The sequence below is a fragment of the Jatropha curcas genome, chromosome 5 (genome assembly GCF_041381405.1).
Source record: "Jatropha curcas cultivar XTBG-Jc1 chromosome 5, XTBG_Jcur_1.0, whole genome shotgun sequence".
In the NCBI taxonomy this organism is placed as follows: domain Eukaryota; kingdom Viridiplantae; phylum Streptophyta; class Magnoliopsida; order Malpighiales; family Euphorbiaceae; genus Jatropha; species Jatropha curcas.
The window spans coordinates 6,002,455-6,074,543 of record NC_143155.1 but is presented as its reverse complement, the minus strand read 5'-3'; the positions used below and the strand labels follow the sequence as shown (position 1 = coordinate 6,074,543).

The following is a 72,089-nucleotide window of genomic DNA, read 5'->3' as shown; positions in this document are numbered from 1 at the left end:
AGAAAAATAATTTAAAAATGAGCTAATTAATTACACGTACTTCTTATTTCCAAATAAATGAATAAACATCCATCCAATCATTGTCTGGTTTTCTTGGTAATAATTTTATTCCTGGAATTGGCAAAGTGATCATTTAAAATACAGGTGACAATAATTTCTGTGCTCCTAATTAATAAATCCATTTTGTTTGGAAAGTTCAATCCAAATTTGTCTCAAAGTATCAAATTGAAAGTTTCACAATATATATATATATATATATATATAAGGTCGCTCTCTCATCTTTGTAATTATATATTATTTTAAGGTATGATTTTCTTTGTCTTAATTTTTTTTATCTTCTTTGTATTTAGAAGAATAAATAAAATTAATGAAACTACATTGTCTATGAATTATGTCTTTCTCATCTTTACAACAATATATTATTTACCATTATTTGTTTGCTTGTTACAATAATAAAACGCTATATTTAAGTATATTTATTTTATTTTAATATATATATATATAGGCAAAAATTAATAAAAAATTAAACAATAATAAAATTATGAGTATGTGCAAAGTGTATTAGAGTATAAAAAAACGTACAACACATGTTAAAAAAAACGAGTAAAATATATAAATTCAAAATAGCTTAAAAATTTGAGGATTGAATGCAAGTAATGAGAATAATCTGAAATGATTTGTTTCTAAATTAGAACATCTTAGTAACTAAAAGTTAAAAAGTAAAAAAAAAAAAAAAAAAAAAAAAAAAACTATTATTATTTCCCTGAAAAAACAAATTCAAATAATTGGAAAATTACCAAGCAACTTGAATGATTAAAAGAAATTTCTAAAATATCACCTGATAATTCACCCGAACCCCAAAAAACCAATGGAGCAACTCAAGTAAGGGAAACCTTAAAAAAATAAAAAGAAAAGAAAAGAAATATAATATCACCCAAAATAATAAGTCCATAAATGATTCTAACCCAAATCGATCCATTAAAACCCCTAATTGTTTGAAAGGAAGAACCCTTGTTTATAAGGAAAGAATGAATTTAGACTTTTCCCACTTTATGTGGAAGCTAAAAGAAGAAATTTTAGTGCGATAAAATATCACTGATGTGTCACCGATAAGGTATTGATGAGTGTGGTCAGCAATTTCTATCCTTCGTAAAAATTATTGATTTAAGTGGTAAGGAACTTGTATCAGTAATTACATCTACAAGAAGCCTCATTTACTAGGAGGGCGCTCTCTACCGTCCAAGAAGGGATTACAATCCCTGGTTATACCAAAAATATATATATAACTTACTCCTGCGAGGATCACACAGGCTGCAACTTACTCCTGCCGGTCTTTTTTCCGGTTGGATCATGATTCGAGTGGTGTGGGTATAACTTTGCCTGTTCTGCTCTAATTTGTTTCTTTCCTGATCTTTAGCACTCCCTTTCTACCAATAAACAAAATGTTATTTAAAGGCTTTTGCCTATAATTCTTAAGCTACAAAATCTACTGTGTCATGACCAATATGTTTCTTAGATGTGTATGCCTGTAAACAAGAAACTCAATATTAAAGTGGTTATCTTAGACTAGATTTAAGCCTTTAAAACTATATAAAAAGAAAATAGTAAAAGTACATACCCGGAATCTTGCCATGTTTGAGCAAGAAAGAAAGAAAATAGAAATACAAGAACTGTTCTGACAAAGATTTAGGGTTGTGAGAGAGGAGGAGCAAGCAATTATGGGTACAGAACCTCCAATTTTAACATTGCTTGCTCAAATGAGCATCTCAAAGAACAGGAGCACCAGCAACCACAAGACTAGCAGATAGTACTATAAGGAAACAACTGTGGTTGGAATACTCATTTGAGCAAGAAACGTTACAAAGAGGTCTCCATTTCCATCTCTCTCTCTTTCTCTTTCTGCATTTCTTACTTTCATCATTCTTTATAACTCATGCCACCGAAAATCTAGGGCATCCAGTCATAAATAGAAAGCCCAAGACCTGTACACATGTGGGCGTTAAAGTTAAATTACCTTAAATTGCCTTGGTCCCTTTTTTTTTTTTTTTTTTTTTTTGAAGAAAAGTTAAATTATCTTTTTCCCATACTCTAATTCAAGTAATTTGTTGAAAAGGGCAAGTTGGGTCTCATGACATTGATTTGATAAGAACGTATTGTCAGTTTGTTCAGACTTGACAGTTGGTTTGAAGGTAGAGAGCAAAAGAGAATTGTAGTTGTTGACAGAATGGCAGTTCAAATGGGTTTTAAGCCCAACAACCATTTACACCAACCAATTGATTATACAGAGCAGTAAAGCCTAATTGTCAATTTTAGCCTAATGTTTTCTTGTTTTTCAATCAATCATATGCTTTGTTTGGACAATTCCAGAACCCTAATTTCAATTTTAATAATATTTAAAAGAAATTTTTCATTTCTTTTAATTGAAGTTCGCTGCCTGAATATTTTCTCTCCATTATGTTATTTATAGTTAGATCTTTATCGATCTCAAAAGGCGGTAGATTTACCTCTTCCCTATTTAGCAACTCTATTCTTAAAATATTATATTTGAAAACTGGGGCACTCGAAGATCTATTTAGCACATGAATGCAACATCTACAGATGTTTGCCTCGTTAAAAACCTTACTTTATAAAGTAGAAAAGAGTATATTACTTTTACCTAAAATGCGTAATGAAATATTGTCTCATTAATTTTTTTACGAGAAAAAACAACAATGAAAAGAACCTTGATTAAAGAGAAAAATAGTTCATCGTGTGGTATTACTTGAAACCTTAAGCCTACGCGTTCCAATTTTGTGGACCGATTATTTCAAAAACTATAATAGAAAGTGTGTTGGTGAGTAAATTAATAAGATTGTTGTTTGAGCGAATTTGTTAAATATCAATATCATTATTATTTTGAAGATCATAAATAAATGAGAACTTTCATGAAATATGTTCTTTTTTTCTTTTTACATTTTATCTTTAACTTATGTATCTATGTAGCATTATCTTCATATAATATTACGAAAATTTTTTATAGGCAGATAAGCTGCACATACGATCAAATGAATATGTTAAATTATTCATCTCAGTAGACACATCCTCGACTAATTGCTTCACAATTGCTAAAACTTCTACATATCTAAAAAAATAGTAGCTATAATTTTTTTTTAAGAATTCCAAAAAATAGTTGTACCTCATAATTAAATAAATAATTTATCTAGGATCTACATAAATAGCAGTATGTCCTTTGGAAACTTTAAAACTAATAGGCAATTATAGACCCGGACATCAAAATTACGGAGGCTAAATAGAAATTTTCAAAACTTAGGAGCCATATTGAAAAAAAAAAAAAATTCATTGTTTTGTAATTGGTAATTTTAAGAAATTTTGGACTTAAGGGGCAACGGCTCCCATCCGTCCTCTCTATCCACCGTTGCTAATAGGAGCATTTATAACTTTTGTATGAAATTTGAGTCTTGTTTGGTTTAAAAGAGCCTACTTTTTAAGGAAGTGTAGTCCTTGGAAAGTGTACTTCTAATAAAATTATTTCAAAGTATAATTTGAATATATTTTGTATGCAAATCAATTTCTTAGGAACTAAATTACTCTCTAATTATAAAAGAAAATAATGTTTATAATGTAAATTTAAGTATATTTAGAGAATATGAAAAGTTCATAAATTATACTTAATTAAGGAAGTGCAACTTCTTTATTTATCCCTAAGGAACTTACTTCCCTTATATAAGGAAAGTTGACTTATCTACCTCACTGGAAGTAGAATTGATAATGCAAACCAAATACAAGCACTTTATGCACTTTTTGGGAAGTTACATTTCCCTAATATGCTTACTTCAATAACCATCTCCTTAGTTACCTTCTTTGGATTAATAAATTTATGTGGTAATTAATTTATAATATTTTATAAATGAATTATCTTTTAAATTTCTAGTTATCGTTGCATAGTTCAAAAATTGTGATGGAATAATGAATTTTTTTTTCCAAGTTATTTGCCTTTTCTATTTAGTATCTACTATAATGTCGATAAAACTGATTCATTAAGATAACAATCAATAAACGTAACCATAAATAAATCTCTAGTTAAGTTTCTGAATATTTGATTGTAAATAGAATTCATATACAATATATATTTTTAATCTCCTTTGACTGATGAAGTAATTAATACATATGTCCTATATTCAAAATTTTGAATATGAACTATTTAATTCCTAATCCAAAAACCAATTGTTAAAGAGAAAATTTATGATAATTTATTGGCTTATGATGCGAAGCAACTAGCACTTAAATATATGGAAGACTTGGATCGCTGCAAATTCAAGAAGAAGGGGCACGGCCGTGGCATTTCCAGCACGTCTGTGCCAGCCTCTGAGAGTCCAGGACGCGAGGCACGCCCAAGCATGAGGAACACAAGCACACCCGTGCTACAGCCAGACCCACCTGTGTTAGCCTCTGGAAGTTGGTATCAGAGCCGAAAGGCAAAGTATCTCCATGGTCGACAATCATGAAGCACGACTCACAGCCATAGAGGTGAAATTCGATGAGTTAACTGAACAGATTAGACAGTGATTAAGGAAACCAACAACCTGCAGCTGCAACAGTAGGGCCGAATCAACAGCAACCTGATTATGCAAGGGGCCAAAATCGTTATGATGGAGGCCGAGATTATAGAAACAATGGTGAAAACTTTCATGATGGATACAAAATAAAGGTAGACCTTCAACCTTTCTCAGGATCGCTAGATATTGAAAGCACTCTTGATTGGCTAGCGGAGGTCGAGCGATTCTTTGAGGTCATGAATGTTGAGGATGAACGTAAAGTTTCCATAGTGGCCTATAAACTAAACGGAGGTGCATTAGCATGTTGGCATTCTGTTCAAAACGAACGCCATCGTCGAACGATTGAACCTGTGCGGGATTGGATTTTAATAAAATAGATGATTGAACAACATTTCCTTCCCAATGACCACTCTCAAATTTTGTATAACAGGTACCATGACTACTTTCAGGGAAATCGAAAGGTTGATGAGTATACAGAAGAATTTTTGAGATTAAAGGCTCGTTGTGACAACTGTGAAACCGAATCCCAGTAGGTAGCTCATTATCAGAGGGGACTAAACCATGATATAATGTGTATGGTGGGTGTGGTTGCAATTTTCACATTGGCAGATGCAATTGAGATGGCCAAACGTGCAGAAGATAGGATTAACTGGCAGCCTCGACAACCGCCTAATCGAAATTAGAATTTCGGGCAATCCTATCCATCCGAAAATCAACAGTTCAATAGAAATTCCGGTGGACAGAACGGCCACGAAGGCCAAACAATCTACAAATCGGCCACAGAGGCCCAAAATTCACGATTCGGCCTAAAGCCCGAAAATTCCCAATTTTGACCCCTATGGCCCAAAAATGTATAATGAGTAATAATAATACAATAAAAGCGAACGCGGGCTTACCTGGGCAAAGACGCCAGTCACGGAGGCATGAGTATTAGCATCCACCGTAAGATTGACTTCTTCAAGGGAAATTCCTAGAGAACCTAGAAAATCCTCACCACTGAGATCCGAGGAAGCAATAGAAAGAGGAAGTTCGAAGCCTTGAATATTGAGAGAATTTGAAGAGAGCTCTTTAAATTGAAGAGTTTAGAATGAATGGAAATGAAAATTTCAAGCTATTTATAAGCAAATGGCTAAAGCACGGGTCTTTTAGACGCGTCCGATTTTCGCCTTCAAAATTTGTGTTTCAGACAACCACCGACTCCCATAAATCATTTTTATGATCGCCGGTGGGGGCAACTGTGAATACTCAAATTTTGAGGCTTGAAAAGCCTGTTTTTCTAGACTACAAACACCCCGACCGGACCGAAGGCCATTTTGGAAGCTCACCGAAAGTATGCCAATATGGTACTTAAAACGTTTGGAATGTCGCGAGGATCGCGGAATAGGTCCCGGAATATTTTTCGGAGATCCGAAACTCCTGAAAACCCCTCTGAAGCAAAAGACCCAAGGGGCCGCCGCCGAGCATGGCGGCTTCGGCCGCCGGACACGGCGGCGCCTGCCCGCCTGACACGGTGGCGCCTGCCGCCAGCCTCCGGAGGCACCTGCCGCCGGATGCCCAATTCTGCCTATAAAAATGGTCTCCGGGTCTTCATTTTGGCCACTCCTGTCTGTGTTGACGGACGATCTTTCTCCCTCACGCTTTTGCGATTCTTTTACCGCTTTTTGCATTTTTAATTCAGTCTTTATTTTTTTTATGTTGTGATACTTTGGCCACTAAAATTAAAAAAATTCTAATTAATTAATTAATATTCCCCGAACGAGGAGCTTAACCTGGAGCTAAGAAGCGGTCGTCGATTAAATCAGGTACATAAATGAAACTCTGCTAATTTAATTTTAGCACTTCATGCATATTTCTCTTCTACTCTTAATAATTCTACAACTGCATAAGTACATTCATGTCATTATTTAGGTAAATAAACTACCTTAATTAAGCACGATTAAATTTAAATGCCTGGTTAATTAATAATCGTGGCGTTAGATCTTAAATCCGACAATTTTGGCTAAAGAATCTGGTTAATTAATAACTACGGTTCAATCGCCTTATTTCGAACAAATCTGGCTTAAGTCCAATTAATTGATAGTTGTGGCTAAAAGCTTCAGTCAATCGTGTTTTGGCAACAAATTGCTTACAGTTTAATCAATTACACTTTGGCAACAAATTGCCTACGGTTTAATCAATTTTTGGCAAACAAATCGCCTATAAATAAGATTAACCATTTTTAGCGACAAATCGCTTAAATCAATTTTTTGACATAATACCTTGAATTAATCAACCAATTTTGGCCAAAGGCCTTAAATCAATCAATTTCGGCGACAATCGCCCAATCAACACTTTTGGCAAACAAATTGCCTAAACCAACTCAGGCTTATGATGCGAAGCAACTAGCACTTAAATATATGGAAGACTTGGATCGCTGCAAATTCAAGAAGAAGGGGCACGGCCGTGGCATTTCCAGCACGTCTGTGCCAGCCTCTGAGAGTCCAGGACGCGAGGCACGCCCAAGCATGAGGAACACAAGCACACCCGTGCTACAGCCAGACCCACCTGTGTTAGCCTCTGGAAGTTGGTATCAGAGCCGAAAGGCAAAGTATCTCCATGGTCGACAATCATGAAGCACGACTCACAGCCATAGAGGTGAAATTCGATGAGTTAACTGAACAGATTAGACAGTGATTAAGGAAACCAACAACCTGCAGCTGCAACAGTAGGGCCGAATCAACAGCAACCTGATTATGCAAGGGGCCAAAATCGTTATGATGGAGGCCGAGATTATAGAAACAATGGTGAAAACTTTCATGATGGATACAAAATAAAGGTAGACCTTCAACCTTTCTCAGGATCGCTAGATATTGAAAGCACTCTTGATTGGCTAGCGGAGGTCGAGCGATTCTTTGAGGTCATGAATGTTGAGGATGAACGTAAAGTTTCCATAGTGGCCTATAAACTAAACGGAGGTGCATTAGCATGTTGGCATTCTGTTCAAAACGAACGCCATCGTCGAACGATTGAACCTGTGCGGGATTGGATTTTAATAAAATAGATGATTGAACAACATTTCCTTCCCAATGACCACTCTCAAATTTTGTATAACAGGTACCATGACTACTTTCAGGGAAATCGAAAGGTTGATGAGTATACAGAAGAATTTTTGAGATTAAAGGCTCGTTGTGACAACTGTGAAACCGAATCCCAGTAGGTAGCTCATTATCAGAGGGGACTAAACCATGATATAATGTGTATGGTGGGTGTGGTTGCAATTTTCACATTGGCAGATGCAATTGAGATGGCCAAACGTGCAGAAGATAGGATTAACTGGCAGCCTCGACAACCGCCTAATCGAAATTAGAATTTCGGGCAATCCTATCCATCCGAAAATCAACAGTTCAATAGAAATTCCGATGGACAGAATTCAAGAACAACAACTCTTGGTAACAACCAAGGTTCATAGCAACTCACCATAGAAGAAAAGAAAGACTCCCAGGGAAAGGCACCCATGGCAGACAGAAACAATAAGTCGAATCCATATCAGAAACCAACCGGAGACTATTTTTATCGATGTAGAAAATAGGGACATACATGTAATATATGTCCAGAATGTAGGGGGGCTAATGATGAGCCTCGACAAGTTAATGTTGTGGATGAGGTGACTGAGGTTAAAGAGGCAAAAGACAAAGATGAAGGATCCATCGCTAGTTTAGAAAAAGGTGAGGTCGTGTTTGTTATTCAGAAATTTTTGTGCTCACAAAGACAAGAAAGCGAAACTCAACGAAGAAAAATTTTCCAAGCTAAATGTCGGGTTGGTGAAGCTAGCTGTGAAAATTTAATAGCCAAGCAGTTGTTTGAAAAACAAAATCTACCCACAGAACCACATCCTTCACCGTACAAGGTAGGGTGGATTAAAGAGGGCCCAACAATTGAAGTAAACCGAGTTTGCAAGGTTCCTATCGTAATGGGAAAATCATACTCAGACTGTGTTAGTTATGATGTTGTGGATATGGATGCCTGCGGAGTACTATTGGGACGTCCATGGCAGTTTGATGTAGATGCATTGCACAACGGTAGAGAAAATTCATACATGTTCACTTGGAAAAACAAGAAAATCATTGTCCTACCTTCTGGATCTTCTGCCAAAGCTTCTAAAGTGGAGGGGAAATTCATAGTAGCTGTTTCTTCCAATGTGTAGGAATTATCTGGTGCAATTAAGAAGTCCAAAAGTGTGTTGACATAGCTGATTAAACCAAAGACAGGCTCTAATGAAGGGGCACTAGTACCACCACCAGTCAAAGAGTTACTAGAGGAATTTCATGCTGTAGTGGATGATCCATCTACACGTCCACCTTTGCGGGACATTCAATATCAGATTGATTTCATCCCTAGATCAAAAATCCCAAACCTGTCCCATTATAAGATGAATCAAAAGGAGAGCCAGATCCTTCAAGAACAGGTAGAAGAATTATTGAAAAAGGGTCACATCCAGGAGAGCATTCGTCCTTGTGGGGTTCCTGCCTTATTAGTACCAAAAAAAGATGGGACTTGGAGGATGTGTGTTGATAGTCGAGCAGTCAACAAGATCACAGTGCAGTATCGATTCCCTATTCCTCGCCTGGAGGACATGTTGGACCAACTGTCAAGATCTATAGTGTTCTCTAAAATAGATCTTCGTAGCGGGTATCATCAAATTCGAATCAAGGAGGGAGATGAATGGAAGACTGCATTTAAGACTAAAGAAGGATTATATGAGTGGTTGGTTATGCCATTTGGGTTGACTAATGCACCGAGCACATTCATGCGACTTATGACTCAAGTTTTGCATCCTTTCTTGTGCAAATTTGTGGTTGTTTACTTTGATGACATCTTATTTTCAGTCACAGTGAGGAAGAACACCTTCAGCACCTTCGATGGATGTTGGATGCTTTGTAGAAAAATGAGTTGTACATCAACCTTAAGAAGTGCAGCTTTATGACGGAGCAGATTCTATTTCTTGGCTATATTGTTAGCTCGGAAGGGATTCATATTGATGACAGGAAGATTGAGGCCATTCAAAATTGGCCTATTCCCAAGAACATCATTGAAGTTCGTAGTTTCCATGGTCTTGCTACTTTCTATAGACGATTCATCAAAAATTTTAGCAGCATCATCGCGCCTATTACAGACTGTTTAAAGGAGGAGAAAGTTCATCAATTTGTGCGGACCGAAGCTGCAAACAAGAGCTTTAAAGATATCAAAGATAAGCTTACTTCCGCCCCTATTCTTGTTATGCCTGATTTTGATAAATTGTTTGAGGTTGATTGTGATGCTTGCGGAATTGGAATTGGTGGTGTTTTGTCTCAATCTAGAAAGCCTATTGCATTTTTAGTGAGAAGTTGAATGAAAATAGGTAGAAACGGTCTACTTATGAATAAGAGTCGTATGCAGTTTTTCGAGCTTTCAAGACTTGGGAACACTATTTGTTGGGGCGTGAGTTCATCATTTACACTGATCATCATGCTTTAACTCATTTTCAAACTCAAAAGAAAGTGAGCAAGATGCATGCACATTGGGCAACTTATTTTGGTGCTTTCCATTATGTCATCAAGCACAAATCAGGTACTTGTAACACGGTAGTGGATGCTTTAAGCAGGAGAGTAGCTTTGTTGATCACAATTAAGCAAGAGATTGTGGGGTTTGAATTTCTTAAAGATCTCTATGTCTCAGATGAAGACTTTGCTAACATATGGGTTAAGATTGGAGCTAAATAGCCTACCGACGATTTTTTGGTTCATGACGGGTACCTCTTTAAAGAAAACAGACTATGCATCCCTCGGTCTTCCCTTGGGGAAAAATTAATTAGAGAAATCCATGGTGGAGGATTGAGTGGACACCTGGGTCGTGATAAAACTATTGCTGGTTTGGAGGCTCGTTTCTATTAGCCACAATTGAAGAAGGAAACAGGAAAGCTAGTACAAAAATTTTCTATTTGCCAGATACAAAAGGGCCATTCTCAAAACACCGGCCTTTACACTCCAATGGCTGTACCAGAACAACCTTGGGAGGACTTACCCATGGATTTTATGTTGGGTTTACCTCGAACTCAATGCGGAGTTGACTCTATTTTTGTTGTTGTAGACAGGTTCTTCATTATGGCACACTTTATCCCTTGCAAGCAAACTAATGATGCGTCACACGTAGCAAAGTTATTTTTCCAGGAGATTGTTCGTTTGCATGGCATTCCCAAAACCATCACATCTCACTGAGACACAAAGTTTCTAGCTCACTTTTGGACAACTTTGTGGAAGACATTCAACACTCAACTTCACTACAGCAGCATTGCTCACCCCAAAACTGATGGACAAACTGGAGTGGTGAACCGGACTCTTGGTAATCTCCTTAGGTGCCTTTACAGTGAGAAAAAAAATGTGGGATCTTGCTCTTGCCCAAGCAGAATTTGCTTACAACAGTGCTATCCATAGCTCCACCAAGATGTCACCGTTTGCAATTGTCTCCCGGAAGGTACCTGCCCATACTCTTGATCTTCTTTCCCTTCCAGCAGGTGTAGAAAAGAGCATCGCAGCCAATAATTTGGCTACCGAACATGTGGAGGTATTCAAACAAGTGCAGCACTTCATCACTGCTGCCAACGAAAAATATAAAGCTGCAGCTAGTAAACACTAGAGTCATAAGTCTTTTACTGTGGGTGATTGGGTCATAGTTTATCTTCATAAGGAGTATGGCGGAGGACAGAAGAAGCTTGATTTGCAAAAGATTGGCCCATTTCAGATATTCAAGAAGATTAATGATAATGCCTATGTACTTGACCTGCACGAAGACATGAAGATTTTCAGGACTTTTAATGTTGCTGATTTGTTTCCTTTCTATTCTGATGATGATCACTTGAGGTCGAGTCCTTTTGAAGGAGGGATTGATGCGAAGCAACTAGCACTTAAATATATGGAAGACTTTGATCGTTGCAAATCCAAGAAGAAGGGGCATGGCAGTGCCATTTCCAGCACGCCCGTGCCAGCCTCTGAGAGTCTAGGACGCGAGGCACGCTCAAGCATGAGGAACACAGGCACACCCGTGCTACAGCCAGACCCACCCGTGCTAGCCTCTAGAAGTCTAAGCACGCCCGTGCTAATGAGTCCTTGAGGATTCGAGTGTCAGCACGCCCCGTACTACCCTCTGAGAGTCCTCGGCACACCCGTGCCATGTCCCGCATGCCCGTGCCGCATCCCTCATTAGGGTTTTGCCTATTTACGAATTTTTGTTATTTTTAGGGTTTTATACTTTTAACCTAAACTATAAATAGGTTATATTTTGTATTATTGATTCATTCTTTATGTTTTGAACATTATTCACATCAATAAACTTCTTTGAAAGTTTAAGTTCCCTATTTTATTCTTCAGATCAAATGTTATTGATCAAAGCTCCTGATGGAGTATAATCATTCTTCCCATTCACATAACCGTTCTGCGTTAGCTTAACCTAAATAAATGTTACATTACCTAAGATAGCATATCCCCAAATAGAAATATCAATTACAATTGTTTAAATAAATGATTCTTTCATATCACTTTATGTAACATAAGCAATAAAAAATTCTTCCATTTGACATGAAATAGTCATTCTAACACACACACACACACACACACACACACACACACATATATATATATATATATATTCATCAATATTATTGAGACGAATAGTAAATAGCACAACCTAGAAATTATGCTGTTGATCAAAATTATTTAAGCAAATATTCTCGTAAAAGTTAGGTTTCAAATTGATAATAGATATGTATATGATATCTTATCGATATATCTGCATTGAAACCATAAAATATTGGAATGTTTATATGATGGATGAATTGGTCCACGAATATTTCCTTGTATTAGGTTCTAGAAACGTAAGTGATTCAATCTGAACTTTATATAGTGATAACCTAATAATCAATTTGCCATGCAAACATCTTAAACATGAAAATTCATTATATTAAAGAATCTTCTAGTTCTTCAATGGAGGCCGTGTGAGGTCTTAAGAATTTTTTTTATCTCATAATTGCTTTAGGATGACTCAACCGACTAATTCGAACTAGTAAAGGTACTTGTATCTATAAACTTTTGATTTTCAACCATATTGATTTAATTATATAAATATGCTTGTAGTACAAACTAGAGGGTAAAGCATATAATTCATCTAATATCCATTTCTAATTCAATACAACGTTTACCATAATTTGCAACGTTTACCATAATTTGTTTTATCTCAATATTAATATCTATTTTGGTGAATATCTTTAAAGCTCAATAAATATTTATGATATTACAGAGAAAATAATGAATCATTAATAATGAAATTTGTTCCTCTAGGTAATAATATATTTTTTCTTATAGAGCCTAAAGAATATTTTGTTAACATAAACCTGGCTCATTACTGAAGGAGAATTATTTTTTTATAAATAATATAAATATTACCATCTTCAAAATCATCATCATTGTAGGCAAAAATTACATATATTTTTTTCTTTTTTAATAAAGTTAAAAACCTTGTTTTCTAGTGTACAACAAATACAGGACCCATGTCTAATAATGCTATTTTGATAACAAATATTTTCAAAAGTTGATTTGATGGTTATTCTTATTTGTTTCTTTTCTTTTCCTTCATAATTCTTCCACTTCTTGTGGCAAGATACATATTTCTTGAACTCGTTTACACCTACTGTATTTTTTTTAAGGAAACAAAAATTTATTACCTCAAAGGAAAAGGTCCAACAAACAAGAAGGAACATCATCCCGAATTTGGGAACGAGCATGTAGAATAGACGCTCTAGCTAAGAAATGAATGCATCTATTGCTTATTTCCGAATCCACCTAACACTTATATCATGCCTAAGCTCTAAAATCCTCATATAATCCAAAACTATTAAACCAAATTCAGAGTTGTCCACCACCGGTGAACTAAGGGCATTAACAAGGCTTTGACAATTAGAAAAAAATATAACCATTTAAAGATAAATAATCTTGATATAAGGCAAGAATGGAGTGCAATGGCCTCTACTATTTTCGGATTGATAGTGCCCTCTTGACACGGCCTGTTGAAACCTTCCCCAACTATTTTCAATAATAAACCCTGACACGGCCGCTAAAACCTGCCTTTTTGGTACCTTGACGAAGCGATAGACGCTGCTGCATATGCATGGTGAGACAACATTGACATGGACGTAGACGTGGGCCTACTAGACTGGTCACAATTCCTCCACTTCAGCACGTACCTTGTTACTGCGACGTGAACATCAATGGCTAAGCTTCCTTGTTCATTCCACAACATCTTATTTCTTAGTGCCGATATTTTCCAAGCAATAACTACAAGAAACTCAACAACTTCTTTCCCTCTAGAGTTGAGAACCTGCAAAAAGAAATCTTAATAAGAGATGTTGGCATTTAGTGCACCAAAACCTCCCAACCTCCATGCACCCATTCACCTATTGTAATGAACTAAAATGTGATCAATATCCTCCATATCATTGTAAATAAAAAAAAAAAAAAAACCTCCCATCAATATTCAACCCTCTTCGGTTCAACCTCTCCTTCGTGGGAAGTAAATTTCGACTAGCACACCACATAAAATCCTTGATCTTTAGGGGACGATCAAGACTCTATACTCTACTCCAAATATCCCCATTTAACATTAGGGGTTCCCTTCCCAAATATTTTAAGCTCACACAGTACTCGAATTTGACCTTGTAGACTCCCTTTCGATCAAAATGCCACCTAAAAATGTCCTCCCTCTCAAAAGAGTTAATAGGTATCCTAATAATTGGCCTCTCACAAAGAGATCTCTCGCTTGCATATTAGGATCAACAAAGGATTAATAAAGGATGTGACCCTATCTATAGAAAAAAAGTATCATTTTTTTTGGAATCTAAGGATCAATAAGCCACCTTAATACACTCACCATTACCCCCCCCCCCTCCATCTAAGCCCTTACTTCAACATTCCACTAGAAAACAAAACACTCTTCCATACAACACTCGGATTTCTTCCTAAAGAAGCCTTCAGAAAATCCCCCTATAGGAAATATTTAGCTTTGAAAATATAATAAAGGAGAGTGTTGGTGTCAGTTAATACCTCCACCCGTGCTTGCAACATTGAAATAATGGAGATCTCTAAACCCCATACCACCAACCAATTTATGACTACACATCATATCCCATGCAAGCCAGTTTATACCTCTACCACTATTTCGCTTACCCCCCTCCCCCACCAAAAATTATTCATTACTTTATGGAACTCATTATAAGTAGATAAAGGAAGGAGAAAAACACTCATACAAAAGGAAGGGGCAGCCTAGGCTACTGATTTTAGAAGAATCTCATGCCCTACTCACGGCAAAAATCTGTTATTCCACCCATTTATCCTTCTACTAAGCTTCTACTAAGCCTCTCTTTAATAAAATCACAAATCTGTCTCTCATTTCTTCAATAAGTGAAGGCAATTCAAGATAATTCCCCCACCTAATGGACTATAAACATCAAGAATTCCCAAAATATTATGTCTTAACTCATCATTCACATTTGGGTTAAAGAAAACAATGGATTTACCAAAGTTCACTCACTGGCCCGAGACTTTGGATGGATTTTACTCTAGAAGCTTCAAAAACATTTGCTATAAAAAACAAAATAGAATCATCCACAAATAAAAGATGCAAGGTTCTAAGGCACTTACTCCCTGCTTGACACCCATGAATAAGACCCCTCCTTTTCGTATCAGAAAATAACAAAGACAGTCCCTTCATACAAATAAAGTATAAATAGGAGAAAGAGGGTTCCCTTGGACATGCATTGTTTAGATCTCGAAAATCTACACAAATTCTTTGTAACAGCCCAGCCCTAGTGTGATATTGTCCGCTTTGGGTGCCAAACCTGGCCTGAACCCTCACGGTTTTGTTTCTGGGCCAGGGAAACCTCCGCTCTGCCAGCCCAAAACGCGTCACACTAGTTCAAGGTTGCCACCCTTTATGTATAGGACTTCCACCTTGTGCGTAGCCAATGTGGGATTCGCCTAAGGTGTTGTGCCCCAAACCTGGGATGTCACATTCTTAACTGTCCATTTTTCTTTTTGACAGGAACAATGCTTGAGATCTAAGTAGGATACTTAAATTCCTTTATGAAACCAGCATCAATGAGTTTATTGACTTCAGCTTCCATTTGTGGAATCTACTCTGGACAGAATCGCCTTTGAGCTTATTTTATTGGCTTCACCTCGAGTTTGATTGCCAAGTTGTGGACTGCTACCTTAGGATCCAATCTCAGCATCTCTTTATAGGACCATGCAAAGACATCTCAATACTCTCGAAGTAATTCAACATGCTCCATTTCTTCCTCAAAAAAATTGGGCGAGGCTCTTCCATTGTTCCGAGATTGACTTCTTTCAACTCATCAACTGTAGCTTTATTTCCCTCTTCCAAAGCAAAAGGAGCATCCTCAACATTTTCCTCAACAGGAGTTTGGTCTTGAGCCATGTCTTCAAAAGTAATATGGCCTACCATCACTACAACAAGTTCTACTTCCTCAGGTTGATTAGAGACTTGGCCGGTTATAACTATAATATGTAGTTTTGCCTTCAATGTGGATCCCGTGGTCACCACCCACTTAGTTTTTCTTTTCATCCGAGAGGGAATTTTGCTGCGCAAGTCAGGCAATTTATAGTAACAATAGATTGCTTCTTTTTGTTCTTCTTTCCTTTACTTGGTTTTGAAATCCCAAGTCTTTGGTGGATGGAGGTTCTACTTTTCTTGGTGTCCATACCTTCTAGAATTCCAATTGGATCGAAGACAGAAATACGATTTGAAGAAACTCCTAGTCGACTAAAAATAGAAGGTCTTGAAATCTCGCTTTTTATGTCTTCTATTTCTTCAACAGAAATATGATTAGAGGTTTCTCTTCTGATTTTCAAGCGTAAAGGAGCAAGAGCTTGATACCCCAGGCCAACATTAGACCCTTGCTCACCAGTATTCTTATCCTTCCATACTTTGCGAATTGCAGTTGATGATTGCTCACTATCACCATTCTTGAAATCCTTCGTCAATTTGGCCACATCAATAGAACCATACCCAGCTTTAGCCAATAGTTTGTAAGCATTGGGGTCAAAAACACTTGTTCTTTTGGCTGGCAATGCTCTAAGCTCAACTATCAGGCTCTTGGAAGGCCTTGTAAGACCTTTCAATGGTGACTTGAAAACTTTAGGGGAAACAAGACTATTGACTGGTAAAGTCAAATCTTTCAAGCCTTGTATGATATCTTTTGGATTTGAGGAAGAAGATTGATCATCTTGGCCTTTGGAGACATGCACAAAATGAAGCTTTATTTTCTTAGTAAATGTTTGACTTATCTTTGCTAAGGCATCATGCTCACTTTCTTTTGTAGAGGAAGATTCCCCTTCTTCAATCTTCTTTGTAGGAGCCTTTACTTCAATATCCTCAATAACTGGTTAAATTTCCTCAATCGAAAATTCTTCTAAGTAGAACTTTGCATCGGCGAAATATGATTCAACTTTAGTAAATAGCTTTGAATCAGCTATGACTATTCTTACTTTTCCATCTTTTGAGTATTTGCAATACTGATGGTCAGTCAAAGGCAATGCCTTATTCCCATGAATCCAAGGACACCTAATAATATGTTGTAATTGTTATTGCATCAATCATATAAAGAAGAACACTTGACTCCATCTTGTCAATATGCAGTTGAAGCTAAATTCTACTGACAGCCCTTTCCCCATTTTGATTAAAGCTATGGATCATAAATCGACTTTGCTTCAGTTCATCCATAGGTATGCCAAGTTCCTTGAAGGTCTTGAGAGGCATAATGTTAATGGCTCAACCTGGATGAAGCAAGATTTGATTTACCTTTCTTTCACAAATATAACCTGCAACAAACAAAGGACGATTATGACGTTTATCACCAAGCACTCTTCTTCATTAATAAAGGTGATTTTTTTCATAGCTGTATAGTATGCCTTTGCTTTTTGAGTGTCCTCATCGCTATCTTGTTTTAGCTCTCCTTCAACATGATAGTATGGAAAAGACAACTTAGCACCCATTAGCTCCTTTAACATGTATTCCACTAAAGAATTGGCTATCTAGGCTTTTATTTTATGCAGTCTTTTACCCGCGGTTCAAATAACTCTTTCGGCTTCTAAGATTTTGATTGAATCTTTAAGGAAACTAGTTGTGTTGACTTGATAACTTCTTCAACACCTTACTCCTCTTTGGAGTCTCCTTGGATGGAAGTGGGTTCCTCCTTTTACTTCTTTTGTGAGTAACTAAAGTCCATCCTTCGTCTTCAAGTTAATTCTCAAGAAGCTCATTGCCCCAACAGCGTTTCCATCTCCTTGTAGTAAGCTGAATTCATTTGGCAAAAAAGTTTGGTTTGGAACAGAATCTCAACTTTAACGAGGTCGAAAGAGCCAAACCTTATTATTTTCTTTCTAGTGGAGATTGACAATTCATCAACCACTATTGTTGTCAAATTGGTAGTTGCTTCCTCCTCATCGAAAGTGATGCACCATTCTCCTGCAACTCCATGGTTTTATCTTTCAAGACAAATCACTTCCCAATTGGATGGCTAATTAGCCTATGATACTTGCAGTAATTTGGATCATCCACTTAATTTGCCTCCTTCGGGCTATTCATCTCTGGCAATTGGATGAGTTTAGCTTTAAGTAGTTCATCCAACATACTTGAAACATTAGAATCAGAAAAATGATAGTTCTTTTCCTGCTCTCCTTCAAAGTAGCCTTTTTTCTTTCTATTGGCTGAAAAGGAGTGGCCTTCACATGCTGCTTCTTCTTAGTCCTAGGTTGTAACTTGATTGGCACTGTTGTTACAGACATAGACTGCTTACTTTCTGACTTGATAGGTGTTTTAGCGAGTTTCTACACTTTCGGCTTATCTTTCCCCTTTTTGGGTTCCTAAATAGCGATATTTTGATTCCTATGATCAGAAATACTGAGATCCATATCATGAGCCCAAGTAGCTAGCTATTCAAATTATGAGGCTTGATCCTTTGTAAGATGTAGCATAAGACCCAATGCACGCCCTTGATGCATATATCAATTGCTAAGGATTCTGATAGCTGATCTTTACAATTCAAACCAAGAATTCTCCATCTTTCAATGTAGTCAATGACAGATTCCTCCTTTCATTGACAAGTAGCAGTGAGCTCAATCATACTAACTACACTTTTTGTGCTATAGAAGCGATTGAGGAATTCCCGCTTGAGTTGTTCCCAACAATCAATAGAACGAGGCTTGAGATCCATGTACCAATCAAAGGCGTTTCCTTTCAAGGACAAAACAAATTGTTTGACGAGCAAATCATCGTCTGTGCCAGCATTGTTACAAGTTTCCACAAAGTGGGCTACATGCTGTCTTGAATTTCCCTTTCCATCAAATTGCTAAAACTTAGGAGGTTGGTAATTTGATTGTATCCTCATCATGTCGATCCTCAAAGCATACAGCTTTGAATAAGTGTAGGAAGGATGCATCATAGTCTCCATCTGATCTTTCAGGGCTTATTTAATCAGCTCCTTCAGTTGAATAGTTGAGATAGAGCCAACAGTAGTAAGTTTGACACCTTTTACTTGGGTCCCCTTCGATTGCATCTCTTTCAGTGGCATAAACCCTTTTGATGTAGATTCATCCTTTTCAAACATCTGACTTTTTCCTGTCATGCTGTCTAACATGTTCATGAGGTAGGCAATTTGGTTATCTTTCTCTTGAAGAGCATGATTGAGAGCTTCCAGTTGTAACTTTAAAGCATCCAGTTCTACTGTTGCCTTAGTTATAGCCATCATAACAGGCATGACATCAGAAGAGTTTATTGTTGAAGTAGTTGACCGCTTTTGGGAAGCACTTTTCTCAGTAGACTCCACCAGAATTGGCGAAGCAATAAGGACTTGTTGAGGCAAAGGAGTCGCCTTCGCATAGATTTCAACGACGGACTTCGTCTTAATATTTGCATCAGGACTTGAGTCAGTAGTGGATATGACATTGAGAGAATTCAAAGCGCCAATTCGTGCGGCCTGCAAGGTGACAGTGATCTTCTTGGGTGCCATTGAATCTTTTGGCTGATTTGTCGAAACTCCGAGATTTGCAAAGTGAAGAGATTAGAGGTGCAGATGTCCCACTAGGCGTGCCAGAAATCTGTATGCATAAAATTTGTTCCTGAAAATTAAGAAACAAAAATACAAATTGAATTTTATGATAATGAGTGGATACATTCTCTAGTGTGGAATCTCCTATTACAAATGAAGATTATCCTTTTATTCTTCTCTTTGTTGTCGTGGACACGATTTAAAGGTCGAAATGACTTGATCTTGAATACAATTCAATGGTCGAAGGGACTTGACGTTAAATTGAGGTAGAACGAACTTTGGACGATTCAAAGGTCAAAGAGACTTGATCTTGAATTGAAGTTAAAAGAACTTTGATTCTTTGGAGTTGGGAGAAAGCTTTGTAGTCTTGAGTTTGATAGAGCTTTGAGACTTCTTTTCTGTCTTTCTCCCTCTATGTGTGTGTCGTATGTGAAGAGCGGCCTCCTATTTGTAGAGATTTGAGGGAGTCCCCTTGCTAAGTATGTAATTTGATTGGTCCGCTTGGAAAGCTCTCATTGGCGGTTGGTGCATCACTTAGCTTATATAGACGCCTGACTTGTTCACCAAGATTTAATTTTATTGGTCCACTTGGCCAATTTTATTGGACTTTACTACATTATTTATTTATATAGTAAATAATATTTATCCAATAATTTTATTTTAATAACCATTTAAACATGGTGATTGGTTATTAAAATAAATTATTTAATTTAACTAACCAAAACTTTAATTGGCTAACTAAATAATTAAGCTAATAATTTAGCTAATAATTAAGCTAATAATCAACTTAAATAAAATTTAGATGTCTACAATCCTGCTCATTTACTTTGGACTAAACCAATTGTGGCAATCGATCTCTTTTCGAAGTATTTGCAATATCCTCTACTGAACCTCTTGTGAATTGGTGACCCACAAACCATTTTCATTTTCAGTTTCTCTATCCAGTTAAACTTTGTTTTATTTTTGATATAAGCATGAAAATATTTTGTGTTTTTATTGCCATGCTTAAACCAAAAAAGCTTGGCCTGTTGTTGTTTTTGCAACTCCTCTTATGCTAAGAGCTTATTCCATTCCTCTTTTAGATGAACTATTGTTGTCCCATTAGTCGATAACAGGTCTGACTCCACCATGCATTTTAAGGCTTCCCGTTTTTTCCAAAAATACAAATCTGCATCTATCTGATAGGTCCCAGTCAAAGCCAAGAGAATTGAACAAGAGAGTAAGAAGTTTCAAGTGTTTTTCATTGATGAACTCTGCTGCAGATACAAGGGAAATAAATAGGAAAAGAATGAAAACTACTTAGTCCTATTCTGAAGGCCACAAACGGCACTTTATGAGTTAAAATAGACAAGATTTGCTGTCACAATCACAACAGCAAATTGACTTTATTAAACCAACATAAAAAATAATTACAGCAGAAAATAATTCGAACAGCAACAGAGATATAAGCTAGAGCAAAGACTTAGTCCAAGTACTTCTTATTCTTGATAGGCACCCTTGCAGATCTTCGTGGTGATCTATCACTATCCCCATCATTGAAGAATGGAAATAAGCTCATCCCATCTAACTCAAAAATCATTTGACCTCGACTGTACCCAGCCTTCCTTCACAACTCGATTGAGATCTTACCCAGCCTTCCTTCACAACTCAATCGAGATCTTCACCCAACAGTCAAGCATTATCAAATCAAAAGGTTCGACCCCCTTTATTTCCAACCTGCAAAGCTGTATCAATAAGTACAAGACAATGATTTGAAATCGCTGTAACAAGGACCCTACTGGAAGTGTCTAAAAATTCCCAGACCATGCAGAAATTGCGATAGCCCGATCAAGTCACTCCCAAATCCTGTCACGCCCCGACTCTAATCACCAGAAGAATTGTTCGCTTTGGATCAAGCCAAATCCCCCATACAAGATTGGCAGGAGCCGCACGGTTTTGTCCCACAGGTGAAATGGGAAACTTCCTAGGAGGTCACCCATCCTAGGATTTCCGTTAAGCGAGCACACTTAACCCTGGAGTTCTTCCAACTCTCCAGCCATTCCACCAAAAGGCACCTCTAATGATTAGTTTCCCCCTTTTCGATATATGATTCGATTCATTCCTGTGTCCCGCATTCCACTACCCTAGCTAGCCTGCCATCCTAGAAGCTAGCCAGGAGCTTCGCTCTACCCGCCCTCTTAAGATCGTTTTGCCGGGTCGGGATGTCACAAGCCCACCAGCTTCCGCGTGGTTCGTCCTCGAACCATACATCTACTGGAGGGGGTCCAGCTCTGATACCAACTGTCATGCCCCGACTCTAATCACCAGAGGAATTGTCCGCTTTGGATCAAGTCAAATCCCCCATACAAGATTGGCAGGACCTGCACGATTTTGTCCCGCAAGTGAAATGGGAAACTTCCCAGGAGGTCACCCATCCTAGGATTTCCGTTAAGCGAGCACGCTTAACCCTGGAGTTCTTTCAACTCTCCAGCCATTCCACCAAAAGGTGCCTCTAATGATTAGTTTCCCCCTTATGATATATGATTCGATTCATTCCTGTGTCCCGCATTCCACTACCCTAGCTAGCCTGCCATCCTAGAAGCTAGCCAGGAGCTTCGCTCTACCCACCCTCTTAGGATCGCTTTGCCGGGTCAGGATGTCACAAATCCAATAATCCGAGCCATGTCGACTTTCACAAGTAAAGAAAGAACCCACATTTGGAAGGTCCAGGAGATTACAATCTCGCAAAGCTTCATTAAAACCATTTAGCAAAAGTTGAATACCTCTAATCTTCTCAGCATGAGCTGCTATGTCATTAAAATCACCAATGCAAAGCAATGGCAAGGTGTTTCGTACTGCTAATGCACGCAATAAATTCAACACTACTCTACGTCGAGGTCGTTCAGGGTGCCCAAGGTATCCAGTCTGTCGCCATTCACCCTCCACACCCTTAATCCGACAGTCAATAAAATTAAAAGAGTAGCCAATAGCATTAATGTTGACCGAACTTTTCCAAAGAAGGGAAAGACAACATCCTAAGCCCAACCTATCAACTCTGAAACAACCATCAAACCGAAGCAACCTACACAATTCCTCTGTACGAACTCCATGAACCCTAGTCTCCACAAGAAAAAGTACATCTAGCTTGTAACTCAAAGTCAAGTCTTTGAGTGCATTAACTGTCCAAGGATTGCCAAGCCCTTGAAAGTTCCAACTAATTAACTTCATTGCTTTCGGTCATCCCGCTTCTCGGGATCAGTCGCTCCTTTTGTTCCTATTGACATAACCAATACAAGTTTACTTATGGTTGAATCCTTGTGAGATGAAGAAACAACAGTAGCAGGTGTAGTTTTTGTACTCTTCTAGTATAACATCTTCATCTAACCCAGCATTACTATCATTGCGTATAAGTCCATAAAGCCCGTATGTGTATCATTCCCATCAAAATCCATTTTCATGCCATAAAAGGAAGCTCAAAAGATTGAGTTTTCAAACTACAGGAATTACCGCCAACATATCTCGCACTATTCTCCATATTTAACGAATCGTCAAACTTTCTATCTTCTATCAGCCATAAGACTCGAATTTTGATTATTCTGGCGATCAAGAACACAAATCGGATCATCCCATGTCAGTTTAAGTTCTTCCTTCTTCATGTGTAACTGCAGCTCACAAAATGTATCAGTATGACCTAGAAACCATAAATATAGCAGAAATAGGGAGCTTTTAATAACGAAACTGGACATAATGTGCATTTCCAAGAGTCTAGTGACTCCTTCCAACGACGCAGCGACTGCCTGATATCCAATTTAACTCTCACCCGCATGAAGCAGATAGGTGATGAGAGAATTGTCTACACCCATTGAATTATTTATCATTATATTCACTTTAAGGAATGAAATAATTGCAGTTGGGGGACTTCATGATTTTTTATTAAAAAAGATTATTTTGCTTAGCAATTAGAAACATGAAATTAGTTAAGAATATTTTTAAATTTTTTTCTTGATACTGCTATTGTTTAAGTATATTTGAGGCATGTTAATTTCGCTGATTTAAATTAAAAACTAACATAGATTCCAAACATATAACAACAATATCGTTACTGTAATTAATTAATAAATCAATTAATTCTCAATATTTGTATCCACATGAATTATATATGGATGAGAATATAAGTTAAATAATAATTTTTAAATTTTATTTTATAATATTTTATTATTATTTAACAAGATAAGCCAATAATGTGAGCAAAGCAACAATGTTTAATTTACTATAATAACAATATGTAAATTCATCAATATTGTTAAGAAAAATAGATTAAATAGCACAACCTAGAAAGTGCATTCTTAATAAAATTATTTAAGCAAATAATCTCGTGAATGCCAGGTTTCAAATTGAGAATAAATACGCATGTGATACATCTATTCACTAAAAAAATTTCACTTATTATTGACGGAAGAATCTGTTAATAATAAATATAAAAATCCATTGATAATTTGGTTTGCCGATGAAATATCAACGGAAAATATTCTATCGGACCCTTGTCGGTAAAATATTATAGACCGAAAATTTATTCCGTCAGTAATTACCAATAGAAATTCTGTCAGTAAAATTATTGATTCCGTCAATAATTTGGTTGTAAAGATGTATTTGTAGTTTGGTTGGCAATTGGTTTGCAATTTTCATTGGTAAATGGTTGATAATCCATTGGTATTTTTAAAAAAATAAATTTTTATAAATTATATTATTTTCAAATTTTTAATATTTCATAATTAATAATCACATTAATTAAAATAAATACATCTTAGCAATTTCACAAACTAAATTTAATTAATAACTAAGCTAGCTAAACAAAATTAATTAAAAAAAAAGGAAGAAGAAAGAAAAAAAAAGTAGAAAAAAGGGGCATGAAGAAAAAGAAAATAAAGGAGAAAAAAAAAACAAGGTGAAGCAGGAGAAGAAGAATGAGGAAAGAAAAATACTAGAAAAAAATGTATAAGAAGAAAGAAAAATGAGAAGAGAAAGAAAAAAATAAAAATATGAAGGAGAAGAAGAAGAAAAACAAAAAAAAAAAAAAAAAAAAGGATAAGAAGAAGAAGAAGAAAGAAAAAATAAATAAAAAAGGACAAGGAAGATAAGAACAAAGAAGATAGAAAAGATGAAGAAGTACAAATGAAAGAGAAAGAAAAAAATGTGAATTTATATTGTAGGTTCAGCGATTAGTGACAGAAATTTCGTCGGTAAATTGAAAATTTTCATCACTAATGTATTCATTTTTCCACCTATTTATGGAACATGGAAGTTTCAAAATTTTCTGATGGAATTTTCGTCACTACTTTTCGAATTCCATCAGTAAATTTGGCGATTTATCGTCCATTTATACCACGAAAATTTTTAAATTTTTTTTTCGGATTCCTTCAATATTTGGTTGTACTCCATTGGTAAATGGTCATGAATTAGTGACAAAATATATTTTGTTGCTAATTTGTTGTTACTTGATTGGTAATCCATTGGTAAATTTCGTCGCCAATCTATTACTAATCCATTGATAAAAGTGAAAAATTAGCGCGAATGATTAATTTGACAAATATAGATTCAGAAGTGTGAGTGATTTAATTTGAGTTTTACACGGTGATAGCCTAATGATTAATTTGACATGAGAACAAATTAAATATGAAAACTCATTGTATGGAAGAATCTTCTAGCTCTTCGATGGATGCCACATGAATCTAGGATGACTCAACCAACTAATGCCAAAATAGTAAAAGTAGTTGGATCTATAAACTTCTTATTTAACTATATTAATTTTAATTGTATAAACTAGAGGATAAAGTATGTAATTCTTCTAATCCAAATAGAGGTAACTCAATGGAAAAAAGCACTTGTAAGGTTGATCATTGTGACTTAGATCATGGTGTTGATCTTCTGCAACGAAACTCCCCCAAGCCAACCCCTTTACCTTCGAGAGCGAGTGATGATTAATCAGGTTTGTGAACCATTAAAACAGTAAAAATACGTAATTCTTCTATGGATTTCTCATCCAATACAACATTTCTACTACAAAATCTTCTATATTACCCCTATTTTAAGTTTCTATGAAATTAGAAAAAATAATGAGTCGTTAAGAATAAAATTTCTTGATAGTATTACATTTGGTGTTTTAGAGCCCGTAATTTATTTTTTTACCAAACATTCTATTAACACGAGCCTAGTTCATTTAGATAAATGATATGTATTTTACCATCTTCAAACTCATCATCATTGTAGGTGAAAATTACCTACATATTTTTTTGACTAAAATTTGAAAACATGTTTCTGGAACAAATGCGGGACCCATATTGTCCATTCGTGCTACTTTGATAACATTTAATTACAAAAGTTAATATGATTTGTTATTTTTGTTTGTTTCCTTTTTCTTCGTGATTCTTCCGGTAAGATGTATTTTTAATTATTTATATAGCTATCATGATTGCTAAAATAATTATTTTGGCCATTATTTCCTTTATTTCTTGACTATTACTATCAAGGTGAGCAAAACTACTGATCCATTTGGATTCAGTTTAGTTAGCTATTCAAGGGATTAGGTGGTTTGAATCAAATTTGTTATTTGGGTCGATTCAATTTTATAGAAATTTATTGATAAGGCTTAAAATCAAATCGACATGGTAAAATCGACTAAAACTGATGAAATCAATTGATTCAATTCAAATCAATTCAGTTCAAATGTTAATATTGATTTGCTTCGATTTACCGGCCGAAAATTTCAATTTGCATTTTTTGCCATGACTCAGTTCGATTTCAATCAAACTAACCATTTACTCACCCCTAATTACTATGACCATATTCTTGACTCATTTACACCCAGTGTCATTATATATCATTACATTCATTTTAAGGAATGAAACAATTTCAGTCGGGGGACTTTATAATTTTTTATTAAAAAAAACTTATTATTTTGCTTGCAACTAAAAGATATGAAATTAATTAAGAATATTTTTTAACTTTTTTTTATCAAAACTTCTATTATATAAATATATTTGAGGCATGTTAATGTTGATGAGTTTAAATTAAGAGTTAATATAAATTTCAAACATAATTACAGCAATATCATTATTATAACTAATAAATAAATCAATCAATTCTCAAATTTTAAATATACATGGATCAGAATATAAGTTAAACAATTATTTTATTTATATGATTTTATATTATTATTTAACAAGATAAGCAAATATGAGCAAAGCAAAAATATTTATAACAAGATAAATGCACAAAGATATTTGCCATCTGTTAACCAATATATATAAATTAATGTACAACATCACATATATCATCTATTTCCATGAGCAACTATAAAGTAAAATCCAGAATATCATTGAAAACTAGTGACTTTAATAGCACATTGTTGGGTGATGCTCTACAGCATAGAGGTTCCTGGTTCAATTTGTATTCTTCTTTTTGTGGGTGGGCTAGGGGGTGTCAAAATAGAACATGATTTGCATAACACTCAAAATAAATAAGTTAGGATTGGAGTTAAATGGATTTGTATCATAAACGGGTCACGAGTTGACACGTAGATTAAGCGAGTGACATGTTTGTTTAGAATAAAGAGATAATTTTAGTGTCAAATATAAATACCCCAGCTAAAATTTTATTTAAACTATATTGTTGTATAATTTTTTGTTATTCTAGTTATGAATATTGGAAAATCTATACAATTTATGTATAAAGTTTATTCTTAAATATGATTTGAATTAAATAGGTTTAAACTTAAAAATATCATAAACAGGTTCAATGGATCGTATACAGGTCAATACAAACCAATTTAACCTGCTTATGATATTAGGTAAGTAACAAGAGTTATATACGAGTCAATACGATCCACTTAACATGCTTATGATATCAAGCGAGCTACACTTGTCATGTTCGTGTCACCTACCTAATTTTTATGTCGTGTTCATATTGGCAAATTTGAAACGATCATTAAACGGGTCGAGTTCGTATTGACCCTAATTAATGCCGCGTATTAGATGAATCCGTGTCGAACCCGACATACCAACCCATTTTGACAATCCTAACTATAATGCCCTTTAATGGGCTTTATAGTGGATTGTTAAATAGTCCATTTGGCCTTGAATTACATAGCAAAGGTCCTTCCACTTCCACAAAGGCCATAACCTTCTAAAGTTTAAATCACTAGTTCATCCTATTTAGATTTGGGAAATGGGTTAGTTGTCCAATTGGACGTTATCTGTAGATGGAAACAAATAATTGGACGTTACTAGTTCAAAGCCCAAATGATTAGGCTAATAATTCAATGGAAAAATCACGGTACGATCCCTATAGTTAGCGAAATACAATTAGTTTATTCCTGTCTTTTTTAAAATATATTAATTTATCCGTATATTTTGATTTTGTTACACTATTAGGTCCTTCTATCCAATTTTTGCATCTTTTCTATTTAGTCAATACGAAAACACAAAGGTAAAAGGAAAGGTAGTAAAATATTATAGCAAAAAAATTACAATGCAATCCCTATGGTTGGAAAAATACAATTAGTCCATCCCTCTGTTTTTAAAAATAAAAGAGGTATTTTCGTCATTTCATAAAGTACTTAACGAAAAATATGTAAAAGTTGGATGAAAGGACTTTATAGTCTGACGAAAGTAAACTATAAAGACATTTTAGTTTATTTTCTAAAAGACAGAAACGAATTAGTTGTATTTCATAAACTATAAGGATCATACTATAAGTTTCTCTAATTCAAAAGTTGAAAACTTATTTTGGGGAAAAGTCTTATAAACTTAAACAAAATGATGGCAGAAGATAGGGAAAACGGGTCGGCCCATAATGATTCGAACTCACTTAAGGAAAAGATGAAACCTCTAATCTCAACACTGGTTGGTAGCAATAGTAGAGGATATATTAATTTACGGATTCTCAATTGCTTCTTTTGGCCCTTAAATTTATTTTTATTGATAACTCTGAGTTTGGTTTAATAGTTCAAAAATTTAAAACTATAAATTAATTTTAGGCTTGATATTAGTATTAAATGGATTCGGACACTAGTAAATATAGGTGTTTATACCCTTGTTAGAGTATCATATTGATATGCTCGTCTCCAAAATTGGGATTAATCTTAGAATGTTTGTTGGATTATTTTTCCTGCAGTCAATGCAAGTGTTTTTTTTCCCTTAAAGAAAAAACACAATTGCAAAGAATAAGAATTTTGATTTAGCATTGTATTTGGTTCGTGGAATAAAAGAGAATTTTTTTTTTTTTTTTTTTAGAATCGAATAATTATTCTATTCATCAAGCTTTATCTAAACTTAAAGTCAATTTTATAAATGTGTGAACTAACAGTTCATATTAACTATTCCAGCAAGCAATTTGTTGGAAAATCTTTAATGTGATCAACTACAAAATAATAATAATAATAATAATAATAATAATAATAATAATAATAATAATAATCTCTGTCCCAAAATATAAATAGGTCTTGAGTTATTATTTTGTTCCAAAATATAAGTCCTTTTAAATATTTGAAATAAAGTCCAATCTGGTCGCTGAACTTGTTTAGCAGGATGAAAAGGTCAGATTTGACCTTTCGGGTCAATTTATCCTTTGAACTTGTATAAAATGATTAAAAAGATTCGATTTACTTTTTAAGCTAATTTAACCCTTAAATTTATTTAAAATGATAAAAAAATCATAATTAACATTTTGAGTCAATTTAACTTCTAATTGTTCATTGTACTTATAATGTGGAAATCATTATGATTAAAAAAAAAAATCATATTTGACATTTTGAGTCAATTTAATCTCTAATTCTTCGTTGTACTTATAATGTGAAAATCATTTTATAGACATTTATTGAAACTTAATTGGGATCGACCTCTTTACCTTGATTGATGGTTTGAGTTTATAAATATGTATTAATTTGAACATTTTAAAATTAATCTCTATTACTGGATTATCGCTTATGAAATCTATGCATTCATATTGGATAAATTAAAGTTATAATGCATGTTTATAAATTTATTATATTACAAGAAATGATGTTTTTATGAATTTTAAATTTATATTTATAAGTGTTGGAAAAGTTTGTTCCTAGTGTTCTTAGTGTAGGATAAAAAGGGATCAAAAGTCAATCGTATTAAATTAAATCAATTATTAATTTATAAAATCAAAACAAATTCAAGGGTTAAATTGGTCTAAAAAGTGAAATCGAATCTTTTTAATCATTTTATACAAGTTCAAAGATAAATTCGCCTAAAAGATCAACTCTGACTTTTTTGATTCTGCTAAACAACTAAATTGACTTTTATTTCTTGAGTATTTTAATAAGTAATAAATGATATTTTTTCAATTAATTATTAGTTTTGAGATAAACGATAATTTGGTTAAATTATCCTTATCTTTGTTATAATTTAGGCGAATTAATTGTTTTCTTAATTCTTATACGGAAACCTTAAACGACTTATATTTTAGGATACACGGAGTAATATCTTAAAGAAAGTAATCTTTTGTGTTTAAATTAGTAATAAGCTCAACATTTAGTCACCTCCAACGTCTTCTGTCTGTGACTAATATCTACTTTCAAGTTCCAAAGCAATAATATGATCATTAAAAATGGATCAAAAAGACTATATATATAACCATGAAAAATATTAAGCAACTTTAAATATACAAAACAATTGCTCCAAAATTAGCATCAACCTATAAAAATCACTGGTAGCCTTTCCCCTTTATGGGAAATTTCTATATTAAGTGTTATGAGTACAACAAACATCTTCTAACAATGGAAATTTTGATGAAATAGAGAAAAGAGAAGTTAAATCACCGGCATCCAAGAGTAGCTCTTCCATCAGGAGTAATAGTTGTATTAGTGCAAAGCTTCTGAAGATCAATGTAGCCTATTATGGTGTCCTCAAAAACAGCATCTGTCAGTTTAGCTTCATCAAAGGTGGAGCCTGATAGTACAGAATTCTTGAAGATAGCTCCTTCGAGATTAGCTTTCCCGAAGTTAACCCGATCTAGAACTGCATTTGAGAAGTCCACATCTGCAAATAGTTGGATTTACTGTTATCCCATTCGATCCTATTCAAAGATTGTGCCTGCTTTTAATTATTCAAGAAAAATGGAGAAACTTGCATATCAAAGATTATATCAAGACCTCATTTTATTACAGACTGCAATTTATTAGCTTAAAGATTATTGCAGAAATCATATGCAGTTTGCCTTCTAGGTTCAGCCTCCATATGGACCAATATTACTTACAAACACATGTAAATGCATCTAAGGTCTTTTTTTTTTCAATTTCCATGGCTTTCTTATTCCCCATTTCTGCGAGACAGTGAGATGATTCTACTGTTCTTTCATGATTTTCATAAAATGGATTTCACTTCAAATGCCAGCAAGAAACTACGAGAAAGAAAAAGGGACAATTTTTATAAATGGTACCATTGGACTAGTCAGATTTTTGCGTTATAGTGCAAGAGGCCTGAGGTTCATATCTTATTACAGACTGCAATTTATTAGCTTATAGAATATTTTTTTGCATTCTAGATTCAGCCTCCATATGAACCAATATAATTTACAAATGCATATCAATCCATCTAAACCATTTTCGTTTTCAATTTCCATGGCTTTCTTATTCCTTATTTCTACTAAACAGTAAGATGATTCTGCAGTTCTTTCATAGTTTTTACAAAATGAATATGACTTCAAATGCCAGCAAGAAACTGGGGAGAAAGCAAAAGCAATCAATTTTTATAAATAGTACCATTGGACTACTCAGGTTTTTGCATTATAGTGCAAGAGGCCTAAGGTTCAAATCTTAACAGCTCCCTCCCCTTTAAAAATTTCCAGGGTACCAAAAAAAAAAAAAAAAAATGGAGAGGGATATCACCTTGTTTGCTTCACTAAAACTCTGTATAGAATGCATATCATCTACAAGTCCATGATATACCAACCGAAAACTATAAACAGTTTCAATGACAAATCAAGAAGTTACCCTTGAAACTGGCTCCAACAGCATAGGCCTTCGACATCACCACCTCTGACATATCAGCACCATCAAACTTGGCATCTGACATAAGTGCTGCTGCAAGAGACTTCCCCTTTAAATTAGATTTGTCATTTGTATAATCACAGAAGCGAAGATCAATAGGCTTGTCATAAACACCATTTGCTTGACCTATTGTGTTCCCAACAAATGCCTTTTCACATCGGTTGGGCTCTGTTGAAAGTGGGGGTAGCCTCTGCAAACCAAACATAGTACGGATCTATATATTGTGAGTATAATGAATTTTATTATTATGGGACCATCATATATGATTTTGAAAAAAGTACACCTTACAAATTGCACAGGAACTTTACTGAGATTGACGGAATGATATAAAATGAAATGTAAATGATAATTAATTAAAGGGAATAGGAAGTTAATAGATGTAAACATTTAACCTCCCTAATTTCTTATTCATATAATAACAAAACTGAAAAAACAAGATTAAAATGCTAATCTGCTTTACCTTCCATCCTCTAACCTCCTTACATTGGAAATGGCTTTAATTATATAAAATTACTTTCCATTAGGACTAACCAAACAACCTAAATGCTTTCAATTCTCAGTCTTATAATGTTTTAGCTAGTATAGCAAGTGAAAAAACACAATTTCCCCTCTTTAAAAAGCTCCAATCTTTATTTTTCTCAATTTTTTGTCTCTAACAAAGGAATCAGTATTGTGATAAGAATACGCTGAGCAAATAAAAACAAACACCCAGTGGTCATACTCAAACACAAAAAGCATTCTTCGTATATACTTCAATCTGAGAAATTAAAAAACAAACATTTATAAACTGGGCAATTGAATGTTGATCTTTAACCTGATTAGCAGCAATTACAGGTGATGCAGCAGTGACAGCCCAAGCAGCAAGAAGGCTGAGAGCCACACTTTGAAGTTCCTTCAATGGCTTTGATTTTGCGTAAGCAATAACATCAAGTTGATCCCTGCGAGTGCTTCCAGGGGTCTTACCGGAACAGCTGATTTCCGGGATAGGAAAACGGCTACGTTTTGGAGACAAAGAACGAAGACACAGATTGTTTTGAGAGAGCGGGAGTGAAAATGTCGCCATTTCTCTGTCTATTTTCAGGATGATAAAAGAAGTTGCTCTTTTATCTGTCAACTAATAATTTCTGTGATGGGCATTATCCGTTTGAATGTTGGTATATACGTGGCGCCACACGTAGGATTTTTGTGTCTTTTAAGATGCTACGCTACAAATAGGATCGAGTAAATTAATGTGAAAACCAATTAACCATGAGTTGTTTAATCTCCTCACTTGTTTGGAAGTAAAAGATCGAATTTGGATCTTTTTTTTTATCACAAGAGTTTTTACTAATATAGTGAGTAAAAAGAGTATTTTGGCCAATTGAGCCTCTTTATAATCAAAATCAAAGTCTGGTAAAATCTGAATTTCAGTTCAATTCGACTTTAAAAATTTGGGATAATGTTATTTTTAATGTTTGTACTTCTCTTTTTTTTTTTTTTTTTTTTTGGTGTTTGAATTGAAGATTATGACAATTAAGTGTCTAGACTTGTATTTTGTGGCAATTGAATGACTGGCATTTTTCTTTTTCAATTTAGTGTCTCAAGATAATATGAACAATCAGAATGTTTAATGGGAATAAGTGAGTATGCTACGTATCCACTTACGTGGCTTGACTTTTAATCCACATAGGTTGTATAACGTGACAATCATGTTGAAATTACCCATTTAACCCTATTTATTACAGCTGAAGGTTAGTTTTCTCGAATCATGGCCAGCTAATAGGCCTAGAGCCAGTCAAAGCGAATATATCCTTTCAATCTCTTCTCTGCTATCTAGAACTTCCTCTTCTCCTTCTTCTCCAAACAAACTCTACTGCTTCCCCCTGCAAACCCTACTAATCCCTCTAATCTCATAGATTTCAGCCGAGGCTACAGCGTATTTTGTCTCTCCCTTTGCTCATTAACCTGCACTATCGATTCTTTCAATTCTCCTTCATTCCTATCACCCCAAATCCCTCTTTTAGACCTAAATTTCCATGGCCTCAAATTCCCTTCTTCCTCTATTTGTTTTTGTTTCTCTTTTTCCTCTTAGGGTGGCCACGGTTCCAAAACCGCCGATTTCGGTTTCAAAAAATTTAGAATCGGAATCGAATCGAAAATTAACGGTTCCAATTATGCTTTGGAACCGAACAGTTACAGTTCTGGTTCCGATTTCTTAATGGTTTCAAAACCGACGGTTCTGACCAATTATCCGATTGGTTTTCCGGCGAATCGCATAATTGTAAAATAAAAAAGTAGAGAACATTTTTTCTTCAAAATTTAAAATTTAAAAACTTATGAAATAATTTCTAAAAAAAATACCCTTAAAAAATTAAAAAATGCTTAAACTTAATTTATTTTTTTTTTAAAAAAGACTTGAACTTAATTTTTTTTTTTAAAAAAAAAGTCTTCAACTTAATATATTTTTTTTTTGTTTTAAAAAGTTGGAACTTTTTTTTTTAAAGGGCTTGAACTTAATTTTTTTTTTTAAAAAAAAAAATTAAGCTGCTTACATATCCTCTTCGGATTTAGAGGAATCAAAGTCCACGTAGTTTCAACTTACCTTTTACCAATTTCACCCTTTTACCTTAGTCGCTGTTTTCATCACCGGTTGATGTTCCTATCGAGGACCTATTGTAAATATCATATAAATCGTCATTTTCTTTGATATTCTCTTATGCTCTTAATTCGGCCTTGCTCTAATCATCCACGCATTAATGTGCTTCTAGTGAATCGAGTGTCATATTAGATCGTGTTTCATCAAGTATGTTTCCTCCTTGACTAAAAGCTTGTTCAACCATAACATTGGAGACCGGAGCTACTAAAACTTGTTTTGCAATTAAAAGGGTTGGGAATGTATTGGCGTGACGATTCCACCAATCTAGAATTGAAAAATTAGTATCTGCAAAATTATCACCAAACTCGAAAGAAGTGGTAAGATAATTATCAAGTTCGGGAAAAGAACCAGATCCCCTAGGTCTTTTTTGTCTTTATAATAATATACATTCAGCAACACCAACACTTACCTTTTCAGTTGGGAATGATTGATTATTAAATTGAGAAGAATTAGAAGAAGTAGATGAACTAGAATGTTCAACACATTCAATATATAACTCTTCTAATATTTTTTCTAACTTGATACAAAACTACATTTATATTAACACTATCTTTTATATCAAGATTTAATATTTCATAATAAAGAGTCAAATATTCAAATAAAATTTCAAATTTACATCTAGGATCAAAGACACAAGCAACAAGAAAAAATGGTGGTATATTTATAAAATAAGATATCCATTTTTTCATTGATAAAGCACAATTTTATAATAAGTCATCATTTTCAAATTCTTGAAATGCACTAATAATATTATTCCCAACTCATTGGAATTCAACATTTTATTAAACGAATCTTTTTCATATAAAGAATTATTGTGCATTTTTATTACTAATAATATTGAAGAAATATCGGTTCGATTCATTTTTCAGTATATAAAAGATGGCTCCAAGTTAAGTTTCACTTTGATGGTTAGGCAATTAATTTAAATAAAGATGAATTAGTTTTGAGTCCCTACAATTTAATAAAGTCACAAACTGAAATTTATATTTTCAAAATTAAGAAAATAGTCGGGATAATTATATTTTTAGTGTCTGAACTTTTATTTTTTTCTATTTTAGTGTCTCAATGGAAAACAGTAACGATTGAATGTCTTAATTAGTAAATTTATGTAATTGAGTATCTCAGAATGATGTGGCTAATTGAAAAACTGATTATGCACGTGTTGAGCCCAATTTTAGTAAAGCTAACAGCTGACGTGGCATGCAACTTAGCCGCATCATGAAACAAATTAGATGCCATGTGAATTAAGCTCTAAAACTTTCATAATTGTCCAATGGTACACATTAAGCGAAGCTTCTCTCCACTACAATGGCAGACTTCTTCATATTGATCTCTAAGATTCCACCAAATCTCCTCCTTATCTTTTGCATATTTCCTCTTATTTTTTCTCTCTCTCTCTTTTTTCTCATTTCATCTTCCTCTCCTAAAAACCCCTTTGCATTGTAGGACTCTACTAATAGCTATAGTCATTGTTAAGGATTATGAAGTGATAGATGTGTATTAATCAGAATTCAGGAAGATGCAATAAAGCTTTGATCTTTAATTTATAGGTTTGATTCTTATGAGTCTGTACTATTATCTTTTTTGGTTTAATTTCTATATTTGATTCTTTAATTTCTTTAATTTTTAGTGTTAAGTTTTGGGTTTAATCTCCGGGTTTAACTTGAAAATCTTTAATTTCTCTAATTTTTGGATTTAATTTCTCAATCTGATAATATGAAATTCATATTTTGAATTGAATTCTTGTAAACACGAACAATATATGGCTAGTACCTTCAAATGAATTGCTCCTAAAGTATAATATTATTCTTGATAAAGTTGAAATTTTTGGTTCTCTAGCAAGGAACACTTGCCATTTGAAGAATCTGTGGGGTTACTCATTTCAAAATCTGTGGATATAGACCCTCCAATATCATGGCAAGTGCATATATTCAAGTATAAACTAGTTTCAAGGATAAATATTGAGTTGCATGCATTTAGACCAATGTTGGAGCAATTCAAGAATGGTTTGATTTTCAAGAACAATTTTGTCATCGACAAATCACCATTGACGAAGCTTGATGGATTTTAATAGGTTTTCTAGTTCTTGATGGATCATTATTCATTTCTTTATTTTTTTTTCTTTTTTTTGGTAATTTTCTAGAGTTTAATATTATTAATGGGTTCTTGCTCCAATTTTCTATTTTGATCTTTGGAGTCAATTTTTCTATTACAACAGTATTGTTCTTGCTGAATTATTGCATTATTTTGTATTTCTTAATTTTTTGGGTTAATCTTATTCGAATAAAATCTTAAGTGATCCTAGTATATCTGAATCTGATACTAACGTATGTGATTCTAATCCTAATGTATCTGAATCTGTTTTTAGTGTATCCTATTATGATCCTTTTTCCTTTTTGTACATACCTTGTACACCTATATAAATGGTGTTGTATAATGTAAATCATATAACTATACAATACAAATTCCTTCTCATTCAACTAATCTTTCTAGAATTGAATATTTATACGTTATTGTTATCTTCTTCTTCCTTTCAAAAAATTTTTAAATTTGCATTTTTATTAGTGTTTGATAGGTTTATTGTTCATGATTAGTTCATGAGACCTACATCTCAGAGAGAAGCAAAAAGATTTGCTAATTTTGATTTTTGAGGCTAGCTTAAAGATTTGATAGAAAGGGATAGAGAAGGAGGTTGTTGGGCAATAATAAATGGAGGTTAAAAAGGATAATTCCTTAAAGTCCATGTTAGATTTAGTTTCTTTGGCAAATTTAAAGTGCTTTTTATCCATATTAACTGCGACGTGTTAAAAAAGTGGGTCCCATAATTGAACAATCATGTTCCTTGTTACCTAAGTTAGTCAAATACACCCAATTATAAATTTTAAAACATTCAAGCACTCAATCATTCTCATTTTTCATTCAAACATCAAAATAAAAAAAAAAAAATTAAAAGTTGAGCCACTAAAGATATAATTATTTCGAAAATATTCTATTTATTTATTTATTTTGATTCATTGAGAGGCTCAATAAGCAAAAATAATACTACGAGTTACACAACAGTAATAGCTCTTTCCTTTGCTCACCAAATTGGTGAAAGCTCTTATGGTCAAGATGACTCGGACTTGACATCTTCATTTCTCATATAAGTGAAGACCAATTAGACTACACCTAATTGGCAATAATTTATTTAGGGGATAATGTTGTTTTTAGTGTTTGAACTTGCATTTTTCTCTATTTTAGTGTCTAAATGGAAAATAGTGACAATCGATGCATGTACTTGCAATTTTTTTTAATTTGGTGTCTCTGATGAAGTGGATAGTCAGATTGTCTAATAGAATGGAGTAGGACCAACATTTGCATATGTTTCTGCTTACACGGCGTGACAATAAATCCATATGAGCAGTCATCGTGGCAATAAGAAAAAGTCAAGTAACTTGATACATGACCTCCTTCTCCTCCTTCCTTTTAGTCCCTTCAAACCCATAAATTACCTTGAATGGCACAAAAGCCCCTCTTTTGCTTCTGCTATTACACAATTGAATTAACAAACATATAAGAGCAACAACCCCAATTCACCACATATGTACAGTATCCAAAGATTTGAAAAGCACTAAACCCACTTGCCAATTCAATTTCAATTTTCTGCATGTCATTCCTGACTAAGGAGCCGATTCAACCGAGTTAACTTAAATATGTAACAACTCGATATATGAGGACTCGAATCTTCGCATCCCCTGAATCTGAATTTATTTCTTGCCTCATCTCTCCACATATATGTATAAAGATATCTAGACGAGTCCTTTTTTTTATCTCTACAGTTGATTAGCGTGTTTATCTGTGATGTTAGAGCATAAAATAGAGAAGAAATCTTAAAAAAGTTTAAAAAAGAGAACTTGAAAATGAAATGGAGCTAAGCATGGATTTGAGCTTGGTTTATGTCCCAAAAACAATCAGTGAGTAATTTAAAGAAGTATCGAAGGTTAAAGATGCTAGCTTGAGATTATGTGAAGAAATTAGAAGATGAAATGAGAAAGATCAATGCTTTTAATCCTCTTGCCACATTGGAATGTGTACATGGATTAATTGTCAGACCTTGTAAGTGGACACATAGGCAAATGTGGATCTCACTTCGTCTTATTAGACAATCCGACTGTCTACTTCATCAGGAGACATCAAATTTGAAAAAATTGCAAGTCCATGCACTTAATTGTCACTATTTTAGGTTCAGACACCAAAATAGAAAAAAAAAAACGTAAATTCAGGCACAAAAAATAACATTATCCCTTTATTTATTTATTATCTTCAACTATTAGTTTTTCTATTAATTATTCCAATAAATTGTGATAAAATCAATTTGTCCTTCACAGAACTAAGAATTTGCTTCCTATAAAAAAAGGCTAAGAATTTCCTTTTGCATGTTACCACCAAATTAAATTCTAAAAATTTTTTATATTTTAATAACTCTAATCCAAATTCATAAACAAAAACATTAAAATCAACAAATTATTTATATGTTTACCTTAAATTATTAAATAAAATTTTATAAGATAACATTTGGTTTCTTTCGCTCAAGGATGTAAAACGAACCGAACATTTTACCACTGTTATCTTCAATGTAAACGTGTAGTACAAAGCAGCAAAGAAAGAAGATATAAATTTGATTTATTAGCAACTTGCCATAGATATTATTTGTTGTTTTATATATATTTAAAAAAAAAAACCATCAGGTATCAAAATATTTTACAAAAAAAACCATCTGGTATCAAAATTTTATTAACACTTTTACCTGACTAACTTAGATTTGCGCTGGCAACTCATAAAAAGGGGCAAAACACTCCCTCACGAGGAGCAAATAGGGTGGGTTTCGAACACTGCATGAATAATCTAATCCAACAAAATTATGGATTTGGAAACAATGTGGAATGATTTTTCAATTTGAATTTTTAAGTAATTTATATTCTTTAAAAAATGACAACAATAACAACTTTTACATTAAAAAGTTAAATTTAGATCATAACATTAAAAATGACTGTGCTGATTCAAAAATTAATTTTAGATCTAATTTGATCCTAATTGAAAGTTTAGAAGCTAAATTGAGCATTTATTCTGGTTTCCTTCAGAGACAATAGCCTGGCATTGAATTAGAAACCATTCTCAGACAAGAAATTGCTAAATTCTGAAATTTCAATTTCAACAATTCAAATTCTAATCCTAACAAAATTAAAGTTTACAAATCATCCATAAAAGAAAATGAAAGAAAAGAAAGAAAAATCACAGGCTGCTTTTATCGCTGGGAACCAATCACAAGTGATTTGCATTGTCGTTGTGGTATGAGGATGAAAATAACCGTTAACAACAAAATCAAAAACGACAAAATCAAGGAAAAAGACAAACAGATCGATAATTAATCAAAATCACATCTGACAATTTCCATCTGAGTATCAGATCAAATCAAGATCAGAAAAAATCAAAATTGGGTAAACTGGGTTTGATCTTATCTTATGAAGAGAAAGGAACGCTGTTTGGATTGGGTCGGCCGCTTGGCGTTGAAATTGATGAAACAGACGAATTAGAGATTGAATTGCAAAACATAAGCGGCCGATCATGTGCCTCCTCCGCATCTTCGGCATCATCGGCGGTGGAAAGGTTAATACAAGCGCACCGTTCCAGGGAGGCGAAAAACGCCGACACTACGCTCATCCCCACCCATTTGAGCTTCTCGTACGACCAGCAATTTCCCATGGTATTATCCATAGCGCTTCTTCTTGATCGATTCTTTTAATATTATGTGGTTTTTGAAGGAGAAACCAAGAAAATGAAGGATTTTTGTTTCTGGGTTATTGAAATTCAGAGCAAGAGGACAAGGAAAGAAAGTTGGACATGAAAATCAAACGTTAAATATTCCTCAGGGTACCATCTGGTCCAATGTTAATTTATATTTTAATATTAAATTGATAATAATTGTAACAAAATTATGCAATTAACTTGAGTTTATCAATGTTTTGCTTTTGACCAAAAATATAAATGTGCAAAATATGAGTAATTGTTTTATCCAAAAATATAGCAACCATTTCTTTAAAACAAACTAATTTGTTTATTTTACGAATTTTTATTTTTATTTTTTTACAATTATATTTTTGGAAGATCATAATTCTAATTGTTACCCAATAAAACAAAAATTTCGTAATATTATTCAATATTTTTTATTCAGAGTAACTTCTTTATTTTATTTCAAAAAGTAAAAGTAACTATATTAATTAATAATTTTAAGTTTATTCATTGTATTTGTATCTAAAATCTAAATTTGTTAAAACATATTAATACGAAAATATTAAGATAAAATGCTTATCTCTATGGATTTTGATATTGAAAGTGTTTGGTTTGAATGAAATGTATTTTTTTAACTCAATTAAAAAAAAAGTAGTTGACTGTTTGACAAAATTATTTAATAATAACTTTTGAGTAATTGAAGTGTTTGGTTGACACTACTTAAAAAAAACTTAATATAAAAAAAATTGCAGAAAATGTATATTAATTAAGGGGTATATTGGAATGGGATTGTTTTATAATTTAAAAGAATTGTTGATTTTGATGGAATCGAAGAATTTTCTAAGATTTCGTTATATTTTTTTAAAATTGTACATAGAGTTTAATGGAATTGATGATACTTTTTTTAATATATTTTGATTGACTTTAATAGAATTACAATGATTTTTATATAATTAATCAAGTGACATACACGTTAAATACTCGCAATTAGACAAACAAATTCATCATACATTAACTTGTTAAATACTACAAAACTTAACCAACAATCAAACATTTTTACCAAATCAAATCAATGGAAGTTTTTCAATGAAAACATAAAAACTGTTTTGCCAAAAGTAGCTTACATGCTCTCTTTTATAATATTTGAATTTATTGCCTCCATTCTTCGATATTTTGATTTCTTTCATCTTGAGCATCTCTCAACATATCTACAGATATTGTGCCTCTCTATTCATTGGTATTTTTTCATTGTTGATTCTGACTTTCAAATACCTCTTGAAAATTATTCACTTCAAGCTCATCTACCGACAATTTTGCAAATTCATCACTTGGTTCTGTAGGAAACTCGTCAGAACGACTTTCCTTACGAAGAAAATCATGCAATTCTACACAAGCTAATACCAACTCTGCTTGTGTGTTAAATGGAAATGGAGGTGCAGACTTAAAAATTATGAATCTAGATTTAAATACACCAAATATCCTTTTAATTACATTTTTTAAAGAAGAGCGACGAAGATTGAACAACTCAGCTGCATTTTCAAGATGACGACCTTGACTAGAAAAATCTTGCAGATGGTGTAGAACACCTCGAAATGGAGTAAGAAATTATCGACGATTTGGAAATACACAATCTATAAGAAAGTATTTACCTAAATATAATAGATATTAATAATTTATTAGTAATACAATTTTGCCAAAATATGAATAGATATTGAAAATAATAATATATGTATATATCTTGAGGTACTTTAAGTCCATTCCTTCTTGATAAAGCATCATGTAATAATTTTGAATCATGAGCTGAACCCTCCCATCCACTAAGCACATGTATGAACTCCAAATCAAAGTTACAAGCTGCTAGTACATTTTGTGATATCGTTCCATGACGATTGCAATAGCTACTTACATCACGACCCTTTATCTTTAATTGCTGGTATATGTGTGCCATCAATGGCACCTATGCAATCCTAAAACAAAAAAAAAAAGAAAAATTTATAATTGACATGTAATAATAATTATAACATTAATAATAAAAATAAGATGTAATTATTATTAAAACTACTTACTTTAAAATAAGGGTAAAATCTTGTACTTTCTCTTATTTTACTTCGAGTTGTGGATTTTGGTTTAATCATCATATCAGGTGCTATTGTGTTCAAAGCCTTCAAAATCTGTTAAAACTTTTGCTCACCGTAAAACGTGATTAACTAAACGTCTTGCGAGTCATCTAATATCGAGAATTTCGACCTATAATAAGTAAAAATGTTGCAAGCATTTCTTCAATGCAAATAAATCTTGTCTCCTGAAAATGTGTGTTTTCTCTAATAATTTTACATAGCTTTAGAAAAACATTAGGATACATCCTATATAGTTGTCGAAAATCTTAAGGATCTTCTTTCAATACTTTATGTATATAATTATACCCTCTAGCCATGATTGGTCGTCGAACTAATGGATGTTCAATATATTCATCATAAAGGCTACTCCATATGCTAATCATTGATCCATTCAACACATCAAGTAATGCTTAAATTCCATGAAATACTAATTTAATGGTTTCATAAAACTCTTCATCTTCTTGCGTTTTTTTTTTTCTTTCTACTTCTTCTCGTTCCATTTCCTCTGTTATATGATTCATAAAACAAAATTATAAATTAGATGTATTAATATGTAATAAATTGTTGAAAGTTCTAAATAATATTTTCATGAAAAACAAAAATAAATTGAAATGAATAAAATTGAGTACATAAGAACATTTAAACCAAACAAAAAAACTAAAATTAAACTTAATTAAAATATTCAATATATAAGAACAGTTAAACCAAAAGCAAAGTTTGAAAGTCAATATAAACATAGGAAAAAAAGTACATCTAAATAAACTACTAACAAAATATAATTAAGTAGTTAATCATGTTGTAGTTTAATTTGACAGTGATTCAATACTAGATATCCATTCAAAACGCTCTCCTGGAGACATCTTCAAGAATGCATCTTTAATTCCCATTTTTTGAATCAGTGCAAGTGCTTTGTAGCGCGCGCCCAAGATTATCCAAATTGGGAGTCTCTTTAATAGCATTCCAAATATCGTTCTTTTACTCTTTTTCACTATTTTCCGATTCCCTTTTCTCCATTAGGTTACGGATTCCTTGAATTTTAGTGGCAATTTTTCCAATTGATTCTAGACCCTGAGAAAGTTTTTCTAGAATATCAACTCAATTAATATTACAATCATACGAGCGAATACTCCCTTTACCTTCAACTCTAGTTTTTTTTTTTTTTTTTTGAATAATATTTTCTGTGGAAACTTCTAAATAGGGATCAGATTCTGGCACTGGTGATTCATTATGTTCAGATAAAAGTTCTTGATATGATGAATCACTTTGAGTTTCCACATATGCTTCATTATTTTCATCATATACAAGATCTTCTATATTAACATGTGTATTTTCTTCCTAACTATAACTTCTTGCATTAGTATCATCTCCTCCTAATCCAAGAGAGTATTTCCAGTAACAGTTCCATTTCCAACAGCGATTTTCAAATCCTCAAAGTCAAAAAAATTGTCTGTGCGAAGGGATTTCTGATGGATGAGATTGACAAATATAAAATAAAAAATGTATAACATATTAATGCTAAAAAGTATAAAATAACTATACGTTATAATATGAAATATATTTTTTTTTTTAAAAAAAAAACCTTAAAGTAATTCTCCCATGTTTCATCTGAAGCAATGAATCTTTTCGTAGTTTCATCCCATCCAAAACCGGAGTTACATCCTATGAGATCAGCCAAATGTTTGATAACGTCTTTCAAACCGTTTCAAATGGCTTTGATATTGAGTATAGGTTTTATTACACTCAAGTGCTTCATTAAGTTTAGGAAGTATTTTAGTTATGACAATTAGTTTGTTGAACACACCATTACTGTCATGCCATCCACGATTAGCACCATCAACCATTAAATCTAACAACGATTTACTTTCTTAGGAAGTCCATGTGCTATATGCATTTTTACCTTTTTCCTTGTGCATCTCCTATTGTAATTAAGTAATATGTTTAAATAGTAGTGTCAACATATTAGTACATCAAAATAGAATAAAAGGAGCATCATTTAGAGATAGACATATAAAAAAGTTTCAATAACCATGATTAGATAAAGTGGGAACAAAAATAACAATGGCTAGTAATTCTATGACATTAAGTAATGCTGCTACCATAACTTTGCCTGATGATGAAAAGTTACCAGTAGCTTTTGTATGGAGATTCAATAGTGAATATAGGCAACAACAACTATTATCAAAACTACTGCTAAGTAAATTAGAATTAGAATTAAAATTAAAATTAAAATATTTAATAGAACTCTAATAAATTATATTTGAATTTATTATTGTGTGCTAAATGAGCATTTGATTAATATGTGTTTATAAAGTATTCATAATATTATTTACATTAATAAAAATTATAAAATAAATATGAGTTTTCATGCCTTATATGGACGTGACATGCATTATTAGAAAGTTTGATGAGATTTGCTAAACAATTATTAATCAATTAATTTATAATCAAGTAAAAATTTTAAATGAACATGACATGAATTAATAATGAACCTCAAAGTGCAAAGTTATCTAATAATGAACCTTTCACCGTTCAATTACATATAGGTGTAATTAGAAAATAGAATGTTTTGACACTTGTGCTACATGCATGTCTCCTTATCATCTTATTGCCATATTTAATCACTTACTCTTAGCTCTATAACTTAATATAAAACAGTTAATACTTATCTCTCTTTCAACTCTTCTATATTTTTTCACCATCCTTATATAAACCTGCCTATGCAAAAAGAAAATTTATACTCTGAAAGGAACAAAAGAAAAATTCATGATTTTAATATGCTGGGTTTCTAATTAGCTTTGCCTTTGGAAAATTGAAGGAAAATCTCTAAACCAAACGAACAAAGTTATTACAGAGAAATCAATAAGGAATGAGAGGAAACTTATGTAATTTGTTTAGCAATTACCTAAACAATTTTGGAGATGTTCATTTACAGCAAAAGTTCTTTTAATTTTATCTTTGCATTGAAGTAGAGGATAGAAATCTGTTTCTTGTTGGATATGCATCAGTGATGAGAGATATTTTTATTTATATTTTTTTAATAATTAATGCAACTTTTTTTTTACTGAAGTAATTTTTTTTTTTTTGAAAAAAGCATGTAGTTACAGTGCAAGCAAATAAAGTTATTGTTGTTGTGGTTGCTGCTTGAGACATTTGACGATGACATAGCACCTAATATAATAAGCATTCATGGTTTTAAATGGACATTGTCTTTTTATTCAATTTATTATCGTTGCATAACAACTCCTCTCTTTCATGATTGACAGTTTATCAAGGTTGGTACAAAGTATATTGAAGAGATCAATTAATTGGAATAGATTAAGCAGGGACCTTTTTTTGATCGTCCACTCCGGAGAGATTTTCAGTATTGAGTACAGTCAGGTAAGAAAAATTTTTATTGCTTGACAATGTTTAAATTACCCTAAACTAGAACAATTTTAACCATTCATAGCAAAATCAAAATTTCCTCACTCCCCAAATAAAAAGAAAGAACATAATCACACAAACGACATATATAAAGAAGAAAAGTGTCAAGTTACATACTAGTTCGCAGCTATGTAGCTTGATTTTTTTTTTTTTTTTTGTGGGCAATTTTTTTTTTTGAAGCTTGGTTGAAAGAGAGAGTTTGTAGAGAAAGAGTCGATTGGGTGAGATTTGAAATCTTTGAGTTGGAGGTCGTATTTGTAAATGACTTTTCTATTTATACCCAACACTATAAAATCCAATAACATCCAATGAAATTAATAATTTTATAAAAACATTTCAAATCAGCAATTTTTGAATACCATCAAATTTGTATGGACTTTTATAAAGTCATAATTGAATACCATCACATTTTTATGGATTTTATAAGAGTCTAAATTGAATAATACAAAATTTTAATAGACTCCAAATAAATCTAAATTGAATACTATTAAATTTTAAAATCTTTTAAAATCCTAATAGAATCTCAATCCAATACACCATCCTAAAGCTTTTGCTACTGAGGAGAATAGTATATTTTAGTATTTGTAGATAAATAGTGATTAATATACACATGTAAAGAAAACTTATCTGAGTAGGTTTTCTTAACCGGTTATTCTTTTAATATAATTGAATTTATTAGTTTCTTCAAAGAGAAGTAAGCATCTTCTATTTTCCTTTCTAACGTCTCTCTTCCTTTGCCTTATTTAACTTTAAGCAAATTACACTCATCTTATTCTAACCATGCATTAGCAGAAGTTTTTTGCCGTGAATTAGTAGGCAGCATCTCGCACTGATTTTGCTAAAGAGATATGGGTTGCTTGAAACTTTTCTCTACTACAATCCATATGAGTTTTCTTGATGTTTCAATGAAGATAGTTTCGATTTGAAATTTTTATTGGGGTTTTCTTATTTCATAGAAGACTCAAGTATTGTTGGTGATTTTTTGTTTTTAGCTTCAATACTATATGGAATTTCTTGATTTTGAGCTAAAATTGTTTCTGTTCAAAGAATTTCCATCCAAGTTTTGGATTTTTAATTACCATTCAAATGTTTGAGTTAGTCATTCAATTTCCATCTTATTTATTGACTTCTAATTTATTTCAAATAATTTTTAAGAAGGTTCAAAATACCCCAAATTGCCTATTTTTCACCTTTTTTTTGACAAAATTCTCATCACCATGGCTTAAAAATGCATAATGCCCATCTTCTTGCTTAGTCATTGCGCGTGACATTCAAATATACCAAAAAGAGAGTGAATATATTTGAATACTTTATTAATCCCTTTTGGCCCATCGATGCAATTTGCTACTATTTAACAACTTAATTCGAGGTTCTTAAATAACTTTAGCTATTATTTCCTTAAAAAAAAAAGAAAAAAAAAAAAACACTTTACTACTCTTCATTATGGCATTGCTCAAATTTTTAAACTCTTCATTATGCCATTGCTCAAAATTTTTAAACCCACCATTCTTAACAACTTTACTTCTTACATTACCCAAAGCATATGCAACAAATTTGCATTGGTGAAGATGGGTTTGGTCTCTTTACTGATATAAATTATCGTAAACTCGGAGAGGAGCACGTGCGTGAAAGCTTTAGACATTTTTTATTTTGTGATTGGCAACAAGGAAGGGAAGGGTGGAGAGAAATGAGCTCTGTAAATCAAGCAGCAAAATAGAGGAGACAGGTAGTTATTTTTAGAAAAATAATGGTGAGATTGGGTTAAAACATAGGAACTGTAGAGTTAAGATGGTGGGTGCCAAAATGAGTATTACTAATCAATTGTGAATTAGTTTCCACTTCTTTAACAAAAGCTGAAATAAAACTAGAAGGTATTTTCATGGTTTGTAAAAAAGGCTAGATTGAGTTATTCAATGATCGAAAGAAGAAACAGGGATAAAGAAGGAGAAGATAATGGAGGAGAAGAGACATATTTGATATGGGTAGTCTTTTGAAGGTGAAGAGTGCTGGAAATTAAAACTTTGTTTGGGAGAGAGGATGTCACGGGAGGATGGAAAATAGCAAGAGAAAGTTACTTTCACCTATTTGGGAAAGCTATGAAAAATATCAGTGGAAGGAAAATAAGTTGTATTTTTCACCTGGGCCCACTTAAAGGTTATATCCCCGAATTGGAGAGAAAATCAACTATTTTGCAGTGAAATTTCCACTATACAATGAAATTACAATAATATCATAACTTGATTACTGTAGATCCTTTACCAAATTCAATTGATTACTGTAGATTCTTTTCCAAATTCAATTTATAACTGCAGATTATTTCTAATAAACCAAAAGAGTCACTCAATAAATAAAAACCAAAATCTCCTTTCACCTTCACCCATTATTCCTTTCCCTCTTCTTTTCCAAATTCAATTTATAACTACAGATTATTTTCAATAAATCAAAAGAGCCACAACATAAACAAAAAAAATAATAATAATAAAAATCTCCTTTCACCTTCACCCATTGTTCCTTTTCCTCTATAAATAACAACAAACAAACAAACAAACAAAATATTATTACAAAAAACTTGCAAATTGATATGGATCAAGGGAGAAGATAAAGGATCCTCTAGCTCTACCTGCCGGGCCAATCACAAGAGCTCGTGCAACCAAGTTACGAGTAGCCTTAAATGCATTTGTTCAAGAACAAATCACAATGGAGCTTCAAGATCATAGTTATGCATGATGTGAGATTGAACTTGAAGAAGCACCAAAGTTTGTTATGGTGCTTGAGGCATACAAAGAGGCTGCCCATTGATGCATTTTACATGCTCTATACTTAGGCAAATTTAGGAGGATGTTATTTTATTATGAGCTTAAGTATGGGCTGTGTAGGGCCTCTGGCCCATTTGTCCTGTTTTGTTTAAATTCTTTTAATGGACTTAATTAATTAGTATAAGGCTGGTTGAACTTATTTTCCAGAGTTGGGTCAGCCCTAGATTAGTTAATGTTTAAGTCATGCTTGTTTTAATTAGTTAGCTTGGACTTGTATTTATTTAAGCCCATTTGGGCCATATTAGGTTTAGGCCTAGACTAGCTTAAGTTAATAGCTAAATTAGGTTTAGCTTAGGGTATTTATATTATTTTGTAAGAGCTGCCGGAAGCCAACATTAAGATTAATCAAACTAAACGTTTTTTTTTTCTTGTTCTTTCAAACAACAGATCGTGTTCTTCATCATTGTATGAATGCAACCAAATTAACCTTAGTAATTAAGATTGTGAGTTCTACAAGATTAATTGCACCTTTCAGAATTATTTTCAAGAGTACTTGAAGGTAAGTTTCTGTTTCTTGTCTAAATTCCTTTCTTTCTCTCTTCAAGAGTACGTGGGGGTTTCAGGGATTGACGGATACTTTCGTGATTGCATGCTTTCCGCTAGATTCTCCTTGTTAATTTGCAAGAGTACTTGTTAATTAGCTAGAATCGCATTATCTTGTATTAGAGCCTATGGTTATGGATTTCAATCTATCTTAGGGCTAGAGCAGTTTAAAAAAAAAAAAATTATGTTAGTTACAGTGCAAATTAGACGTGAAAAAAAATTTTTTAGTTACAGTATGAATTGGAAGTGAACAAAAAAAAAAAAAAAATTAAGCACTTGAGAATTATATGTTATACTTGCATATGCTAGTCAACTATATGTTTCGTATCAAGCACTTAAGAATTGATTTGTGTCAACCCAAAATTGAGCACTGAAGTGATTTGACATTCTAGCATTGCTGTGGTTACAATTTTGTTCTTGGGAAAGTTTTCTTGAATACTTGCTTTGATAATTAGATTAATTACGTCCATAGTTAATTTTGCTTTGTAGTGAATTAACTTTTTTCATCTTGTCTAGAATTGTCTATTTGTTGATTCTTGTATTCTGTTATTTGTTTGTTTGACAATTAGAGCTATAGTACTTAGAAATTTTTGGATCCCGCACACTTAGGGAGAAGCACACCCGTGCTAGCCCCTGGAAGTCTAGGCGATTCTGCAGGCTAGGGAGAAGCACGCCCATGCTGCCCCATAGCACGCCCGTGCTAGCCACTGGAAGTCTAAGCATGCCTGTGCTAAACATAGCACGCCCATGCTAGCCTCTAGAAGTCCAAAACTTACCCGTGACGTTCCAGCACGCCCATGCTTTGCCTCTTGTCATTGTTAAAGTGTTATTTGCTTGTTCCTTCACTTTAGTTTATTAAGTTCAAGCAATACGCATTCTTGTTCTTGTATTGCAATTCAAAACGTTGTGTTTTCTTGTTAAAGTTTGCGCATTATTTGGCTATATTCTTTGCTTTCCTAACTTTCTCTTGACTTTTATAGTAACTTTGGGATTTTGAAGTGCAATTATTCAAGTGGAAAGAGTGGTAAAAGGCTAGAGTGAAAACCCATATATAGAGAAAAGCCAAATAAAGAGAGAAACACGTGAGGGAGTGATACACTGACCATCTTCCTTTAGTTTGTTTGTTGTTTTATTTCAGGATGTCAGATTCATCTGAAGACAAGAATGACAGCCCTCTTAAAGTTGAAGATCCAAAACTACAAGCCTTTCTAGATGCTTTCTCTAGAGAGATGGGACGAATCACTAGGCTTATGGAGAGCTTTAACGATAGACTGGAGCTTCAAGAACAAAAGACAGAGAAACATGATCCTAATGCCACGAGGAGGGGTGCAACCACTTCCAAAGAGCACTCTAGACAAGGTTGGCATGAAGAGTATGATGAAGAGGATGAAGACTGGCATAGAGAGCCCTTGTGGACAAGAGGAGGCCGAAACAACAGAGGTAGAGGAAGAGGGATTGGTAGAGGCCGTGTCTACAGAAATGATGCCTTCTATGAGGAGGGTGAAGTTGAGGCCGACACACCACTAGATGATAACTTGGGTAACATCAAACTCAAGGTGCCACCTTCCAAAGGCCGGAATAACGCAGATGAATACTTGGAATGGGAGAGAAAGGTTGAGATGATCTTTGATTGCAACAGATACACTGAGGAGAAGAAGGTGAAGATTGTAGCCTTAGAGTTCCAAGATTATGCTCTGTTTTGGTGGGATCAACTTAATCAGAGTAGAAGGAAAGTGGGTAGATGACCTATCAACAATTGGGAGGATATAAAGGAGGTAATGAGAAAACATTTTCGTCCTGCTTATTATTTCAGAGAGTTGCAACAGAAGCTTCATAGGCTCACTCAAGGAGCCAAATCAGTGGAAGACTACCATAAAGACATGGAGATGTGCATGGCTAGAGCACATGTAGAGGAGGATGAGGAGATGACTATGGCTTGATTCTTAGGGGTCTTAACAAAGATATAGCTGATGCAATAGAAATGTACAGGTATGATTCCATGGAGGAGATGCTGAATATGGCTATAAAAATTGAGAAGCAGAGAAAAGGGAAGAGCACTACCACAAATGGGGTTACCAACAACAACAGCAACTCTTGGAGTGCTAGATGGCCTAAAGGGAGGAGAAGAAATAGTTTCAAGGCTCTACACAAAAGGGAGCAGAATTTAGTGTCTAAGGCATTCACACCTAATGCTCCAACTTATCAAAAAGGACCAAGCCCCAACACTCATAGTAAAGACATCAAATGTTTCAAATGTCTGGGAAAGGGCCATATAGCTTCTCAATACCCTAACAAGAGGGTAATAGCGATTCGGGATGGATACACATATTCTGAATCTAAAGATGAAGAAAACCCAATGCCGCCACTTGAGGACTGCAATGATGATGACGAGGCTGACGAAGATGTTTTACAACCTGAGATGGGTCAATTATTAGTTACCAGGCAAGTTCTCAACATGCAAGTTCAAGAAGAGAGCCTAGAACAGCGAGAGAACATCTTCCATACGAGATGCTTGGTACTTGACAAGGTATGCCTTTTGGTTATTGATAGTGGAAGTTGCACTAATGTAGCTAGTTTGAGCATGGTGCAGAAATTGGGTTTGGTATGTGACAAGCACCCGAGGCCATATAAACTTCAATGGCTAAATGATACGGGTTCTGTGAGGGTGAATAAGCAAGTGAAGGTACCATTTTCTATTGGATGGTACAAGGATGAGGTCACCTGTGATGTAGTGCCTATGCTAGCTGGGCATATTCTTTTAGGCCGCCCATGGCAATTTGACAGGCGAGTCCAGCATGATGGGTACACCAACCAGTTCTCCTTTGCCTATTTGGGTAAGCATGTGGTTCTTGCTCCTTTGACACCATAAGAGGTCTATTTGGACCAAATGAAGATATTAGAGAAAGAGGGGCAGAATTGTATTCATGGAGAGGGAGAAAAGAAAAATGATGAAAGAAAGGGAAAAGAGGCCAAGAGTGAAAAGAAACAATTAAATGGCACATTGGTGAGTGAAAAACCAAGAGAGGGAAGAAAGAAACAAAACATGTATATGAGAGAGAGAGAGATCCGAAGCAGTGTTAATGAGGGTAGGCCAGTCTTGATGATTCGTTTTAAGGAGATTTTGCTTCATTTGACTAACATTGACACTTCTTCTTTGCCTTCTAGTTTTGTTTCTTTGTTGCAGGAGTTTTCTGATGTGTTTCCTGATGAAATGCCTAGCGGACTGCCACCCCTAAGAGGCATTGAGCATCAGATTGACTTTGTGCCTGGAGCAACAATTCCTAACAGACCAGCTTATAGGAGCAACCCCATGGAGACTAAGGAGTTGCAGCGTCAAGTTGATGACCTGTTGTCTAAGGGTTTTGTGAGGGAGAGTATGAGCCCATGTGCAGTTTCTGTACTACATGTGCCTAAGAAGGATGGCTCTTGGAGGATGTGTGTTGACTGCCGAGCTATCAACAAGATCACAGTTAAGTATCGCCATCCAATTCCTAGGCTAGATGATATGTTAGATGAACTGCATGGTAGTAAATACTTTTCAAAAATTGATTTAATGAGTGGATATCATCAAATTAGGTGATGAATGGAAAACTGCCTTTAAGACTAAATATGACTTATATGAGTGGATTGTTATGCCATTTGGTTTGACTAATGCACTGACACTTTCATGTGATTAATGAACCATGTTTTACGTGCTTTTTTAGGCAAGTTTGTTGTGGTCTATTTTGATGATATATTTAAGGGGTTTTGGTAACACCACTGACCAATTTCCATTTGATGTGATTCCTTGAAGGTGATATTATTTATGGATTCTGATGTTGTGACATGCGCTTGATTGAACGGGTGTTCACTGTATAAATTTGAAAAGTATTTTGCGTGACTGTTTGGATTATGTATTATTTATTATTATTCATTTAGTTTGTGAAACTCACTCCTTTCCCTTAAAATTTTCCTAGGAGGTAGACATATTGCAGATCCAGATAAGCTCGCATCCTTCTTCGCAGAGTTACAATAGTAATTTCCATCTTTTGATAATGTTTAAATATACAATATTGTGTGTATGAATGGATTCGCGTCCATTTACTAGGCTCCGCAGTTAGAATGTTTTGCTCTACATTTTATTTTGTAAAAATTAGTAGTGTGCTGGTCAGTAAACCTATGGATTATTTTCTAATTGTCTCTCTAAAGGTTATGGATGGACCTGTTGGCCCATATTATGAATGACGTGAATTGTACAATAAAAATATATGCAGATTCGAGCTATGAATTATTTGAAATATTGAAGATGGCCAGAGATATTGATAGAATGGTTTAATAACGTCATAACATGGGCTTATTGTTCCTAAAGTCGATCGATAAGAAATAGATTCACGTGAGTTAGGCCTATTACGGGCCTCGGAGACCTTAAGCTTACCTGGGCTCTAGTGCTAGTCCGATCCACGATTTTGGATCATGACACAAGCAATGAATGAAAAAAATTTACAATTTACAGTTATCTAAAATTTGCTAAAAATATAATAAATATAAAAGAATACATAAATGAATTTGTAGTTAGTTTTTCCTTCATTTTCATCTCCATCAATATAATATTTTTCATACCTACATTTACACACATGATTGGTGACATAACAAAGAAAATATTATTAAAGAAATAAGATTAAAGAGGAGAATGTTATGCAAAAAAAAAAAAAAAAACCCCATAAAAAATTACACAAAAAGTTTAAAAAAAATCTTAAAAAGAAAAAAAGATCAAAGAGTTAACATTATCTCAATCGAAGAAGAAGGCAATGACATGTTTGAATTGAACATACATATATATAAAGAAAGAAATAAATAAAGTAATAATCAAAACTCAGAGAATTGAAAAGCAATAGAAAAAAAGAGAAAACCACTTTGAAAAAAAATTATTCGAACTGAGGTATATATAAATAGATATAGGTACACGTAGATAGATATAAATAAGAAAAAAAATCAAAAATTTTAAAAGTTTTAATTTCAAAATTCAAAAAATTTTAAAGTATCAATTATTTAAAATTTTAAATATTGTATATATTAGATTAAATATAGAAAAGGTAGTGTTTAAAAATCAATTAGAAAATGAGAAAATTTATAAAAAAAGAAAAATAGAAATACCTGAAGAACAAAGTGCAAATTAAGCTGTTTGATTTTTTTTTTTTCATGATTATATATATAGATAGATAAATAAATAGGTCTAAAAACAAAAAAAAAAAAAAATCAGTGGGTTCAATTCTTAAGAGGCCCAAATTTTAAAAAATGCCCACATTTTATAGAAAAATTCAGATTTTGAATTGAACCAATTTTAAACTGACTCAGTTCATTGATTTTTAGCCGATTTTCATTCGGTATTTATTGGTTCAGGCCGGTTTTTTTGACTTGCAGTTTTTTATACAATCCAGTCCAGACCACAGTCCGGCTTTCGGTTAAACCAATCGGTCAGATCCGATTTTCAAAACAATGATAAATAACGATATTTTTTTTTTGGGTATTTTATCGGTAAAAAATTATTTTCTTGTCGTGGTATCTTGAGCTAAAAAAGGAGAAATAATATCCCACTTCACCCATGAATATCCTAATGAAAAGATAAATTGTTTGAATAATGTGATTCGGCAAGGCTATTAAAATTGACTTAACTAAAGTTATTTGGCCCGTAAAAGACAGGAAATTAATTTTCCAACTAGCTAAATGAGAGTTCACCTTAGTCAAAAGGTTATAAAAATTCAATTTGCTAACCCTTCCCTGCAAAATGAGAACAATAAATTTCAGTTACAAATTTTTTTTTTTTAAGTTAGATAATTGGCTTTCATTTTCCAATCAAATAATTCAATTTAGATTGAACTAATCTTTCAAAATTATTAATAAATAAACGATTCAAAAGTAAATAAAAGAACAGAACTGAATTCAAATTAATTAATAATTTTTAGTTTTTAATATTTTAGAACGTAAGGATCTAGTCAGATTGCTAATATATCCTTATCCACATCTCATGGTTAATTAAATTGGATCAAATTCCAAAATATAAAAAATCTTATTTATATTGCTTAAGATAATATCTAAATCTTTTTTATCACTTCTTTCCTGATTTTGCATACGTTAATCTCTCATTTATAGTTGAAAAAACCCAAAATAAACCATAGTATATATGTGGAGGAGGAGTTAAGATTCATTTTGTTGATGTTTATCAATTAACTATTACTTGAAGACCCTGATCACCATATAACCTGAAGCTAGCAGTGAAAGATTAAGAGGAGATTATAGTGAGAAAGGCTCGATCAAAAGAGATGGCTGGAGGGGGTTTTACAAGTGATGGAAATCTAAAAAGAGCTCATCTTTATGAGTATAGAATTACTGGTTATTTCATATTTGCTTGTGTTGTTGCAGCACTTGGAGGATCACTTTTTGGGTATGATCTTGGTGTATCTGGTGAGATACAAGTTGGGGCCTACGCACTTTCATTTCACTCGGTTCATAACTAAGTCTGCACTAATATGTATTAATCTTGGATTGGTTTAATTTCAGGTGGAGTAACTTCCATGGATGATTTCTTGAAGCATTTCTTTCCGAAAGTGTACAGGAGAAAACAAAAGCATCTCAATGAGACAGATTACTGCAAGTATGACAATCAGATTCTAACACTTTTTACATCATCATTGTATTTTGCAGCCCTCATTTCCACTTTTGGAGCATCCCATGTAACGAGAAATAAAGGCAGGAAAGGAAGCATTATTGTGGGATCTATTAGTTTCTTTCTGGGTGCAACTCTTAATGCAGCTGCTGTGAACATTTGGATGCTAATCATCGGAAGAGTACTTCTTGGAGTAGGCATTGGCTTCAGCAACCAGGTAATAATTAATTTTAAATTACTATGATAAAAGAAATATTATATAATCTGCCCGTTAAGGGCAACCTAACCCATAAGGGCCAAAAAGCCCACCCCATTGTTCCTAACCGGACCTGCGACCCTGGTTCTTAACATAGTATCTGATTATAAAGGCTCAACTTGCCACATTCAAGTCTAGGCTCAAGGCCTTTGAGGTATTCAGGACTTCGTAGAACTGCCTATACTGAAACTTTCACCCACGTAGAACTGCGTTTGCCCTGTACTGCCCATAGAGCTCTTTTTCTATGGAGACATCATCTCTTCTTATTAGAGCATGATGCCCGCAACCTAGTTCACTTAAAGTTCGGTCCTGCATACCAGCCTGGGGATGGCGGAGAGCATTACGGGGAGTCTCACCTAGCATCTCACCTCTTGTGATAGCAGCATCACCCTTGTCATTGGGCTAGGAATCATTTGCTTCAAATTTGTCCAATTAGTTAATTTTGGTGTAATAATTTTATTGAATGTTTGTAATTAATGTTGCAGGCAGTTCCTTTATATCTCTCAGAAATGGCTCCAGCAAAAATCCGAGGAGCGGTTAACCAACTGTTTCAGCTTACAACCTGCTTAGGAATTCTGATAGCGACTCTGATAAATTATGGAACTGAAAAAATCCATCCATGGGGATGGAGATTATCTCTTGGTTTAGCTACAGTTCCAGCAACACTAATGTTTATTGGTGGCCTTTTCCTTCCTGAGACACCAAACAGCCTCGTAGAACAAGGGAGATTAGAAGAAGCCAAACAAGTATTACAGAAAGTCAGAGGTACTAAGAACATCGATGCTGAATTTGCTGATCTTATGGATGCAAGTAATGAAGCTCGAGCAATAAAACATCCTTTCAGGAATCTTTTCAGAAGGAAAAATAGGCCTCAATTGGTAATAGGAGCTATAGGAATTCCAATGTTTCAACAATTGACAGGAAATAATTCCATTCTTTTCTATGCTCCTGTGTTTTTTCAAAGCTTGGGTTTTGGTTCTGGTGCATCTCTATATTCATCTGTTATAACAAGTGGAGCTCTGGTTGTTGGTGCTCTTATGTCAATGGCTTTCGTAGATAAATTTGGCAGAAGAGCTTTCTTTCTTGAAGCTGGTTTTGAAATGTTCGTCTGTATGGTATAGCTACCTTAAACCTACTACTTCAAAATCTTTTGTTCGAGTTTGCATGCATATCTTCTGGGCTTTGAATGTGTATTTTCTTGATTTGCAGGTTGCTACAGGTGTAACTTTAGCCCTCAAGTTCGGACAAGGACAAACCCTTCCAAAAGGAATTGGCATTTTCTTAGTAGTTGCACTTTGCTTATTTGTGCTGGCTTTTGGAAGGTCTTGGGGTCCACTGGGTTGGCTAGTTCCAAGTGAACTCTTTCCATTAGAGACAAGATCAGCTGGACAGAGTATAGTTGTCTGTGTTAATATGATCTTCACTGCTTTGATAGCTCAATGTTTCCTCGTCTCTCTCTGTCACCTCCGGTATGGGATTTTCTTGCTGTTTGCCGGATTGATGGTGATCATGACTGCTTTCATCTTCTTCCTCTTGCCAGAAACAAAGCAAGTACCAATAGAAGAGGTATACCTTCTCTTTCAAAACCATTGGTTCTGGAAGAAAATTGTAGGAGATGGAGATAAAGGTGATGCTGATGAAAAATCAGGATCACAAGCTTAAATAATTACCAACATTTATTTATTATTCGGTCAAATTTGTTTAGGGCTCTATACTTCTTTCTTTGTTCATTTCTGTCAATAAAATGGCTTCCAATTAATTTCTTTGAATTTTATTTTCTTTTTTATTCGCTGTATAAATACAGTTCCCCGTGATATTCCCTATCATTTCCACATTTCCGTTTCCATGCAACATAAACTAAAAATGTGAAAATATATTAAGCATGTTTCAAAGCTTAGCAACTTTAATTAACTGTACACAATTTATATTGCGATATAGCACTTTATACTAATTTTTCAATGAATAGGATAACATTCTGTCATTGGGTTTGGGCAGCTCTGAATAGATCTCTCCATTTCTGGGGATCGCTTCCAGGGCCGTCGCCCTGCACAAATGCAAATCTTAGTTCAGCAAAATGAAGCAATTACTCAAAAGCTTTACAATAACTAATTCAAAAGTTGAACTGAAATATGTGTGTGTGTGTGTGTGTGTGTGGCTCATTATCTAAGAATTACTGAAAATCTACAGGCCTCAGTAAGGTGGAAGGGTAAATGGCTAAGGAACCTTAATCTATATATTTCTCTGTCTATTGTAAACGAAATCGCAAAGCTCGATGGACGTGGGCAAATTGGTTGTGTATTTTTGACTGTTTATATTTGTTTGTATGTCCATGCGTGTGAAAGTTTCCAACAATTAATGGTTATATTTATTGAGCATTCAAATATTTTTATTACCTCAACAGAGTTAATTTCATAAATTTGACCTTCAGTAGATTCTATATCCAATGCCTGAATGCAAGCTTCTGCGACTACGAGTCTGCTTACCTCTCCAACAAGCTTATCGCCTGAGAACACAAACATAAAAACTGTTAAGAGAATAGAGATGGGAAAGATGTTCTTATATTTGTTGAATTTATTTCCCGTTTATCACTGAAATTCAATGATAAATTTGATGTTCAAAAAACTGGTGAAGTGGCTGCGTGGAGTGTAGCACACCCTACTAAAGATAGAAAGTTCACTTTATTAAATTTTCACTGGGAACCAAAATTTTAAAATTGTACCTTGATCAATAAGAACTGCACGCCGTTGCCCAGCAGTAGCTTTGAGCAAGGTGTTCAGATCATATGATGTGTAAGGTCCATCAGTTAATCTACCAGCTCTGAGACATAGAAATGTGCTGTAAACATACATGAAATAATGTGCAATTGCATAGTGAAAATTGTTCTCTACTAGTTACTACACTGAATTGTTAATATCCCAAGATCAGAAAAATTGAGTTATCATCTCACACCTAATAATGGTAAATGGAAGACCAGACTGGCGAACAAAATCCTCCCCCATCTTCTTGTACTTAAGAACACCAAAAAGATTCATAATGCTGCAAAGAAAAATTTCAAAACGAATAAATTCAGTACGATCACACAGAAGTGTAGAATATTATATCATTTGCTTCTTTTTAAGAGGAACTTCAAGGGGTTGATAAAGACAAACAAAGGGAAATTAGTGGCAAAATATAGAATCAGAAAGGCGCAAAGTTGTGTCTCTGTATTTCATGATTCAACACATATATTGATTTTTTTTAATGATTAAAATTGATAACCAAATGCTTCAATAAGCAGAAGTCAGGTCCAAGCCAGCACGTATATGTGTCTTTCAAATTCAGAGTAGTTACATTCATAAGCTATCATAGGTTCCAGGCATATATCTCCTCCTAAAGCATAAAAAGACCCAAATCATTTCATAAAAGTGATTCTCAATTGAGAAAACACTTTCAGAAAAACAAATTAATATCCTTTTGTTGCAACCTATTCATGTGTCCTTAAAAGTGTAAAGAAACTGTAAAGAAACTGAGACTAATTTTCCCAACTCCTATTTCCTTCCATTTTAAAAGTGTAAAGAAACTGTCAAATCTAATGAGCAAAGCATCGGATTTTGTCCACACCAAAGAGAAAGAAAGAGTGATTATGAACATAACCAGTGTTTTCTTTCATTTTTCCTACAGTAATGTGCATATTAAATTCACCATCTAAAGTAGATATTTCTGGTGCATTCATTGGCAGTACGATCAGCAATTTTGTTTTGTTGATCTCAAACCAAAATCAAGCTATAGGCTAGGCTCAATGGAAAACTAAATAGATCTCACCTCCATGGCAACTCATCGAACTTGGTTACACCAACTGATGAAACAAGAACGATTCTCTTCAATGATGAAGGCAATGCAGAGACGAGATTTCTCACCCCCTCCCAATCTTTAGAGAAAATAAAAGAGTTAATGGAATTAAATGTGCACATTTTCTGCATGAATGCATTCATATATCTTCATGAATGGAAGCCACAAAATAGTTTACACAAATTAATGTAAAGCAGTTCCTCAACGGGTTTATTATAATGAAATAACAATAATTATCAGGTAGAATCCACAGGACAGCAAATAACCGGAGATATTAACAAACAGTTTCAGCTTTTCTCCAGAACAGCCTCATTTATGGATGTACAATTAGAACTTAAGTACCAAAGTCACAACATCAAAGAACCAAATCAATATGGGTTTATACTCGGATCAGTTGGTCCCACAATCTTTGACTTGTTTACATGGAAATAGATGCTCAGAATACCAAAAAGAAAAGGTACTTAATACAGGGATTCTTCACCTCAAATTAGACAGGAGCCTTTCAAAGGGGTGTATAGATATTACTGTTATTATCATTATCAAAAAAGAAAAAGAAAAAAAAAAAAAAGAACAATATTAGTTACATTAATGCATATGCCATTATTCCAATTACTCTGATGATTGTGTAGGCACAATTTATGATCTAGGTTCAGCATTTTCTTATTATCTGCATCTCTCTATATTACTCACACTCCAAAGTGAAGTAAGCTTTTAAATGATCCAAGCCATTCATTGGCCAATGACCCCATCAATTTGCAGAATCTATTCCACATGAAGGTTTAAGATCTTTTATGGCTTTTGATTTTTTTATGTTTCTTTTTCTTTTTCTTTTTCTTTTTCTTTTTCAGGAATCTGTAGACCTGGTAGATTAAACTGACTGGATGTCACACAAAATTCAGTTTCATCATGTTGAGCATCACTAAAGAGGTAATTTTCTGCTGATAAAACTGAAGCTACAGATGGATTTCATCCTGAAATTTTATTAATTACAAGGAAAGAAACTTCTGACCTACTCTTTCTGGTGTGTTATCTCCATCCCATCGCTTCGAAGGAAAGGCTGTTGTTCCTGTGCAGCATATCACATGTGTGATTCCCTACAAGAAAATTCATATTGCATAAGTAACTAGATAGGCCATATACCCAAGTTCTCTTTTCAGCCTTCAGAAAAAAAGTTAAAAGGACAGATGCATGAATAAGAAGATATACAAACCTCGAATATTGATGGATCTAGATCCTCCGGGTTCCGAGTGTCCCCCTTATATACCTAGCAAGTTTTAATAGCCCTTTATGATTATGTTCTATGTCCTGAGGAAAGAAAAGAATTTTAAAGCAAAAAATTTGTTTGTGCTACTTTATTTTTTAGGTATAGTAACAATATGTAGTGTGCATAAGCCAAGAAAAGGTTACTTTCAGCTTATCCTCGTCTTGTTTGCCAAACAGTGTTGTTGCTTTCTCAGGATCTCGTAGCAACAAGCGTGACCTGATATTCCGGTCAAGCAATGATGCCACTACCAACTGCCCTGAAAAGGGATAGACATATTAATTTTCCACGAAGTAGGGAAGAAGAAGAAGAAATCAATCTACAATACAGAAAAAGTTACACATTAGAACTCCAACATGAAAATTGGCGGCAACCATTACATATAGCTTTAGAAAAACTGTGAAGCCCATTGCAGGATAATACAAAAGAAATCAAATTGATCATGAAAGGTTAGTTTCACGACCATGGTTTTTCTGTCAAGTAAATACATGCAGGATCAAGAAGCAAGGAAAAATCTTTAATTGAAGTCAATTTCTGATGTCATTTTTATCAGACATACTGTTCTCTGTAGTAATGCCAGACATCTTATTGGCATTAAGTGTAATCCAGAGATAAAAGATGGATCATAAGTTATATATACCCTTCAATCTTCTGATATGAAAGTTTGTTTTCTATTACAATAATATGCAAAAATTGTCATATATCATCAGCAATTACAGGTCCAAAAATAGAAAAACTCCTAAACCCTCAGAACTCATAGTCAATATGCTGATTCTAATTGCCATCAAAGGAATGTTTAGTGATAATAGTTGTTTTATATCATATGGAAATATTTCCATGTATCTTACTGGATACGTGTCTAATATAGATTCCTCTCAAACTCTATACAAATGCAAAACGACACATTCTAATCAATTAAGGCATCACATCCTTTCCCAAAATGGAAGACAAAGCAACTTGTGGATTTCACCATATTTGTCAATCATAATCATAAATTCTTTAAGCATGGTTGTAATCATAAATTCTTTAAGCATTTTCCTACAAATGAATCCCATAAAATTTTATAGAATTCATTTGTAAATTTATACATTTCATTTTTGTTATAAATCAATTCATTTGGAATCCTATCTCATTAGTTCTATGGAATGGTTTGGTTTGAACTAAGTGTGAAAAAGAATTCAAAATTTAAGGATTACGGTTACAAACATTATAATTCATTCACAAATAAATTTTATTAAAAGCAAATTTTCATTCATGTGATCCAAATGATTAAGCAATTGGATTTGACATTATGTTGATTCTCTATGATTTTACCCTTGAAAAACACAAATCCAAATACTCAATAACTTCAAATGACAAACCATCCAAATAGATCCATAAGGAATTCATTTGTAAATTCACGCTAAGGAAGTAAGGATCATCACCACCAATCAAAATAATCACAAGAAACACAAATGTAACAATTTCTCAATTTCTTCTTCTTTTTTCCACAGCATTTCCACTATCACAATCATGGCAACAAATTACATAACACTTAATTTTAATTAGTGAGACCCAGAATCTTGATCAATAAAAAGACTCTATTTTGGGTATGAGAAAAAAGGGCAAGAGATAGATAGAGCTTAGCTTACCAACACCACCAGAGCCACCAACAACAAGAACGAGCTTGGAAGAGGAAGGAGTAGCAGCTATAGAATCATGGGTAGACTCTGAATTTGGTGACTGAATCACTTCTTCTTTCACAGCACGAACAACTAATGAGGAAGATGGAACTACTCTTTTGGAGCTTGAAAGGCACTTGAAAGAGCAATACCCAGAAGAATTATTCAGTGGCAATTTCGATAATCTTCCATGTGTAAAAGGAAATTCAGGAATTGGAGTGAATAACAGCTTACAAGCCATGAGGACTGAGGAGACAACCAACCAATGATGGCGTATGGAAGGAGAAACAGAGTGCTCGTTGGATTTGTGGCTGTTATATTTCCCAGAGCCTGGAAAAATCCCGCCATATTTTGGAACCTCTTCTTATACAGACGAAAGGTTGATATTAATTTTTATTATTTTAAAAGATTTTTTTTTTCATTTGTTGCTATACAATAATATTATTATACACTTTCAAGCCCAGTCCATTATAAAAGCCCATTATGAAGCCCGTTGAAGGAAAGGAAGAATACAAATTATATTTAAATGATTGAATGGTCAACAATTGAACCCGAAAGACGGCATCATCCATTACCACTAAGATAGAGGATTATTTGTTTAAAAGAATATTAACAATTACAAAAAAATAGAAGTCAATTTAGCGACTTTAACACCTCTAAACTTATTTAAAATTAGTCATGTAATGCGTTTTTTGAGTAAGCATGGCCCTGAGTTCAATTTGAACTACAGATGAACTAAAACTGGATTAAAATCATAGATTTAAAGTTTTAAATCGGAGATGTCGATTCAAGGGTCTGTTAAGATTTATGTGAATGTTAAAATCTGAATTTGAACCGGCATAGGGCTCGTGGTTTCGCTCCGATTTAAACCAAAAATTTTATATTTTTATTTTTAAAATTGTAATTATTTAGTCTATTCTATAGGCATCTAAAAGTCTAAATAACCTTTTACTACATAATATACTTTAATTAAGCGTTTTTTTTTTTTTTGGGAATACACTTTACTTGAAAAGTTGAAAATCTAAAATGGTAAAATGATAAAAAAAAAAGTGAAAAATGATACAAATAGGAGTTTAATGTTTTTCTTTTAAAATTTTTACTTAGTTAAAAATTACATTATTTAAAAAATTTTTTAAAATTTTCTAATAATTTATTTAATTAATAGCATTTAGACAAAATAAAACGATAACTTATTTCTTTATTATTTAAAATTAATTAATTGTATTTCTATATGAGTTTGGGCATTCTAAAAATTATTTAAAATAAAATTTGCCAATATTTTTTAAACTCATATTAATTTTTTTGAAATAAATATGTAATCTTAGAACCGAATTTTTATGATACACAGCTGAAAACCGTAATGGAACTGGCGATTTAAAGATCGGTTCAGGTTCAACATCTTAAAAAATTTAAATCGGTGGTTCAATGAATCATTCATGTCCACTTTTGAGCAGATATTCAATTTTTTATTATTTGAATATAAATGGTATTATTAATTTAACTAATTATTATAAAAAGGAATTTCAAAGTTTGCTATTTTAAATAAACATTAAGGATCATAAATTTTAATAATAATTGTAAAACTAAAAATATCATTATATATGCTTCACTAATATTTAAGTTAAAAAAATAAATTATAAAAAATAATAAAATGAATAAAATAAAAAGGCCAAATAGATATTAATAAAAAAATTAATTACTTTTAAAATAGAAAAAAAAAATATTAATATTTTTTTAATTTCTTTATAATTATATAGATATTTAAAATAATATTAATGACTTTTATTGATCATTAATTATTAAAAAATTAAAATTTTATTACTTATTAAAAAATGAAACATTTTCAAAATATTAATGATGTTATTAATTTTATATTAATTTTTAAAAATTATAAATATTATTAATATTATTAATGATACTAGTTTCACTTCATCGATATTTATAAATGATATTATATTCTATTTTCTTTAATTAAAAAAAATAAAAAATCTAACTAAACAAACCAAAATTTTAGAATTGTGTCATGTCACCCAATATGCTTCAAGTTTTATATATTTATTTAAAATAATTGAAAAGATTAGATTTCACTTTTCAAGTCAATTTAACTCAATTTAACCGTTAAATATTTTGATTTGACTTTTTACAAATTAATGAATTGATTCAATTTAATAGGATTGACTTTTACCCCTTGCATTTAAAACACTCAGATCAAAACTTTTTCTAACACTTCTAAATAAAAGTTTAAAATTTAGAAAAATATAATTTCTTCTAATATAGTAAATTTACAAAACACGCAGTATAACCATAATATGTTCGATCTAAGAAATGCATCGATTTTATATGCAATAACTCAATAATAAAGTTCAGTCTTAAAATGATCAAATGATTATATATTTATGAACTCAAAATTATCCGCCAAGGGATACAGGATACTTTATGTATCATTTTTTTTATTTCATATTTAATTAATTTTTTAATAAATTATACAGTCGATTCTAGCTATAGTTTTAATAAATATTTATATAAAGATTCTCGCATTGTAAGTATAACGAAAAATCATGAGTTAAATAGATCCAAAATATTAAATTTACCAGCATGTTCAAGTATTAAATTAACTGAAAATGTGAATTCTAATATTTTTTATCCAATTAAATAAGTTCAGAAGTCAAAATGGTCTTTATTTCTATAAAAGAAATCAATTATCTTTATAACTCAACATTTTTAGTAGGGATACAAAATAGGTCATAGCACTTAAACATGATTCATCTCACCTAACATAGCGGGGTAGAATTGTGTTTAAATAGATTCATATCATAAATGGATAATCCGCATGTGACACGAATTCAAATGGGTCATATCATAGGTTGGCCTGCATAACATGTCTAACCTATATAATGAATCATAAAGTGGTGTATATATATACACTTAGCGGATTATAGAAGTTATACATATCAGGTTTTCTATAATTTGTAACATTTATCTAAATAGTTTTATAATGCTTAATTGAATTTATTGTTTATGTGAATGATTTGTATATTGTGTTTGTATTAATTGGATGTTTTATTTTACTTTGCTTTAATGTTATATTATGGCAAAATGTAAGACCTTAATGAGTCTCATTTATTGCTTGTTTAATAGTTATGGGATTTGTGAAATTTGGAGGGCAATGGGTAGAATGTACTTTAGGTGTGGTATGTATTCTTTTCTCCTCACCCCCTTCTTTGGATGTTTACTTTTATGTGTTGTGTTTCATTAAAATGCTTGATTGATATGCTTTCCAAAAAATTGCATCAAAAGGGTTTTACATCTCAATTTTTATTTAATGGTATTATTGAGTAATTGTGAATTAATAGACAACGAGAAGGCCAGTTTAATCCGGCGTTATAGGTGCCTAACACCTTCCCATATCGTACCTAACTCTTGGACTTTTTATTTGATTTAAAACCAAATTAGTTGATTCCAAAGAATTGACTAATTCGAGAATTTTTCTTAATAAGGGTGGTGACTCTTAAAAAAAATAAAACTCTTACCAAAGTAAGAGGACCATTTTTCGAGGATTAAAAAATGGGTTAAATAAAGAAAACTAATTTAGTAAATAAAATTAACCAAGCCCGTTCAATCAGATTCTTTCCTTCATTCATGGAAAAATCGCGTGTCATCAGTCTGGTGACTCTACTGGGGATTGAACCAGCGGTCTCTGGTTTTCGATTTTGGGTTGGGGAAGAAAGTTAACTCCAAAAGTTGTCCACTTATTCACAATCTTTAATAACGCTATTAACTTTAAATTGAGTTTGCTTTTTGTACTTATAAATGTCATTCATACATTTATCTTTTCCTAATCTCTTTTTTACCCTAAACCCTAAAAGGTGATATTGGAGTTGTGATCCTTTCACTCTACTCGACTGTTGGGATCGGCCACAAATATACACCACTCATAAGTCAAGTACCTTTTGGTATATCAAAAGAATTGGCACAATCCGCTATCACCATTTGCTTAGACCCAAAGCAAATGGGAGGAAACAACAAATTCTCGCTTATGGAATATCCAAAACTGTATAAACCCGACCAAAGCTCATGTAATTGACCTTAGTTCCTTCCTCTATGATTACCTTAATAATCTATGATTGTTGCATTCATACAATAAATGCGAGAGGCGTTGGTCCAAAATCCTATGATGGTTTATGGGCCCACCCATTATGTCATAGGGTTTAGAAAGACCTTTGACCTTGAATCATGTGTGGGAGATATAAGGGCGAAGATCATGCATTTACCAACTCCCTTCTCCTCTTGTTTGTATATATTTGCTATGATTATGTTGTGCTTTATTCATGCATCACTTAACTTGTTTTATTGAAGCCATATAGATATATTCTATTATGGCTTGATCCCGATTTTCGAAGCACCAAAGGGCAAAGGACTTAAGGGAAGTGCCAAAAGCAAAATGAGCCAAATGAGCTCTTTCCAATGATGACTACAAGGTCGAAGCCCAAGTACCTAAGAGGGAAGCTCCTCCAATTCTAACTCCAACTAGAGAAGTCCAATTAGAAGAGGCTCATCAACTTTTGCTTGAAATAAATCAAGTGCAACTTGAAGCCATGACTCTCTTCCAAGGTGTGGAGGTGCGATTCACACTCATGCGCAATATCGCTAACCATCTTGTGGAAATCGTACACTTCACTGTACAGGATGCAAAGCCAAATCAAACCTCTTAGGATTTGAGTTTCAAAATTGTAAATAGTTGGTTAGGGCCTCAAAAGAACAATCAATGTAGAAAGTCAACTTTTTGAAAGTAATGAAATGAGTCTATTTTGAGCCAAATATTATTAATGCCAAAAGAGAAAAAGAGAAAAGAAGAAAAATCTCAAATATATATAAATAAAAGACCCTGCTCAAGTATTATTACACTTGAGGCAAAAAGAAAGGGGATACAAAATAATAAACAAAAGGCCATTACAAATATTTCACTATAAAATAGGGCAAATTTTGATCCTATCAGTTCTCAAGAGCCCTTCTTTGGTTTTTGGTGTCGAGCAGTCGTGGTAAGGTCACGATGGAATACAGCATTTTTTGCATTTCACGATGTCGTGATTACATTTTTGTATGCCATACCATATTCAAGATCCACGTATACATGCATCATGTTGTGTTTGCTAACGTTTATTTTATACAGTCAAGATAGCACCTCGAAGGGAAAAAGCTTCACAAGAAATCAATTGGTTAAGAGCAAACAATTGCTTGGTTAGAGTTGAAGAACCTTCAACCCCCTCCAACTTGCCTGTTTCATTTCCTACCAATTCTTTAGACTCCGGCATTGAGATTAAGAACTTTCCAATTCAAGCAGATTTATCAGTTTCATCTTCTACCTCTATCAATAGTATGGCTGAGATCAATATTCCTATCTCAGATATTGAGAAGATAGTTGAAAAGATAGTGCCAACTAGCCGAGAAAAGCTCTTACGGTCGGATAAAGGTAAGGATTAGGTGATAATAGAAGATGATGAGGCCAAGGGCAAGTCCGAAAGAAAAGAGCACGTGGATGACATTTTGGCAGGACAAGGAATACTTTGCTAAGAAGATGCCTGCAAAGAAGACCAAGCTCGAGCCCGAGCCAGTTGTGTCGGAAAAATTTGAAAAGCTAAACAAGGAGCTAGAAAGGCTCCACATCTTTATGAAATCCCAGGGAAAGGATCATTATGTAGACATCGACAATGATGATGATGATGAGCTTGAGTTAAAGCATACAACTCCTTTGACCTATAAGGTGCCAAAGGTGGCAAAATATGATGGCACAGGTTATCCTAAGGTGCATGTCGTGCAGTATAAAAAAATAATGGAATTGGAGGATCTACCATCAAGGGAGATTCTAAAGATGTTCCCCATGTCCTTAACCGGGTTCACTCAGACTTAGTATTATAATCTTGAAAAGAAGGTGAGAAAAGATTAGAACGAACTCACCACAATTTTCTTACAAGAGTATGCTTAGAACCTTCAAATGAGCGTAAACTTGAGGGATCTTGAAGTTATTGTGCAGAAAAATGATGAGACCTTTAACTGATTATATGGCTAGGTGGAGAGCCAAGGTCGCGCAAATGAGAAACCGTCCTAATACCAAGTAGCATATTAAGATCTTTATTAATGGGACTCTGCTAGCTTTCCGAGAGAAATTGTATTACATGCCCTTAACTGATTCTCACAAGTGTATGAAGTTGGGACCGCCATAGAAGACAAGATAAGAGAAGATAAGAAGCATGGGAACTGTACGGGGAATTTCAATAAATCCTGTTTCCAAGGGTCTAGTTCATCTGGAAAGACCCCGAGTGCAAACAAGAACACAACTACTGCCACCCTAGATTTGAGAGCTACTAATGTGCTACAAAGAAGATTCCCTAACCTCAGAACTCCTCTCTCGAAGGTGGTTGAAAAGGTGAAGTCAGCAGGTCTTTTTCGACCACTCATACTAAGACCTCCTCTAGTACCTTTGCCCAAGGGCTTTGATTGCAATGCATTCTGTCATTTTCACCAAGGCAACGGTTACACCAATGACCAATAGCTTTTGTTGAGACATGAGATCTAGAATTTGATTGATGAGAGTTGCTGTTGGAGCAGATTTATGTGATGGTTTTAAACGTATGGGATGATAGCGACAAGGAATGGTTCAATCAAAAAGAGGAAGTTTGGGTAGGAAGTGAAGATGAGATGATAGTGAATCCCGTTACTCTTGACATCTGGAGTAGCGAGGGAGAGGAAGAAGCAAAAGTAGTGAATCATATGACCCACATTGGTCGAGTGTACCAACCAAATATTGTGAAGCCAAGGGAGGAAAATGAGAAAGCTAGCCCATCGATTGTGTCAAAGAAAGATACTATAGATGATGCTTTGATTATACAGTTAAAAAGAATCCATGCAAATGTGAACATGTGGGACCTAATCGTCTCTTCCAAGAAACATCGAGAAGCTTTGCTGAAAGCTATGTTCAAAATTTCGATCTTGTCATCTATTTCTATAGCTGATATTATGGGGTGTGTTCAACATAACCCCCTCACAACCACCTTTTTTGATGACAAGCTTCCTCCTGAAGGAAGAAATCACACTAAGACTTTATTTATAAAGGCAGAAGTAAGGGGTATGATAATAGGAAATGTCATGATTGATGAATGTTCGGCTTTAAATGTTTGTCCATTGAAAATTCTTTCAAAGTTTAAGGTGGAATTGTCTGATCTAAAATCTTCAGATGTTGTTATTCGAGCTTACGATGACTCTAAGAGACAAGTGGAAGCATATTCAAGACAATGGTTAAAGTGAGGCTGATTGAAAAGGGGATATAATTTATTGTGATAGACATTCCCCCTACAATAAACTTTCTATTTGGGCGCCCATGGTAGCATTCTTTGGGAGGTGTGCCATCAACGCTGCACCAAAAGATCAAGTTTCCATTCAATGGTGAGGTCATCACCATTCATGTTGCTAGTGAGATGAATGTAGCCACACTAAATATAGACAAACGGATTAGTCTCCCATGGACTGGTTTTTAGATTCCAGTCCTAAGCACTGACATGGGGCTCACTTTCTCCAACATCATGAAGGAGATGAACTTTGAGGAAGGGAAAGGACTTGGAAAGAACCAACAGGGCATTACAGAACTACCTAAAATCCACACCCAAAGGAATCACCTAGGCTTGGGTTATAAGCTTGGAAGCACACTAAAGGAAACATTGGGTTGGTTAGATATGGATGGACGTTTCGTCCGTTCGAGTGAGCACTCCTCTCTATGTCTACCAATAGAGCCATTTGAGCATAAAGGAGAACATACCTAGTTCTAGAGATCTTTGCGAATGTTATTTAGGTCCTGGCGGTTAAGCCCAGAGGATGAGAGTTTGAGGAAGAAAAGAAAGAAGAGAAAGAACTACAAGAAGAGGGGATTGAGGGCCACAAGCGGTCGAGGAAGAGAATAAGAAGGAGGAGCAAGCTGCCTGACAAGAAGAAGAAGAAGAGGGTAATAAGAAGGCAATCACTAAGAAAGAAGAAGAGAACCTTGCAGATGAAGTGCTTAAAGCAATCTGGGCCTGTATAGAGGAAAGCTTTGAAGAAGCTGAAGCCCCTTCTGATGTTGTGATTTCTGTTATAGATGAATATGAATGTAATGAGCTATCAATGTTTTTTTGATGAAATGAACTTTAATTTTGCTTACTTGTTTGATGTCTTTCTTGATGGTTCCATTCATCAAGTAGATAAGCACATGCGCATATTTGACATCAACTCGTCATGCATGCTTGAATGTAATATTGGCATAAAAAATAAACCATAGATTTTATTAATTAGGCCAAACCTAAAGCTAGAGTTAAACACAAAAGTTCAAAGTCTACTCATGGATAAAAAGGAAGCCTTCGCATGGAGAAACGAAGACATGCCAGGGATAGACAGGTCTATAGCTGAGCACACAATTCCACTGTGTCCTGGGGCTAAGCCAGTGAAACAAAAGAGAAGAAAGTTAAGACCAGAAAGGGCCGAGAAGATTAAAGAGGAAGTGACCAAGCAGATAGACGAAGGATTTCTAGAAGTGGTTCACTATCTAGAATGGTTAGCAAATGTAGTTCCAGTTCCCAAGAAAGGCGGACGGGTCAGAATGTACATGGATTATAGAGATTTAAACAAAGCATCACCAAAGGATGATTTTCCTATCCCGATAGACAGCGCAGCAATGATGGAATGCTACTTCATTATGGATGGATTTGCAGGGTATAATTAGATTCTCATGGCACTATTGAATAAGGTCAAATCAACTTTTATGACAAAGTTTGAAACTTTCTACTACCGGGTAATGCGTTTGGCTTAAAGAACACTAGACTACTTACCAAAGGATGGCTACCACTTTATTTCATGACATGATCCACAAGGACCTAGAGGTTTATATTAATGATATGATTGTAATGACTAAGATGTCGGAGGAGCATCCAGTAGCCCTAGAGTGGTTCATGGATAGAGTAATCAAATATAAGCTACGATTGAACCCAAAGACGTGTGTATATGGGGTAACCTCAGAAAAGTGCTAGGATTCATAGTATGACTAAAAGGAATAGAGATCGATCCAGAAAAGATTTAGGAGATCCAAGAGATGGAGCCACCCAAGATAGAAAAGTAAGTGAGAAGCTTTCTTATAAAGATTCAATATATCAGCATGTTTATTTTGAAGTTGTTTTTAGTATGTGATCCAATCTTCAAGCTGTTAAGGAAAGATCAACCAGTAAAGTGAGAAGCTTTCTTATAAAGATGGAGCCACCCAAGATAGAAAAGTAAGTGAGAAGCTTTCTTATAAAGATTCAATATATCAGCATGTTTATTTTGAAGTTGTTTTTAGTATGTGATCCAATCTTCAAGCTGTTAAGGAAAGATCAACCAGTA

General features: G+C 33.7%; 3 protein-coding genes and 1 long non-coding RNA gene across 5 annotated transcripts; 1 reads left to right on the top strand and 3 right to left on the bottom strand.

Moving 5' to 3' along the window:
• Positions 1-1,137: 1,137 nt before the first annotated feature.
• Positions 1,138-2,048, bottom strand: LOC149496135 (uncharacterized). Its single transcript, XR_016320977.1, has 2 exons — positions 1,619-2,048; positions 1,138-1,526 (listed from the first exon to the last, which is right to left on the bottom strand). It is a non-coding gene; the product is annotated as an uncharacterized LOC149496135 (long non-coding RNA).
• Positions 2,049-30,298: 28,250 nt separating this feature from the next.
• On the bottom strand, positions 30,299-32,860 carry LOC105647224 (Tetratricopeptide repeat (TPR)-like superfamily protein). The gene is made up of 3 exons (XM_012233235.4): positions 32,553-32,860; positions 31,682-31,928; positions 30,299-30,728 (listed from the first exon to the last, which is right to left on the bottom strand). Exons 1-3 carry the CDS (start codon positions 32,799-32,801, stop codon positions 30,505-30,507), a joined length of 720 nt encoding a protein of 239 aa, XP_012088625.1. The 5' UTR covers positions 32,802-32,860; the 3' UTR covers positions 30,299-30,504.
• A 22,347-nt stretch (positions 32,861-55,207) lies between these two features.
• LOC105647234 (sugar transport protein 14) lies at positions 55,208-57,709 on the top strand. The gene is made up of 4 exons (XM_012233247.4): positions 55,208-55,482; positions 55,579-55,901; positions 56,426-57,055; positions 57,150-57,709. The coding sequence occupies exons 1-4, from the start codon at positions 55,341-55,343 to the stop codon at positions 57,600-57,602; spliced, it is 1,548 nt and encodes a 515-aa protein (XP_012088637.1). The 5' UTR covers positions 55,208-55,340; the 3' UTR covers positions 57,603-57,709.
• An 84-nt stretch (positions 57,710-57,793) lies between these two features.
• Positions 57,794-63,069, bottom strand: LOC105647225 (NAD(P)-binding Rossmann-fold superfamily protein). 2 transcript variants are annotated; one of them, XM_020684561.3, is made up of 10 exons: positions 62,925-63,069; positions 62,661-62,826; positions 61,176-61,288; positions 60,979-61,032; positions 60,778-60,862; positions 59,742-59,847; positions 58,890-58,976; positions 58,660-58,757; positions 58,334-58,443; positions 57,794-57,984 (listed from the first exon to the last, which is right to left on the bottom strand). In XM_020684561.3, exons 1-10 carry the CDS (start codon positions 63,036-63,038, stop codon positions 57,919-57,921), a joined length of 999 nt encoding a protein of 332 aa, XP_020540220.1. In that variant the 5' UTR covers positions 63,039-63,069; the 3' UTR covers positions 57,794-57,918. The 2 variants fall into 2 exon arrangements, with proteins under 2 accessions (XP_020540220.1, XP_089577970.1); XM_089721844.1 differs by having other exon boundaries at positions 62,661-63,039.
• Between the last annotated feature and the right edge of the window lie 9,020 nt (positions 63,070-72,089).

What these genes read in the sequence shown, in the direction of transcription:
- LOC105647224 (XM_012233235.4), bottom strand. Translation starts at nt 32,801, where the DNA reads ATGGCGACATTTTCACTCCCGCTCTCTCAAAACAATCTGTGTCTTCGT. An exon ending in CTGTAATTGCTGCTAATCAG is followed by an intron (nt 31,929 to 32,552) that starts GTTAAAGATCAA and finishes TTTGGTTTGCAG; the next exon opens with AGGCTACCCCCACTTTCAAC. An exon ending in TGTTGGAGCCAGTTTCAAGG is followed by an intron (nt 30,729 to 31,681) that starts GTAACTTCTTGA and finishes AACTATTTGCAG; the next exon opens with ATGTGGACTTCTCAAATGCA.
- LOC105647234 (XM_012233247.4), top strand. Translation starts at nt 55,341, where the DNA reads ATGGCTGGAGGGGGTTTTACAAGTGATGGAAATCTAAAAAGAGCTCAT. An exon ending in GTATGATCTTGGTGTATCTG is followed by an intron (nt 55,483 to 55,578) that starts GTGAGATACAAG and finishes GTTTAATTTCAG; the next exon opens with GTGGAGTAACTTCCATGGAT. An exon ending in GCATTGGCTTCAGCAACCAG is followed by an intron (nt 55,902 to 56,425) that starts GTAATAATTAAT and finishes TTAATGTTGCAG; the next exon opens with GCAGTTCCTTTATATCTCTC.
- LOC105647225 (XM_020684561.3), bottom strand. Translation starts at nt 63,038, where the DNA reads ATGGCGGGATTTTTCCAGGCTCTGGGAAATATAACAGCCACAAATCCA. An exon ending in TAACACACCAGAAAGAGTAG is followed by an intron (nt 59,848 to 60,777) that starts GTCAGAAGTTTC and finishes TTTTCTCTAAAG; the next exon opens with ATTGGGAGGGGGTGAGAAAT. An exon ending in TTCGATGAGTTGCCATGGAG is followed by an intron (nt 58,977 to 59,741) that starts GTGAGATCTATT and finishes TTTTCTTTGCAG; the next exon opens with CATTATGAATCTTTTTGGTG.